Genomic DNA, 72089 nt, shown 5'->3' on the forward strand with positions numbered 1-72089 from the left:
GTCCGAGGTTATGGTAGATAAGATAGGACTAAGGCTCAAGAGGCCAGTAAATAGTGGATTCAAGCCTTCTTTTCCAATGGTCGAACAGCCCAGGCAGAGTGTGGGTTGGAAAAACACTTTTGTGTGTTTCTTGATTCCTCAGTGCCCATGTCATGACTGGCAAATGCTGGCATTGCAATAACAGCATGCTTTTCACCAGGGCCCATCCAAAGCATCAGCCCCTTCTGCTTCTGTGCAAGCACCTCTTCCTGCAGAATCAGGATGTGGGGGGGAGTCTGGCCAGGGCCACAGACCAAGAGCTTCTGCAGCTTGGGATTTCTCTACTGTCTTCAGGACACTGTCATACCAACACTATTAACCCTTTCCTGCCTGGTGATAATGATATCTGAAGAGAAGGTTATCAGGTCACCTCTCCTCTAGAAATAAATGGCTTGGTATCTCTTAACCTGGCCGTCATTTACACATACACACGAAATCCTCAATGGGTGATAATTCATTGACCACAGGCCCAAGGGAAAACAGGCGCTTTTCCTGGGATTTCTGCAGGTGGCTTAGACAGGGTCACTTCCCACGTCTGGACTGAGTTTGCAGGTTGGGCCTTGACTCATCCAAAACACCCGGGGAATGTGAGTTAACTTCAGAGAAGAAAGGAAGAGCAGAAAGAAACATGTTCAAATGGAAATTAAATGTCTGATGGATTCCATGATCGCAGCTGACATTCACATCTATGAACAGTGTCTGGCACTAGCTGGCTCCAGCGCACAAGGAATTGCTGTGTACCTGGGCTGAGATCCTGCCATCCTGACCCAAGGAGGTCTGCTTGGTGACCAGGCAGGCACAGCAAGCACAGAGAACACACCTAGCCTCTCTCCTTCAGATCCTGACAGGAAATAGAAAACTTTCCTCCAGGCAGCCCCAGGCCTTTTTAGCAGGCCATGTTGCCACTGGCTGGCATTCTCAGAGAGAACGGCTCTCCGCTATTTTACAATGCATTTCCCAGAAAGCAAAACCCAGATTTTCCCAGGAGGTCTAAGGTCCCAGGAACTGGAGCCCCTTCATTTGTTAGAGAAAAGTACAATGAGGGTTTCGTCCCCCATTCAGGGAGGTTGGTGGCCCTGCAGCCCAACTCCAGAGCCCCACCTCCAGGCCACTCCCCCTAAGGAGCCAGGCCCAGGTCCCCACTTTGTACTACCCGTTCTGGCCCCTAGATGGCCGCGCCCTAGTGCCGCTAATGACAGAAGAGGCCGGACTCCCTCTTTTCCTAGTCCCAGGAGCAGAAGGCAGCGGAAAGCGTGGCTTTGGGAATGGAGGGATGCGAACTCCCAGGGGCGCAGGAAAACGAAGTGGGGGGGGGGGTTCGGCCTCTGTGCCCCGGGCCGCTGGAAAGTCAGCGCCAAGCCCGCTGGCCTCTCGCCACCCAGGGACGCCTCCCCGGGCCTTTCGTACAAGCCGCCATGGGAAATGGTCACACGCTCCTGTCGTTTCCTGTTGCCTCTGAGCGAGCTACTGTCAGAAACACACTCCCTGAAAGGCGCCATGTTGGCCATCAGCGGTGGTACTCCCCCCCCCCCGCCCCCAGCGTCCTCCCATGCGCGTGCGCAGTGCCGGGACCTCGCGTTCCCAGGGGGTGATGGGATGCGGAAGTGCTCGGCTGACCCGAGAGGGCCGCTTGTAACTCATGCTGGCGGTTGTTATCCACCCCTCAAATTTCGGGCTCTTGGCCGTGAAGTAAGGGGGAGGCGGAGATGGTGATGGGTTTGATGGGCTGGGGTTGTTGGCAGGGTTGTGGGTGAGTGCCCTTGTGGAGGTTGAGTGACACGGGCCGTGGCTGTGAGTGTTGGGGGCGCGCTTCGGGGGCCAGCCAGTGATGCATTGATTGAGTTATTCAGGGACCGTTTCCTGAGTGCTCAATAAATGCCAAGCACCGTTGCAAGTTTTTCACATTCATCTTCACAGGAGCCTTGTGTGGTGGTACTGTGATTATATTCATTTGATAGAGAAAACAGCACAGCGTGGCTTGGTGGCTTGGCAGCCTGTCCAAAATCACATAGGTAGCGAACCCGAGGGAGCCTTTATCTTTTCCTATATTTATCATGTTTATTGTTTCCTGCCTTCCCTGCTAGAATACAAGCTCCACAGGAGCGGGGAACTCTGAGATTTTGTTCACTGATGTTTCTCCAACACGGAGAACAGGCACGTAGAGAGCACTCATTTCTTAAACGAATTAAAGTGGCACAGCAGGCTATTAGTTGTAAGGCAGAGATTGTTGAACTCTGTATAAATGTTAACTCTTAAAAGTAGAATGAGGCATTGTACCTCCTTCTGTTGAGTGAAAACCTTTGGATATTACCGAACTTCACTCCATGGAAGGTAGCAAATGGGTTGCTAATGGAATCTCCTGTGGTCATTGTGTGTCCAGGGTCAGAGTGTGTAACCGAGACCACTGCTCGCCAACTGCAGACTCCAGCTTATCTACGCCCAGGCTTCCTCACTTAGTCTGAGAAGACCCATTCTAAGGCCCCAGGAAGAGGTGAGTTCCCCGGGTCACAGGCAGACATCTGGTGCTGCAGTGAGGTCCCAGCTGACATGTGTTTGTGTCTGAATTTCTTGGTCCTGTCTCCTTGGGAACAAGAGAGGTGCTCTGAGGCAAGTTGGAGGAGAACCCTCAGCACAGAGCCCAGACCCACATCCTCAGGGCAGAGGGAAGAGGCTCACAGGACAGTGGTCCTAGAAGAGCTGGACCTGCAGTGGCCTTTGTCTTTCATGGTCAGCTGAGAGGGCAATGCTGGCTCAACTTCCAGGTGCCATCGAGGACCGTGTGACAGTGGGCAGTTTGATCCCTGTTGGAGGAGAGAGAGATGAAAGTCACAGGTAGATCAAGGTATGGATGTCCCCCTTAGGGCTGGTCCCCTGCTGTAGGCAGGATGAGGCTGGGAAGGATCATGACCAGCCACAGAAGTCTTCATCCTCTCCTAACACACCCACTTGTGCAACTTAATGCTCCCTTCTCTTGCCACTGGCTATTTTTGGATTTGAGTCAGTGCCATGGCATCAACCTTGCACCTGCTCAAGGGGAAATGCTGAATCTCCCTCCTGACCAAGGTGCAGAAAATATATTTTTAGTTTATAGAATTTCAGAGTACTCTACAGGTATGCTCTCATCCAGTTTTGCTGCCTCATTTTGATGCTTAATGAAGCTGGGCCTGAGAACATGTCTTGTTGAGCTACACAGATCTGAACCCTGTTGTCCTGATGCTGTCGCAGTGATTGCTGCAGCATGTGATGGTTACTCTGCCCAGAAGCTCTTTGCTGAAACTCTTTTGAAGAACTTCCAAACAAGGGATAGCATGGCATTCAAAATGTGAATTGTGAGGAAGGAGGAAGTGATGAATGGGGGGGGCAGGGTGAGTGGCCAGTAAGAGTGGAGGACATGGGGGGCCAGGCACAGTGATTTTAAGCACCACATAGAACTCACAGTGCTGGACTGTTACTCACCCATCCTCATTCCTCCTTCTCTGCAGCCCTCTAAGCCCTAGTTTGTCTCTTTCTACCAAACTACATCAAGAGATTATTCTATAAACACTTCACTGAGGGTGTTTTCACCGCTAGAGCTCAGTTTTATAGTGGGTAATTTTTAATGATTGTTAACTTTTATTTCACTGGTGCTTAATATTCTTCATGAGAAAATGCAAATAAACAAAAGAAGAAAAATAAAATCACCACTCAAAGATAACCAGCGTTAGCATTTTAATAAGTGTTCTTTGAGACTTCATATATGGACATGTTACTTTAAAAAAGATCACACTGCACTTTTTGTAACCTGCTTTTAAAAATATTAAGAACTGAAAACAAAGTTCCATAGCAGTTTGAAAGACTGTGTATTATGCCTGTTTTTGCATGCATCATATTTTTTTTGAGTCCCCTTTCCTGGACATTTAGTTGCTTCCAAATTTTTGAATGGCGAGAATGACAACTGTTAATATCTTTGTGGCTTTGTGTACATTTATGATTGTTTCATTGTGTTAAATTTCCAGGAATAGAATGCTGGATATAGAGGAGCTGTCAAGTTTTTAATGATTTTTGAAGTAGATGCCTTTAAACACAAGTCATATAGCTGTCCAGTAAGGGAAACAAAATTTGATGTGCAAAACTCACAGTAGCTCAGTAGAGTCCCATGGGAACAAGCTGGAGCTACCAGGCCATGTTTCTAGATCATTCTCCGTAGTGTGCAAGGGTGATTATTATAAGGTGTTGATGATGATGTAATGACTATACCTACCTCATGTACTCTCCTAATTCTGCCTTTGTAGATCTGCATTTTTCATCCAGACCAGAACAAGATGGCCATGTCCCAGGTGAGTTTCTAATTTACCCCTACTTTGTTTCCAGTGAAATTGAAGCAACTTTTAGGAATACCGTATGGTAAACTCGAAAAACCCGATTATCACCTCTTCTCTAGCTGTTTTCTATTCAACCTGTTACCCACATCTGGTTTCTCTCATCCTTTCCCTCACCAGGAGAGAATAAAAACAACAACAAAGATACCTCTCTCTACTTGTTCCTGTGGGAACTGCATCTCATCTTTTCTTCTTTTCCTTTTTAGAGAAGATTTTTTAAATACATCAACTGATCTTGCTTTTTCCCTCCTTTTCACTTCTTGTTCTTTATTATGTGTAAGATAATAAATTCATGCATAATGTTTTAATTTGCGTATAAAAACTAGTAGTCAGAAAGCTTCTCTTTCTTCTTCCCCCAGTGCCATGTTTCTCCTCAGAGATGCCCGCTGTTAACAATTTGGTGAAGCCGTAGTGTAGATGCATTTATGTCAATTTAATGAACTAAAAACATATACAGATGTATTGTTTTATATGTTTTTACACAAATGGCATCATACTTCCATACCTATCTTGCTTTTTCCACCTGGTTATATTCTGGGTGGTGTTTCTTGTCAATATATAAAGATTATTTCAATTCCTATTTCATAGGGTGGATGTATCATTTAACTATTTCTCTATTTATGGATATTTTGGTGTGTTAATCCCTTTTGCATTGCTATAAAAGAAATACCTGAGGCATGGTAATTTATAAAGGAAAGAGGTTTATTTGACTCATGGTCCTACAGACTGTACAAGGAGCATGGTGCCAGCATCTGCTTCTGGTGAGGGCTTCAGGGAGCTTCCAATCAAGGCAGACGGTGAAGGGGGAGCAGGCGTGTCACATGGCAAGAGCAGGAACAAGAGAGGGAGGAGATGGTGCCAGGCTCTTTTAAAGGACCAGTTCTCTGAGAACTAATAAAGTGAGAACTCACTCATTATTATGGGGAGGGCACCAAGCCCTTCATGAAGGATCCGCCCCCGTGACCCAAACACCTCACACCAGGCCCGACATTCAACACTGGGGATCAGATTTCAACATGAGATTTGGAGGGGCCAAACATCCGAACCATATCATTAGGTTTTTAATTTTTCCTTTTTGCTATTGTAAACAGTGCCTCGTGAACAACTTTCTGTGCATCTGCTCAGTAGTACAAGTATTTATGAAGGTTATTCTTGGAAGTTGGATTCTTTGACTAAAAGGTATTCAAACTTTAAACTTGCACTCCTAAATCCTCCTTAATTACTCCTTTCACCAAATTTGAAGATCATATAATTTCAGTGTTCCAATTTCCCAGGCTATTAAAGATGAAAAAGGTACCAAATTCATCTTTGAAGCCAATTAACTTTAAATTTAATGAAGATGCTACAAAAAAGAAAATTATAGACCAGCTTCACTTAAGAATATGGATGCCAAAATTCTAAAAATATTCTTAATAGAACGTTATAATGAATTGAACATTTTTAAAAGTAGTGCATGCACATGGTAAAAATTCAAACAAAAGGTGAAAAATAATTTTCCCATCCCTAAGACTTCTTTATTTTTTTGTACATTCTTCCAGAGATCATGTATGCATATCTGTCTTGATATATGAATTTCTTTCTCGTCTTCCTTCCCCCTCCTTTTAACAAATTAGAGTACATTCTGGTCCTTCTGGCCCTTTTCTCTCTCTCTCTCTCTCTCTCTCTCTCTTTCTTTCTTTCTTTTTCTTTTTTTTTTGAGACACAGTCTTGCTCTGTTGCCTTGGCTAGAGTGCCGTGGCGTCAGCCTAGCTCACAGCAACCTCAAACTCCTGGGCTTAAGCGATCCTCCTGCCTCAGCCTCCTGAGGAGCTGAGATTACAGGTATGTGCCACCATGCCCAACTATATATATTTTTAGCTGTCCAGATAATTTCTTTCTATTTTTAGTAGAGATGGGGTCTCACTCTTGCTCAGGCTGGTCTCAAACTCCTGACCTTGAGTGATCCTCCCACCTCAGGCTCCCAGAGTGCTAGGATTACAGGCGTGAGCCTCACAGCACCCGGCCTGGCCCTTTTCTTAATGATCATTCCATTTTGCTTGTGTTTAGTCTACCCTGAGGTTTCTCAGTGCAGCACTATGGACATTTTGGTTCACATCATTATTTGTTGGAGATCGCTTTCCTGTGCATCGTATATGTAGCAGCATCCCTGGCCTCTATCTAATACATGCCAGTAGAACCTCCTCCTCCAGTTTCACAACCAAAATGTCTCCAGACATTGCCAAATATCCCCTGGGGGACAAAATTATCCAATGTTTAAAACAGGTGGTCTACCCCGTTTACAAAAATGGCTGCTTGACAGTCCATTGGATGGAAATACCGTTATTTATTTACTTTTTCCCTAGTGATAGACATTTAGGATATTTCCAGCCTTTTGCTACCATGGACAAGATAGCAGTGTACAGTACTTTCCCATTGTACACATGTGAGTGCCTCCATAGGATAACTTTCTAGAAGTGAGATTTCTAGTTCAGAGTTATGTGCATCTTGAAATTTTGATTCAGAACTGTCAAATTGCCCTCCAAATAGGGTGTACTGATTTGCACTCCTAGCAAGAGTATAATGCATTTTCCCATAAATAGTATGGTGTATTATCCAATGCTTTGATTTTTGCCATTGTGAGGGAGAAAAGAGGGGTGCATTTTAGTTTATATTTCTTGAATTGAGTGTCTTTTCATATTTTTAAATGCTATTTGTACTTTTTTCTTTAAAATGTTTACTATAGTCATTTGTCCCTTTTTCTCTTGGCTATGGAATTATTTTGATTGCTGGATGCCAGCTCTTTATGTTAACTTAAGTAAATAAGGTGTCTGTCATATATGTTATAAATATTTTTTCATAGTTTGTCATTTGTTTTGACTTGGCTTATCATACATCTCAGGCAGTAGACACTTAAATTTTTTTAATGTCTAATTTCACAATCTTTTGTGGCTTCTAGATTTCTTATATTCTTAAATAGGCTTCTGTGAGTCAATATTATAAAAATGGCATTTCAGTTGTGTGGAAAACGTGGTTAATGAATGATGGTGGCACAATTGAGTCTCCATCTGGATGGAAACAAAGTTAGACTCTTCTGTATCCTGTAAAAGTAAATTCCAGTTTGATTAAAGAACTAAATATATATTTGAAAAATTAGATGAAAATTCAGGAGGATATTTGTATAACCTTGCATTTTGATGAAGATAGGAAACCCAGAAACCATAAAGAGAAAGATTGTCAGATTAGACTGCATTAAAATGTTAAAACCTATACAGTCAAGAGGCATATTTGAGACTCAGAGAAAAATACATGCAGTACATATGATACACAGAGGATTTATATATGGAAAATGCAAAATGATGATTAAAAAAGACAAAAAAGTGGTAGAGAAATAGTCAAAAAGATAGGACAGATAATTTACAAGAAAAAAAGTGTAATGCTGTATGAAAAGATGTTTACCTTCCTCAGTTTTCAAGCCAGGAAAACACGGCTCGTTTTCATTCCTCCTTTTCTGTTGTGTTCTAACAAATGAAACTAGTCTCAGCCCTTCTACTAATTGTTTGCCTTCCAGGCAGTTGTTTGTTTTTTGTATATATGTAGAAAACCTACAAAATTTTGCCTGGGTTTTTAATGAAAATATGTTCCTACTATGCATATTCTGAAATACGCTTTTTTCATTTAGACAAAAGTATCCCAAACATCCTTACATGTCAGTCTGTTTTCATGGAAGTTCTAGAGTATAGAATTAGCAATTTATTTAACTACCCTAGTCCTCCCAGTCAAGACGCAGTTTTTTTTTTTTTTTTCAGGGATCATTTTTATCACAAGCAATGTCACCTGATAGTGCAGCTGTTGTTCTACCATCATGCGTTCCCAGGAACACGGAACATTTAAGGCTTTCTTCTACTTTTTGCTAATACAAATAATACTGCCTTGGACATCCTTATGTACATGTTAATATTTCATGCTGAGCGTGAGCAATACAGGCTCACGCCTGTAATCCTAGCACTCTGAGAGGCCAGGGCGGGAGGATTGCTTGAGGTCAGGAGTTCAAGACCAGCTTGAGTAAAAGCGAGACCCCATCTCTACAAAAAATAGAAAAAAATTAGCCAGGCGTGGTGGCACGTGCCTGTGGTCCCAGCTACTCCAGAGGCTGAGGCAGTAGGATCACTTGAGCCCAGGAATTTGAGGTTGCAGTAAGCTATGACGATGCCACTACATTTATGCCCAGGAAACAAAGCAAAATCCTGTCTCTCCCCAAAAAAATAAATAAAATGATGAGTGTAGGTTAAAAAAAAAAGACTATGAAGGGTCACATGTGGTATACTATTATACATTTATTTCACATTGTTTCAGTTATATATTGGGTTGTGGTCTTTTTCTTTTTTCTTTTTCTTTCTTTCTTTCTTTCTTTTTTTTTTTTTGAGACAGAGTCTCACTCTCTTGCCCGGCCTAGAGTGCCATGGTGTCAGCCTGGCTCACAGCAACCTCAAGCTCCTGGGCTCAAGCAATCCTTCTGCCTCAGCCTCCCGAGTAGCTGGGACTACAGGCATGTGCCACCATGCCTGGCTAACCTTTTCCATATATTTTTAGTTGTCCAGCTAATTTCTTTCTATTTTTTTAGTAGAGACGGAGTCTCGCCCTTGCTCAGGCTGGTCTCAAACTCCTGAGCTCAAACGATCCACCTACCTCAACCTCTCAGAGTGCTAAGAATACAGGTTGTGGTCTTTTTCTTAATGATTTGTTAGAATTTTAGTATATGAAGGAAATTAGCTCATTGTTATGTATATTACAAATATTTTCTCACTTTGTTATTTATGTTTGATAATTTAAAAATTTTGTTCTGCTATTTAGAATTTTCTAATGTCTAGGTAGTCTAGTTTATCAGTGTGTGACCATGTCTTCTGAATTTGGGAATTGCTTAAAAAAGCTTTCAACCACTCCAAAATTATAAAAACTTTTAACTTATTTATTAATTTTATGATTATCTTGTAGACACTTAAATCCCTAATCCATCTGTAATTTATTTTGGAGTTCAGAGTGAGATAGGTAATTCAGTTTTACAGAGTTTTGTTTCCCTCCATAAATGCCTAGCCAGATTTTCCTAATGACATCTTTTCTGCAGCGATTAAAGGTACTTTTACTATGAACTAAATTCTGACACTGTACATGTGGGATCTGTTGGTGGTTTTTAACTTTAGTCATCATCATCATCATCATTTTTAGCTTTCTGTTACTGGAAACCTGATAATGGATTGGTAGCTATGTTACCAGGTCTGAGAGATAGGAATAAAAATCAAAGTGTTTTTCCCACTGTCACATACCACACAACACAACATTTCTGACACCAGATGTGTGGGGGTTGTTTCCCCACTTTCCAAGCAATTCTTTAGTGGACACCAGCTGGGTGTCCTCTAATTCAGTTCAATTCTGGCACTGTATACCTGGAGATAGTGTTAGATCCCACAGATTGAGGGATCGGTCCCACAAGACTGCCCCTCGTTCAGATGCCAGTTACATGTAGTAGATTGTAAACCAGAAGTTCCCATGACCCTCTCCTCGAATTCAATTAATTCGGGTCACAGAACTCAGGGAAACGCTTTACTTATGTTTACCCATTTATTATAAAAGATATTACAAAGGATACCGATGAACAGCTAGATGGAATAGATGCATAGAGCAAGGTATGCGGGAAGGCACACGGAACTCTCATTCCCTGTCTGGACTCACCACCATCCAGGAACATTCAAGTGTTCAGCTATCCAGAAGCTCTCCAAACCCTATTTTGGATTTTTATGGAGCCATGATTGATTAAAACATAGGCCGTTGGTGATCAACTCAACCTTCAGCCCCTCTCCCCTCCTGGGAGTTTGTAGGGGGCTGAAAGTCTCAACCCTCTAATCCTGCCTTGGTTTTCCAGTGACCAGCCCTCATCCTGAAGCCGTCTAGGCCCTAGCTAGAGTCTAGGGACTGCCAGCCATCAGTCAACAGCATACAAAAGACACCATTATTACTCCAGAGGAAATCCCAAGGGTTTTTGGAGCTTTTTGTCAGCAGACAGGACAAAGAACAAATATATGTTTCACAGCATCACACCTGATGACATAACTTCTGATAAAAATGACTCTTTATTGGTAAACCAACTGCATCTGGACTGGGAGGACTGTAAATAAACTATAATATAAATAGCTAGTAGGAAGCCAGATATTTGGGTTCCCTGAGTACATTGTCACTCTTATAAATGGGCATGTTGTTTGCTGGGACCCTGGAAGCCATAGCAATGGAACTGTTACAAGAGATATTGGTATATGGAGCAGGTTAGGGCTTCTAAACCAGATGATTTGTGTGCTCAGCTGTGTAGTTTTGTTCCTTGACACTGAGCATTCATGTGGGAGGGGCAGTTTGGGTTAAGAGCTGTTGGGTTGCTCTGAGAATCCCTTCTGCTGGAGAAACCTGCCTGTCACTACCCTCTGGCACACTGACTTTCCTGTCTCCTATCCTGCACAGCTTAGTAAACTGGTGTGCGATGTGGCTGATTTCGGCCTTGTGGGTGCAACATGTCTCTTTGAACTTAAGACCACCAAGCGTGGGCATGAGAGGATGAGATCTAGAGCATAAACAGGTGGCTTACTGCTCTTTGATAGGAATTAGGGCACTTCTAGAAGTGAGTTCTTATTTGGTGGTGACAAGGAAAACACAGACCTTTCCCTTTTTGCCTCAGTCATCTGCCCAGCCCGCAGACCTTCTGGTTTCCTGTTCTTGTCTCATGATTGATGAGCTAAGGTTAGAAGTGTTTGTCATGATTGATAAGCTATGTTTAGAATGGTTTGTTTTAGCTCTGTCAGCCCCGAGCAGAATTCACTTCCTCCTCTCTGGACCCTGTCCTACATCTGTCATCTGTCATTGCCCCTGTAAGGCAGGCCCCCTCCCTCCCTCCCTTTCATCTATGAGTTTGTAAGTGTTGTTTTTCTTCCTCTACCAAACTGGAGCTCCTTGAGTTCAAGAGGTGCTTGTTTTTTTGGGTTTTTTTTTTTTTTGTATTTTTTATATCTGCAGGACTTACCAGCTTGGTCTCTGTTCGATAAATATGTGTTGAATGAATGGATTTCCAGGGTAAGATATTTCTAATAGCTTATCTGTTTCTCCTGTAAAGTTTAAAATAACTTTAGTTGTATAAATACTCTATGTGATATACTCTGCCAAATTGTGACAAGTGAATAGCATAAGAACAATTATACAGAGAAAGGCAGATATGGGTGCCAAAGCTAGACCGTGTGGATTTAAATCCCTCACTCCTAGCTGTGTGACCTGGGCTGGTTAGTAGAGACTGTGTGTGCCTCACGTTCCTCACCTGTCGAGTTTCTCCTAGGGTGGTGGTGAGGATCGAAATCTTCAGTACGTGTAAAGGACTTAGAATAGGCACAGAGTAAGCCCTCCATGTGCGTGAGGTGTCCTGTCCCAGTCCCCCAGGCAGATCCCTTTGTGCTAAAGAGGAATGTGCTGTTACAGGAATCACTGACCTTCAAGGATGTGTTTGTGGACTTCACCCTGGAGGAGTGGCAGCAACTGGACTCTGCTCAGAAGAACCTCTACAGGGATGTCATGCTTGAGAACTACAGCCACTTGGTGTCTGTGGGTGAGGGACTGCTCCACAGTGGGATGTAGAATGCACCCAGTAGTGTCTTTCTGAGCTGCTGCTGCTGCAAGCTCAGGGACATTGGAAACCCTCAGTGAGTTTGGGCTTAAGGCCCACTGTCAAGTATTAACAGTCCCATTTGGGTACGGGATGTTTGTGTCTTGGCCTGCTACGTGAATGTTCTGTACTGAGGGGCAAATAACTATGTGCATGGGGCAGTCACCAAGACCATGCCATCTTCAGCCTGCAGGGAAGGGCCTCGGTTCTGGAATGCCTTCAGCATTCATAACAAAGTTCTACGTCATTTCCCCTGAACAGGGTATCTAGTTGCCAAACCAGATGTGATCTTTGGGTTGGGACCAGGAGAAGAGTCCTGGGTGGCAGACGGAGGGACCCCAATGCGGAGCTGTCCAGGTGAGTCAGACCAGGGAAAGGGGAACCAGCTTGGCCAGTGAGAGCTTGGCCTCTGGGAGGCGCCCAGGAGCCCTTCTCAGAGCCCCCAGACTTGTGGATGTGCCTGGGGTCTGATGACGTGTGCTGTTGTCACATCCAAATGAGGCCTCCTCCTGGCAGCGTTTTCCAGTCACCATGCACTTTGCTTGGCATTCAGACAGTGTGGCCACTCTTGTTCTTAGATCCCATTTCTACCTTCCAGCCTTCTGGCTTGCTAGTGAGAAGTGCCAAGCCCGTTCTCATTTCTTTCCTCCCTCCTTTCTGGAAGCTTTCAGGACTTTCTCTCCCCATTATTGGGCTTTTGTATTTGCACCAGAATAGAGGTAAGTGTTGGTGTTTCCTCTTTATTGTGCATACTGTGGGCCCTTTCAGTCTGAAATTTAGAGTCCTTTTTTTTTTTTTAACCTCAGGGAAATTATCCTACCTGGTTTATTGGAGTTGGTACAGACGACAAAGCTTTGCTAGTGACCTTTAACTCTACCTGGCCAGGTACCCACCATGTTCTCGTCTGCCCTCACTTTGCGGTGAACACTGTAAACCTTCACACCATTTTCTCTTTCCTCTTCTTATATCTTCTCAGACTCTTAGAAATCTGACTTGATAAACTGCCTGTTATCAGATTCCTCCTCTTATCAATACTTTGCTCCCACTGAACTCTTGTTTTTTGTATTATCTCTTTATTTATTCAGAAAATAAATAAACTTGAGAGGACTTTACTTCCAGTGTAGGATACTTCATAAGATGCTATCAAACTGTTTTCTAGCATGGCTGAACTCTTTTGTTTTCCTGTCAGCAATGTGTAAGAGTTCTAGGTGTTTCTCATCCATGCCAGCACTTGGTATGGTAAGTGTGAATCTTTCTTTCTAATAGGTAGTAAGTAAAGGGATCTCATTGTGATTTTAATTTGCATTTCTCTAATGTTGAATGTTGTTGAGCATCTTTTCATGCTCTTATTTGCCATCTGTATATCTTCTTTGGTGAACTGTTGTAATCTTTTGCCATTTTGTTTGTTATTAAATTATAAGAGTTCTTTATATATATATATATATATATATATATATATATATATTTTATTTCAGCTTATCATGGGGGTACAAAAATTCAGGTTATATATATTGCCCATGTCCTGCCCATCCCCCCCGAGTCAGAGCTTCAAGCGTGTCCATTCCCCAGACAGTGCGCATTGCACTCATCATGTAGCTATACCCCCATCCCCTCCCCCCACCCCCCATCCACTCGAGTCAGAGCTTCAAGCGTGTCCATTCCCCAGACAGTGCGTAATGCACTCATCATGTAGGTATACACCCATCCCCTCCCCACCTTGATGCAAGTCCTTTGTCAGCTATGTGTTTTCCAAGTATCTACTCGCAGGCCATGACTTTTTTTTCTCTTAACAGTTTGCTTTGAAGAATAGATGTTTTTAATTTTGATAAAGTTCAATTTATCAAGTTCTTTTGTGGTTCATGCTTTTTATGTCCTATTTAACAAATCTCTAATTCAGGGCAACAAAGATTTTCTCATATGTTTTCTTTCAGAAGATTTATAATTTTAGCTCCTTATGTTTAGGCCTATGACAAAAAATGAGTTAAGTTTTTTAATCTGGTGTGAGTGTCAATTTTTTTTTTTTTTTTTGAGACAGAGTCTCACTCTGTTGCCCAGGCTAGAGTGAGTGCCGTGGCGTTAGTCTAGCTCACAGCAACCTCAAACTCCTGAGCTCAAGCGATCCTCCTGTCTCAGCCTCCCGAGTAGCTGGGACTACAGGCATGCACCACCATGCCCGGCTAATTTTTTCTCTATATATTTTTAGCTGTCCATATAATTTCTTTCTATTTTTAGTAGAGATGGGGTCTCGCTCTTGCTCAGGCTGGTCTCGAACTCCTGAGCTCAAAGGATCCGCCCACCTCGGCCTCCCAGAGTGCTAGGATTACAGGCGTGAGCCACCGCGCCCGGCCTGTGAGTGTCAATTTTTTTTGCATATGCATATCCAATTATTCCAGCAGCATTTTTGAAAAGACTGTTATTTCTCCATGGCTTACCTTGGCACTCTTGTCAAAAACAACTGAACACAGATGTGTCAGTCTATATGCCAATAACACACTGTTTAATTTCTGCAACCTTATATTAAGTGTTCAAATCAGGTAGTGTGAATCTTCCAATTTTGTTCTTCCTTTTCTTTTTTTTAGTTTTTAATTTTTTTTTATTTCAGCGTATTATGGGGGTACAAATGTTTAGGTTATGTATATTGCCTTTGCCCCACCCAAGTCAGAGCTTCAAGTGTGTCCATCCCCCAGATGGTGCGCACCACACCCATTAGGTGTATATATACCCATCCCCACCTCCCCCTTCCCATCTGCCCAATGAATGTTATTACTATATGTGCATTTAAGTGTTGATCAGTTAAAACCAATTTGATGGTGAGTACATGTGATGCTTGTTTTTCCATTCTTGTGATACTTCACTTAGTAGAATGGGTTCCAGCTCTATCCAGGATAATACAAGAGGTGCTAGATCACCATTGTTTTTTTGACTGAGAACTCCATGGTATACATGTACCACATTTTATTAATCCACTCATGTAGAAGCAGCTTGGGAATTTGTATGGAATTTTGCATAGGATTCCATTGAATCTGTTCATCATTTATATACTGACAATTTTGAGTCTTCTAATTCATGAACATGGTGTAACTCTATGTATTTATGTCTTTTAAAATTTGTCTTAGTAAGGCCAGGCACGGTGGCTCATGCCTATAATCCTAGCATTTTGGGAGGCTGAGGCAGTAGGATCACTTAAGTCCAGGAGTTTGAGGTTGCTGTGAGCTAGGCTGATGCCACGGCACTCTAGCCAGGGCAAAAGAGCGAGACTCTGTCTCCAAAAAAAAAAAAAAATTTTGTCTTAGTAATATTTTATAGTTTATAGTGCACAGGTCTTGCACATTGTTTAATTCATCCCTAAGTGTCTTATGTTCTTATATTGTAAATGGTATTTTTTTTGTATTTCATTTTCCCATTGCTCAGTGCTATTTTATAGAAATATAATTGATTTTTTTATATTGATCCTGTATCCCAGGACCTTCCTCAGCTTACATATTAATACTTGTAGCTCTTTTATAGATAGCTTGGCATGTTCTGTGTAAACAATCATGTAATTATAAATAAAGACAGTTTTATTTCTTGCTTTCTAATCTTGATGTCTTTTACTTTTTTTTCCTTTGCCTCTTTGTACTGGCTAGTATCTTTGGTATAATGTTGAATAGTAGTAGTGAGAATGACATTCTTGCCTTGTTCCTGATCTTAAGACAGAAACATTCACTTTCTCACCATTAGGTATAATTTTTTATTTGTAGGATTTTTCATAGATAGACTGATAATAATGGTTGAGGTTTTTTCCTTTTAATCTTGGTTTTCTGAGTTTTTATCATGAATAAATGTTGAATGTTGCAAATGCTTTTTCTGCATCAATTGACATGACAGTGATTTTTCTCCTTGAGACTGTTAATTTGGTAGATTACATTGATTTGCAAATATTGAACTAGCCTTTCATTCCCAGTGTAAACCCCACTTGATCATGACCTATTATTCCTTTTATATATTGCTAATTATTTTTACTCATATTTTGTTGAGTATTTTACATCTGTGTATATGTCAGTTATCTGTAGTTTTCTTCACTCATACTGTTTGGGTCTGGTTTTGACATCAGGGTTATGCTGGCCTCATAAAATGAGTTGGGAAATGTTTCTTCCTCTTTTATTTTTTGAAAATTTTTACATAGGATTAGCATTGTTTCTGTCTTAAATGTTTTGTATACTTCATCAGAGAAGGCATGTGGGCCTAGAGCTTTTTTTTGAGGGTAGGTTTTGAACTACTAATTCAATTTTGATAATTATAAGGATACTCAGACAACCCTTTTCTTCTTTAGTGAACTTTGGTGGTTTGTGGCCTTGAAGGAATTTATCTCATCTGAACTATCAAATTTTTGACAATAAAGTTTTTTTCATAAGATTTCCTTATTATTTTTTTAGTGTTTGTAGGATCTGTGGTGTTGTTCTCCTGATATTCATAATGTATATCTTCTCTTTTTAATCAGTCTGACTTGAGGTTTATCAATTTTATTGACCTTTTCACAGAACCAGCTTTTAATCACGTTGATTTTTGTTTTTGAAAATTTTCTATTTTTTTGACATTTTGTTGTATTTTTCATTATTTGTAATCCTTATTGGTTACCATATCATGCATACTGAAGAGCATTTAGGACACATGAGCACTTTTCAGGAGAAATATACAGCTAGCACCTGTGTAATCACCGCTGAGGATGAGAACTAGGACTGCCCCTCCCGATTGCATCCTCCTACCTCTCTCCTGGATATAACCTCTCTCCTGAATTTGGGGATAATTATTTTCAGGATTTGGGTTATGGCTTCTGCTATCTATATCTGTATCCCTAGGCCATATATTGTTTAGTTGGAACTTTTCTTTTTTGAGCTTTATAAAAATGGAATCATTCTATATGAGTTCTTTTGTGACTTATTTTACTCTTACAATTGTGAATTTAGCCATGATGAAGTGTATAAATGTAATTTGTTCATTTTCATTGCAGGATAGTGTTCTAGTTTGGGTATTCCACCATTAATAGTATCTACTTTTCTTGTGATGGAGTTTGGGTTGTTTCCAGTTTAAGACTATTATAGCCAATGATAATACTAACCATTATTTTACTAGTCACATGTTGTGCGAGGGCTTTTCTAGTGCATATACCTGGGTTGTTGTGACTGGATTTTGGACGTATGAATATTTAACTTTATAGTGAAGGCCAAATGTTGATTTTAATGTTGATTTGTAGAGCATTTGTACCAGTTTACAGTCCCATCAATAGTGGATGAGGCTTCCATTGCCCTCTCCCCATCATTTGGTCTTGTCACACTTATATTTGTTGCCATTCTGATAGGTGTGTATTAGTATCTTCTTGTGATTGAAACTTTCGTTTCCTTGATTAGTAATGAAATTGATCATCATTTCATATCTTTATAATTTGAGTGATTTGTTTTCTGAAGTGCCTGTGTAAGTCTTCTACCCTTTTTTCCTTATGATATGTGCCTTCCTCTTACTTATCACACTATTTTTAATACTGTATTTATTAATGCTGTATTGCACATATACTGTCCCAATTTGTTAGATTGTCTTTTCACTATCTTTCTTGTGTCTCTTGTCGAACAGAGATTCTTTATATTAAATTGGATTTCTTGTAGACATGATATAGTTGGGGATTGTGTTTTTAATCTTATCTGACAATCTGCCTTTTAATTGGTATGATTATTTAGACCATTTACATTTGATATAATTACTGGTATTGTTGGATGTAGGTCTACCCCTTTATTATTTCTTTTCTCTTTGTCCCATTTTTTCTGGTTGTTGTTCTACTCTCCCATTCCTCTATTCTTTGAAATATTTGAATATTTTCTTAATTCAACTTTTTATATTGAGGTCATTATAGATTCATATGTAAGAAATAATACAGAGAGATCTTGTGTACCCTTTACCCAATTTCCCGCCAATGGTAACATCTTGCAAAACTATAGCACAGTATCACAACTAGAATGTTGACATATGCACAGTTAAAATACATTTCCATTACTACAAGGATCCTGCATATTGCCCTTTTACAGCCATGCCCATTTCTTCCCAGCCCACCCCCTCCTTAACCCCTGGCAACCACTAATCTGTGTTCTGTTTCTATAATTTTCTCATTTGAAGAATGTTATATAAATGAAATCATACAGTATGTAACCTTATGAGCTTGGTTCTTTTTCAGTCAGCATAATTCTCTGGAGATTCATCCAGGTTGTTGTATGTATCAATAGTTTGTTTGTTTTTATTGCTGAGTAGTATTCCACTGTATGCATGTACTGCAGTTTACTTAACCATTGCTGAAGGACATTGAGATTGTGTCTGTTGTTTGGCTGTTACACATAAATTTGCTATAAACATTTGTGTATATGTTTTTATGTGAACATAAGTTTTCATTTCTCTGGGATGAATTTCTAGGGGTGCAATTGCAATTTAATCATTCCATTTTAAACATACCTAATTTTTGTCACTATCTGCTTGTTTAGTTATTTTTTAAAAGTTCAATGGCTGCTCTAGGCATTAAGATATGTATGCAACCTTTCGCATTCTACTCAGAGTTATGTTTTAATACTTTAAGCAATATGTAGAAGATTTACAACAGTATAGGTCCATTTACTTTCTCCTCTTTATGTTATAGTTTTCAAAGATATTACATTTACATAACATTTTAAACCCTCCAGACAATGTTATAATTTTTGCTTTCAACTCTCATATGTATCTTAAAGAGAGAAAAATAGTCTATTATATTTACACAGATATTTTACCATTTCTGTTGCTCTTTAAGTATTCCTAAAGTTCCATGTTTCCCTCTGATGTCATCTCCCTTCACCCTGAAGAAGAATTTGCAGCATTTCTCTTAAACAAGTCTTTGGGTGACAAAGTCTCTTAGTTTTCTTTCACCTGAGAATTTTAAAAATTTGTCTTCCTTCTTAAAGGATATTTTTTCTGGATGTAGAATTGTGTGTTGACTTTTCTTTTCCTTTAGTATTTTTAAGACATTCCATTATCTTCTGGCCTCCATTGTTTCTGATGAGAACTTTGAATCATTGTTTCCTCATATGTAGTATGCCTTTTTTCTCTGGGTATGTTTTCTTTAAGTTGGCTTTCCAGCCATTTAATTATGGTGTTTCTTTGAGTTTATATTGATTGTGGTATGCTGTGCTTCTTGAATTTATAAATTTATGTCTTTTTGTCCAAATTTGGGAAGTTTTTGGTTACTATGTATTCAAACCTTCTTTCTACACTAGCTAGTCTTTTTTCTTCTCCTTTGAGAAGAAAAATGACATGAATGTTGTACCTTTAGATATTGTTCCACAGGTCCTGGGAAGCCCTGTTTTTCTTTTTTTCCAATTGTTTTTCTCTCTATTCTTCAGGTTGACAAGTTTGATCATTTCAGTTAATCTAACTCCAAGTTCTTGACTTTGCATCAGTCATCTCCATTCTGCTGTTAAGTCTATCCCATGAGTTTTGACTTTTAATTTCAGATACCGTGTTTTTCAGTTTTAAAATTTCAAAATTTTTTCCCAGGTTATGTTTCTCTGCTAAGAACTTCTATTCATCCATTTATTTCAAATGTGTTTGCTGTTACCACATGGAGCTTAGGTGTAATAGCTGCTTAAATGTCTTTGAAATTTCCAGCACCTGGGTTATCTCAGGATTGGCATCTATTGATTGTCTTTTTACCTTGAGAATTGATCACATCTTGCTCGTGGTTTGTTATATTGAATAATTTTAGATTCTATCCTAGATAGTGTTGACCCGTTATTGTTTTTGTTTATCAGGTAATAAACCATTTCAGTTCAAACTACTAATTCTATCTGACCTACTGTGGCTGTCAGTTCTAATCAGTTCAGTTTTCAAAGGCCTTGCTGTGCTCCTTTGGATCTGTATTGTGCATGTGTCATTCAGGGATTAGTTTAAGACTTGAGGCCGGGCGCGGTGGCTCACGCCTGTAATCCTAGCACTCTGGGAGGCCGAGGCGGGTGGATCGCTCAAGGTCAGGAGTTCGAGACCAGCCTGAGCAATGAGCGAGACCTCGTCTCTACTAAAAATAGAAAGAAATTATCTGGCCAACTAAAATATATATAGAAAAAAAAAAAAAAATTAGCCGGGCATGGTGGCGCATGCCTGTTGTCCCAGCTACTTGGGAGGCTGAGGCAGTAGGATTGCTTAAGCCCAGGTGTTTGAGGTTGCTGTGAGCTAGGCTGACGCCACGGCACTCACTCTAGCCTGGGCAACAAAGCGACACTGTCTCAAAAAAAAAAAAAAAAAAAAAAAGACTTGAGTGGTAGGCTAAGTCTTTAACCCAATTTTCAAAGCCTTTGCAGTCCTGCTTTGGGTCTGTCTCATACATTTGTCACTATGGTGCTAGTCTCAGGCTAAAGCTGTGGCTTAAATCTTAGTTCAGTTCTCAAAGCTTAGTATGCAGTTTTGCTTTGTCTTGCATGCAGAGCCCCTGGATGAGCTCAGGACTTGTCGGGGCTCATATGTCACTGGGACCTGCACGTGAGTCGAAGTCTTGAGAGAACAGAGGAAGGACAAAAGGGAAACTCACTGATATATATGGGTTGCTTTTCCACTTTTTTACTTATGTTCATAGTCTGCCTGGTTTTGTTTACTTATCAGAGTCCTCAGGTAGTTGCTTTATGTATTTTGTACAGAATTTTTAGTTGCAATAGTCAGTAGGAGAGGCTGTAGTAGACTTACTCCATAGTAGCCAGAAATGGAAGCCTCAATTTTATTCATTCTTGCTCTTATCTTTATTATTTCCGTCCTGCTAGTTTCAATTTCAATTTCAATTTAATTCAATTTTCCTAGCTTCATAAGGTGGAAGCTTATTAGATCATCGATTTGAGACCTTTTTTTCCCCTAATATAAGCATTATGAATGCCATGACTATCCCTACGCATTGATTTAGCTGTTTTAAACCCTTTATTGTGGTTTAATTGTCATACAAGAAATAACACGTATTTAAAGTGAACAATTTAAGTTTTGACATGTATACACCCATGATTCCATTGCCACTATCAAGATAATGAAATCATAGAATAAGTTGGGAAGTACTCCTTCCTCTCTTCAGTTCTGTGGAAGAATTTGTGTAGAATTGGTATTATTTCTTCTTTACGTATTTGATAGAATTCTCCAGTGAACCCATTTGAGCTTGGAGTTTTCTTTGTGGGAATGTTTTAAACTACAATTTCAATTTCCTTAATAGATATTGGGTTATTCAGGTGATATATTTCTTCTTGAATGAGCTTTGGTATTAATTTGTATCTTTCAAAGAGTTTCTTGGTTTCATCTAAGTTGTCAAATTTATTAGCATAAAGTTGTTCATAATATTCCTTTATCATCCTTTTAATTTCTGAGGATCAGTGGTAGTCTCATTTTAGTTTTAAAAAAGCCCAATCATTGGCCGGGCGCGGTGGCTCACGCCTGTAATCCTAGCACTCTGGGAGGCCGAGGTGGGCGGATCCTTTGAGCTCAGGAGTTCGAGACCAGCCTGAGCAAGAGCGAGACCCCATCTCTACTAAAAATAGAAAGAAATTATATGGACAGCTAAAAATATATATAGAAAAAATTAGCCGGGCATGGTGGTGCATGCCTGTAGTCCCAGCTACTCGGGAGGCTGAGACAGGAGGATCGCTTGAGCTCAGGAGTTTGAGGTTGCTGTGAGCTAGGCTGACGCCACGGCACTCACTCTAGCCTGGGCAACAGAGTGAGACTCTGTCTCAAAAAAAAAAAAAAAAAAATAGAAAGAAAAAAGCCCAATCACATGTAGTAGTGAAAACTATGAACTTCACTTAAAGGGAAATCTTCTCTCCCCCAGCAAATGCCTGCTTCAGTGCTTCAGGCTGAAAGTTTTTAGTGGCAAAAGGAGCAAGCTCAATGTTTTCTTTCTTTTTATTCTTCCATCTACCTCTTCTCACTTCCCTTAATTCCTCCACTCAATAACTAGGCCATTTCTGGCTCCCTGAGCAAAATGGGTAAGGATAGAAGGAGATACAAAGGGCAAAAAAAGTGTGACCTAACTGATAAAAATGTAAGCTGGTACTGGTACCCCTCTGTATGTGGCAGATTCCAAAGACTGATTCTTCCTGAACTTGTTACCTTATGGTTTCCTTGGAGAAGTCCCAGCTGGGACCCCCTGACTACAATATCTTCAATCCAGACAGGGCCTCTTTTCCAACCAGTTTTTTAACATATCCCCTGGCCCCATGGTACACTTTCTGTCTCCACATGCTGAGGTCAACTTGGTGCTCGCAGAAAGCCCTGTTTTCAAAGTAACCAATCCCTGTTCATATCCAGAGGGTCCACATCTGCCTTGTGGAGTGTGTGTATTGTGGGGATGGGACCTACAGTTTGTCCTCATGCAACATCTTCTCTGCTGCTGCAGACTGCCTTAACCTATCACCTGTAGAGATTTTTTTCTTTTTGTACATATGGGGTCTTGCTGTGTTGGCCAGGCAGGTCTCAAGCCCAGGCTGGTCTCAATTGCTAGACTCAAGCGATCCTCCTGCCTTGGACTCCCAAAGCACTGGGATTACAGGCATGAGCCACTGTGCCTAGCTCCTTATAGAGTTTTCCTATGTGGAAGTTAGGTGCTAAATTCTCTGTGTCTCCAAAACTCTAGTGGACATATATCAAACAAGTCACCTCCTTGAAGTCTTTCTCACAAGATTGGAGTGGGGCAAACATATTCCTCCCTCCCCTGTTGTTGGAGAAAGAAAATGCCATAGCTTCCCAATGGCTCTACCCAAAGAAATTTTCTTCCTCAGCTTCTTTAACCTTAACACTCTAATACTTTTAAGGGGTGTGTTATAGCTGAGGGACATTAAGTGTTTTGACATACGTCTTTTAAGTCCTGCAAAGGCCTCTGGACTGAGAAAGTACTTGGTAGTATTTTTTACCTGCCTTTTTTTTTTAATTCAGGATATTATGGGGGTACAAACATTTTGGTTACATGTAATACGTTTGCCCCACCCAAGCCAGGGCTACAAGCGTGTCCCTCCCTTATACAGTGCATTCCGCTTCCATTAGTTGTGGGTATACCTCCCCCCAACCCCCGACTGGCACCCAATGAGTATTACTACCATGTGACACCTTAGTGTTGGTCAGTTAGTACCGATTTGATGGCAAGTACAGCCTTTGAGATTAAAAAGAGTGGGTTTTAGCACCATGTTAAATCAATCTCCCAAGAGCATGGATTGCAACCAGGTGGACAGATATAGCTTCCTGAAATGTATGAAACTTCAGCTTTTGAACAGGAATCACCAATGTTAAAATGCAAAGCTTCTATAACATTATGTGGCAAAAGTAATGGTACAGTGTGTGATTTAGAACAGTGCTATACAGTAGAACTTTTTGCAATGATGGCAGTGTTTTCTCTCTTTCTGCCCCCCCTACATACACACACACACACACACACACACACACGTGTAATTGTAAACTTTAAATTTTGGTAATCTGGTGAGGGTAAATTGGTACCTTATTGTAACTTTCACTTCCCTGATTTCTAGTGAAAGTATTTATCATTTCATATGTTATTGACTAGTTATATTTCCTCTTTCGTGGCTTACCTGTTCATATCCTTTATTCATGTTTTTGTTGGGTTGTTTGTCTTTTCTTATTGCTTTATATGGGTTCTTTGTATATTCAGGATTTCGATTTTGTGAGTAATCAATGTCTTTTCCTTGTCTAGGCTGTTTATAGTGGTTTTTTTTTTGAGTAGAACTTTTAATCGTATTCAAATTTATCAATTTAGTTTGTGCTTTTGTATAATCTTAAGTAATTTTCTGACTGAACTCATAAAGATGTTTTCATATTTTATTTTCTTAAAATATGCCTGGATTTTTTTAATATAACTTATGAGGAAGGGATTTGCCTTTTTTCTTCTATGGATATTTATCTGTACTGGTGCCACATATTGAATATTTTCCACAGTGATGTGTAAGGCCATTTCAACTATATGCCAAGTTTCCTTTTATTTGGGGTTCTGTCTCTAGGTTCTCTGTTTTGTTCCATTGGTCTGCTTGTCCCTTTGCTATTATCATGTTTTTATATCTTTTTCTAATGAGTTAAAATATGTAAGGCACTTAAGACAGTGTGTGACACTTAGTGAATACTATATAAATGTGAACTGTTGCACCATTCTTATTGATTGATGTTGTTAAGAACTGATAAGATGTATTCTTCTTATCTCTTTTGACTTTTGGTCTTCACAGGAACTTTTAGGATTAAGTCAGGTTCCATGGAAAACCTTGTTTGGGATTCCAATTGCAATTATACTGTGTTTGGAGATGAGTTGGGAGTGGGTTGGGGATGGGCATCTTTACACTATTGAATTTTCCTGCCAATGAACTCTTACTCAGCTTTCCTTTTATGTTATTTGGTAATGTCTCATACTTGTCTTCAGAAAGAACTTGTGCATTTTTTGTTAAATGTCTTCCTAGATGCCTCTTAGTTACTGTTGCAATTGTGATTGGGATCTTTTTTCCTATTATCTTTTTTAGCATGAAAATGAGGTTTATTGAAAATGGAAAGATAGGATTATAGAGCAAAAGCAAGATACAGGGTTTCAGAGCAAGATACATATACCACAGATGATGACCAGACCTATTGTCGTAGCAAAGGAGAGATCCTATCATATCTCCTAATTGGTTACTATTAGAATATGAGAATGCTAGTGATACTCATATACTCATGTGTACAGAAACCTTTCTGAATGTTTTCATTAATACTAGTCATTTTTTTTATTCTCTTGGGTCTTCTATGTAAACAATTACCTTTATAAAGACACTGTTTTTTCCTTTTCAAGTACACATTTTAGTTCTTTTTCTTCTCTTATTGAATTAGTCAAGACCTGTAGTACAATGTTTAATAGATGCAGAAATAGGGAACTCCTTGTTTGTTTCTGGTATTAATGGAAACAGTCATGAAGAAAATGATTGTAACATAATAATCGGGAGTATTTGAATGTCTGCTACGTGCCACAAATGCAATGTTTTGTATGCTTTGCACATATTAAATAGTTGAATCCTCCCAACAACCCTGTAAAATAGGCTAGTTTTTGTCCCCATTTTATAGATGAAAAAACTGAGGCACAGAGAAATGATATAACTTCTACAACTTTCATCATTAAGTAGGATACTTGCTGTAGTATTTTGAAAGATACCTTTCATCAAAACCCCCTTTTATATTAGTCTTAGTGTGCTAATAAGACTTTTTAAAAAATCATGGATGATATATATACACACCACATTTTCTTAATATACACTATTCTGGTGACAGGTACACTGAAAGCCCTGACTTCAGCATGATACAATTCATCTATGTAACAAAAACACTTATACCCCCTAAACTTTTTTGAAATTAAAGAAAATAATAATTATTGTATTTTCTTGAATGCTTTTCTGTATCTGTCAAGATGATTTTTCCTCCTTTAATCTATTAATGTGGTATATTACATGAATAGATTTCTGATATTGAACTGTTCTTGTCTTTCTTTGCTTATCTTTACTTAGTTGTGAAGCATTTTAAAGATTAATTTAGAATTCGATTTATTACTATCTAATTCAAGAGTTTTATATTAATGTTCAGAAGTGAAAGATCTTAAACTTTCGTTTCTGTACTGTTTTCTTATTCTGGTATCCAAGATTATACTAACTGCATAGAATAGACTGGGTACTTTTCCTTCTTGTAATTTCTGAAACTATATTCATTGAAATTTGATTTCTTGAGAGTTTGATAGCAATCATCTACTAAAACATCTGGATCTTATGTACTTTTTTAGAACAAAACTTTTGGTTATGGAGTCAATTTTTATAATTTTTAAAATGATTATTGATTTATTCATGCTTTATTTTCTGTCAATTATAGTCTTTTAAAATTTTATTTTTAATATAGTTATATATATATATATATATTTATAGGGTACATGTGATGTTTTGGTGCAGACATACAATGTGAATTAATTAAATCAGGGTAATTGGGGTATCCATCACCTCAAGTATTTATCTTTTCTTTATGTTAGGAACATTCCAATTCTACTTTTTTTAGTTATTTTAAAGTATACCCTAACTTATTATTGATTATAGCCACTTTGTTGTGCTGTCAAATATTATTCATTCTATCTAACTATATTTTTGTGCCCATTAACCATCCCCAGTTTATCTTTCCCTCCCCACTACCCTTCCCAGCCTTTGGTAACCATCATTCTACTCTCTGTCTCCATGAGATGAATTGTTTTAATATTAGGTCCCACATATGAGTGCGAACGTGTGAGATTTGTCTTTCTGTGCTTGACCAATTTCACTTAACATAAGGTTCTCCAGTTCCATCTGTGTTGTTGCAAATGGCAGGATTTCATTCTTTTTGTGGCTATATAATATTCCACTGTGTCTGTGTACCACAGTTTCTTTAAATATTCATCCATTGATGGACATTTAGGTTGATTTGTAATCTTGGCTATTGTGTATAGTGCTTCAATAAACATGGGAGTGCACATATCTTTCCCACATACTGAATTCCCTTCTTTTGGATATATACCCAGCAGTGGGATTGCAGAGTCATATGGTAGTTCAATTTTCAGTTTTTATGAGGAACTTCCATACTGTTCTCCATAGTGGTTATACTAATGTACATTCCCATCAATAGCGTACAAGGGTTCTCCTTTCTCCACATCCTTGCCAGCATTCCTTATTGCCTGTCTTTTTGAGGAAAGCTATTTTAACTGGGGTGAAATGATATCTCATTGTAGTTTCAATTTGCATTTCTCTGATGACTAATGATGTTGAGCATTTTTTCATACACCTGTTGGTCATTTTTCTTCTTTTGAGAGATGTCTATTCAGATCCTTTGCCCATTTTTTAATCAGATTATTTGATTTTTTCTTATTGAGTTGTTGGAGCTCCTTATGTATTCTAGATATTAGTCCTTTGTCAGAAGGGTAGTTTTCAAATATTTTCTCCCATTCTGTGGGTTGTGGCTTCCCTTTGTTGATTGTTTCCATTGAGGCGTAGAAGCTTTTTAACTTGATGTGATCACATTTGTCTAATTTTGCTTTGGTTGCCTATGCTTTGGGATTATTACTCAAGAAGACCTTGCCCAGGTCCATGTCCTGAAGCATTTCCCCAATGTTTTCTTTTAGTAGTTTCATAGTGTCAGGTCTTCAATTTAAGTATTTAATTCATTTTGATTTGATTTTTACATATGGCAAAAGATAAGGGTCTAGTTTCCTTCTTCTGCATATCTAATTTCCCCAGCACCATTTATTGATGAGACTGTCCATTCCCCACTGTATTTTCTTGGCACCTTTGCTGAAGATAAATTCACTATAGATATGTGGATTTGTCTCTGTGTTCTCTGTTCTGTTCGATTGGTCTACATGTCTGTTTTATGCCAGTATCATGCTGTTTTGGTTCCTACAGCTGTGTAGTATAATTTGAAGTCAAGTAATGTGATTCTTCCAGTTTTGTTCTTTTTGTTCAGGATGGCTTTGGCTATTCTGGATTTTTTGTGGTTCCATATAAATTTTAGGATTATTTTTTCTGTTTCTGTGAAGAATGTTATTTGTATTTTGATGGACATTATGTTGAATATGTTAATTGCCCTGGGTAGTATGGAAATTTTAACAATATTGATTTTTCTAATCCATGAGCATGGAATATCTTTTTACTTTTTTGTGTCCTCTTCAATTTCCTTCCTCAATGTTTTATAGTTTTTATTATAAAGATCTTTTACTTTGGTTAAGTTTATGCCTAGGTATTTTATTTGTCGCCATTATAAATGGGATTACTTTCTCGGTTTCTTTTCTTTTTCAGATTTACTGTTGGCATATAGAAATATCCCTGATTTTTGTATATTGATTATGTATCCTGCAACTTTTCTGAATTTGTTCATCAGTTCTAGTAGTTTTATGTGGAGCCTTTAGTTTTCTGTAGATATAAGATCATATCATTGCAAATAATGATAATTTGACTTCTTCCTTTCTAATTTGGGTGCGCTTTATTTCTTTCTCTTGTCTGATTGCTCTAGCTAGAACTTCCAGTACTATGTTGAATAACTGGAGAAAATGGGCATCCTTTTGTTCCTCCAGATCTTAGAGGGAAGGCTTTCAGTTTTCCCTAATTCCATATGATACTAGCCTTGGGTCTATCATATATGGCTTTTATCATGTTGAGGTAAGTTTTTTCTATACCCACTTTTTAAAGACTTTTTTAGCATGAAGAAATGTTGCATTTTATTGAATGCTTTTTCAGTATCAATTAAAATGATCATAGGATTTTTGTCCTTCATTCTGTTGATATATCACAGTGATTAATTTGCATACGTTGAACCATCCTCACATTCCTGGGATGAATCCCACTTGATCATGATCAATAATCTTTTTAATGTGTTGTTGAATTTGGTTTGCTAGTACTTTGCTGAGGATTTTTGCATCTATGATTATCAGAGATATTGGCCTATAGTTTTCTCTTTTTATTATGTTTTTGTCTGCTTTTGGTAACAGGGTGATATAGGCCTCCTAGAATGAGTTTGGGAGTATTCCCTCCTCCTTGATTTTTTGGAATAGTTTAAGTAGGATTGGTATTAGTTGTTCATTGAATGCTTGGTAGAATTCACCAGTGAAGCCTTTGGGTTCTGGGCTTTTCTTTGTTGGGAGACTTTATCTTACTTCTGTCTTGTTACTTGTTGTTGATTTATTCAGGTTTTGGACTTCTTCCTGGTTCAATCTTGGTAGGTTGTATGTGTCTAGGAATTTGTCCATTTATTCTAGGTTTTCCAATGTATTGGTATATAGTTGCTCATTATAGTCTCTAATAATCACTTGGATTTCTGCAGTATTAGTTGTAATGTCTCCTTTTTCATCTCTGATTTTTTTTTTATTTCAGGATATTATGGGGATACAAACATTTTGGTTATATATTTGGTTATCTGCCTCACCCAAGCCAGGGCTAGAGGCATGCCCTTCCCCCATACAATGCACACTGCATCCATTAGTTGTGAGTTTACCCACCCCCACCCCACCCCCACCCCAACATCCAGTGAATATTACTACCATGTGAGCACCTTAGTGTTGATCAATTAGTACCAATTTGATGGATGAATACATGTGGTGCTTATTGTTCCATTCTTGTGATACCTTGCTTCAAAGGATGGACTCAAGCTCTATCTAGGATAATATAAGAAGTGCTAGATCAACATTGTTTTTTGTAGTTGAGTAGTATTACATAGTATAAATATACCATATTTTATTAGTCCACTCATGGATTGAAGGGCACTTGGGTTGTTTCCACATCTTTGCAACAGTGAATTGTGCTGCCATAAACATTTGAGTGCAGATGTCTTTATTATAGAATGTCTTTTATTCCTTTGGATAGATGCCTAGTAGTGGGATTGCTGGATCAAATGGTATTTCTATTTTTAGCTCTTTGAGGTATCTCCAAATTATTTTCCACAGGGGTTGTACTAATTTGCAGTCCCACCAACACTGTAGGAGTGTTCCTATCTCTCCATATCCTCACCAGCATTTGTTGTTTTGGAAATTTTGGATAAGGGCCGTTCTCACTGGAGTTAGGTGATATCTCATTGTGATTTTGATTTGCATTTCCCTAGTGATTAGAGATGTTCAGCATTTTTATGTTTGATGGCCATTATTCTGTCTTCTTTTGAAAAGTTTCTGTTCATGTCCTTTGCCCATTTTTTGATGGAGTTGTTTGATGTTTTTCTTATTGATATTTTTGAGTTCTAGATAGATTCTTGTTATCAGCCCTTTATCGGATGTATAGAAAGCAAATATTTTCTTCCATTCTGTAGGTTGTCTGTTCACTCTACTGATAGTTTCCTTGGCTATAGAGAAGCTTTTTAATGTGATCAGGTCCCATTTATTTATTTTTGTTGCTGCTGTGATTGCTTTGGAGGTCTTCATAAATTCTTTGCCTAGGCCGATGTCTAAGTGTCTTCACTACATTTTCTTCTAGGATTCTTAAGGTTTCATGCCTTAGGTTTAAGTCTGTTATCCATTGGGAATTAATTTTTGTAAGAGGTGAGAGGTGGGGATCCAGTTTCAATCTTCTACATGTAGTTATCCAGTTTTTCCAGCACAATTTATTGAAAAGAGATTCTTTTCTACAGTGTATATTTTTGTCTACTTTATCAAAGATTAGATGCCAATTTGTAGATGGTTTCATATCTGGGTTCTCAGTCCTGTTCCAAAGGTCTATATCTCTGTTCTTGTGCCAGTACCATGCTGTTTTGTTTACTATAGTCTTGTAATACAGCTTGAAGTCTGGTAGACTGATACCTCCCAGTTTGTTCTTTTTGCTTAAGATTGCTTTCGCTATACGAGGTCTTGTCTGGTTCCATACAAAGCGTAGAATTATTTTTTCTAGATCTGTAAAGAATGATGATGGTACTTTGATAGGGATTGCATTAATTCTCTAGATCACTTTAGGTAGTATGGATATTTTAACAATATTGATTCTGTCTGCAGCCATACCACCCTGCACGCGCACGATCTTGTCTGATTTTGTTTATTTGGGTCTTCTCTCTTTTTTTTCTTAGTCTGGCTAAAGGTGTGTCAATTTTGTTCATCTCAGAAAACCAAGTTTTCATTCCATTGATCTTTTGTATTATTTTGGTTTCAGTTTCATTTATTTTTGTTCTGATCTTTATTCTTTCTTTTCTTCTACTAATTTTGGGTTTGGTTTGCTCTTGTTTTTCTAGTTCTTTGGAAGATTTTTTACTTTTTTGATGTAAGCACTTATTGCCACAAACTTTCCTCTTGATACTGCTTTTACTGTATCCCATAGGTTTTGATATGTTATGTTTTCATTTTCATTTGTTTCAGGAAATTTTTTTCATTTCCTCGTTAATGTCTTCATTGACCCACTGGTCATTCAGGAGCATATCGTTTAACTTACATGTGTTTGTATATTTGCCAGTGTTCTTCTTGTTATTCATTTTTAGTTTTGTTCCATTGTGGTCAGTGGAAATACCTGGTATGATTTCAATGTTTTTGAAATTTTTAAGACTTGTTTTGTGGCTTAACATATTGTCTATCCTTGAGAATGATCCATGAGCTGAGAAGAAGAATGTATATTCTTCAGCTGTTGTATGAAACATTCAGTAAATATCTATGAGGTCCATTTGGTCTATAGTGCAGATTAAGTCCAATGTTTCATTTTTGCTTTTTGGCTGGATCATCTGCCAATGCTGAAAGTGGAGTGTTGACATCTCCAATTATTATTGTATTGGGGTCTGTGTCTCTCTTTGGCTCTGATAATATTTGCTTTATATATCTGGGTGTTCCCATGTTGGGTGCATATACATTTAAAATTGTTACATCCTCCTGCTGAATTGACTCCTTTATCATTATATAATGACCTTCTTTGTCTCTTTGTACAGTTTTTGTCTCGAAATCTATTTTATCTGATAGAAGTATAGCTACTCCTGCTTTTTTATGGTTTCCATTGGACTGGAATATCTTTTTTTCCATCCTTTTATTTTCAGTCTGTGTCTTTATAGGTGAAATGGGTTTCTTGCAGACAACATATGGTTGGCTCTTATTTTCTTTATCCATTCAGCCACTCTGTGTCTTTTGATTGGAGAGTTTAGTCCATTCACATCAATGTTAGTGTTGATAGTTAAGGACTTATTACTGCCATGTTGTTATTTCATTTCTGGTTATTTTTTGGTTCTCTATTTCTTTCTTTCTTTCTTCTTGTCTTCCTTTGTTATGACTTTCTCTGGTAGTGAAAATAAAAAGTTGCTTTTTATTTTTTTCTGTACCTGTTGTTGGTTTTGTGATTTGAGGTTACCATAAGGCTTGCAAAAACATTTTATAATCAATTATTTTAAACATATGATGACTCTGCTTCCAAACAAATAAACAGGTGAAGCAAAATCTAAAAGAAATTCTACACTTTAGCTCCACCTCCCACTGCTTTTTAACTTTTTGTTGTTTCTATCTATATCTTTTTACACTATCTGTCAAAAAGTTTTTATAGTTATTTTGATAGGTTTATCTTTTAGTGTTCCTACTCAAGTTATAATCGGTTTATATACCACAGTTACAGCAATAGAGTATTCTGTATTTGTGTACTTACTGTTACCAGTGAGTTTTATACCTTCAGATGATTTCTTAATGTTCATTAATATCCTCTTCTTTTATATTGAAGAACTCCTTTTCCATTTCTTCTCAGCCAGGTCTGGTGTTGATGAAATACCTCAGCTTTTGTTCGTCTGGGAAAGTCTTTATTTTTCCTTCACGTTTGAATGATATTTTTGCAGGATGTAATATTTTAGCATTAAGGGCTTTTTCCTTCAGCACTTTGAATATTTCATGTCACTCTCTCCTGGTCTGTAAGGTTTCTAGTGAGAACCCTGCTGCCAGGTGTGTTGGAGCTCCTCTGTATATATTTTTCTTTTTTTCTTGCTTCCCTTAGGACCTTTTCTTTATCCATGACCTTTGGGAGCTTGATTATTAAATGCTTTGAGGTGGCCTTGTTTGGGTTAAATCTTCTTGATGTTCCATGATCTTTTGTACCTGAATATTGATATCTTTCTGTAGGTTTGGAAAGTTCTGTTATTATTTCTTTGAATATACTTTCTACCCCAGTCTCTCTACCTATTTTCTTTTTCCTCTTCTGACCGCATATTTTCAAGTAGCTTGTCTTCAAGCTTACTGATTCTTTCTTCTGCTTAATCAGTTCTGCTGTTGAGAGACTGATGCATTTTTTTAGTTTGTTAGTTGAATTTTTCAGCTCCAAAATTTCTGCTTGATTTTTTTTATTATTTCCATCTCTTTCTTAAATTTTTCTGATAGACTTCTGAATTCCTTCTCTATATTGTCTTGAAGTTCATTGAGGTTCTTCAGGATAGCTATTTTGAACTCTTTGTCTAAAAGGTCACATATCTCCATCATTCTGGGATTGGTCACTGGTGCCTTATTTAGTTCTTTGGTGAGGTCATGTTTTCCTGGATGTTGCTGATGCTTGTGGATGTTCATTGAAGAATTAAACAATTAGGTATTTATTTTACTCTTTGTAGTCTGGGCTTATTTGAACCCATGCTTCTTGAGAAGGTTTTCCAGATATTCGAAGGGAATTGAGTGTTGTGATCTACACCTTTGGTCACTACAACTGTATCAGCACTGGGAGTACCCCAAGCCCAATAATGCCTTGACTCTTGCACACTCCTAGTGGACTTGGGTAAGATATGGGAGAATTCCCTGGCTTACCAGGCAAAGTTTCACTCTCTTCCCTTGCTCTCTCTGCTGGGCTTCTGGAGTTGGGTGAGGAATGATATGGGCACTCCCTCATGGTCACCAGTGTCAGGTCACACCTGAAGCCAGCCCAGGCTCATGCAAAGCCTGTGGTTACTGCTGTCTGGCTACCTTTCTGATGTTTATTCAAAGCTCCAGGGCCCTGTACTCAGCAGGTGGCGAATCCTGCCAGGACTGGGTACTTCCCTTCAGGGCAGTATGTTTCCTTCTGGCCTAGGGTGGGCCTAGAAATGCCATCCAGGAACTAAGGCCTGGGATCAGGGGCTTTAGGAGTCTGCTTGTGAGTTTATTTTACTGTGGCTGAGCTGGAACCAAGTTGCAAAACAAAGTCCTCTGGACTCTTCCCTTTCCTTTCCCCAAGTGGGAGAAGCCTCTCCCTGAGCTGCACTGCCAGGAATTGGGGGTGGGGTGACATAGGCACTGGATTGTCCACAGCTGTTGGTGTCTCACTGGGTCACATGCATTCCAAGTCCACTGGCTCCGAGCCAGGATAGCCACAGGAATTGCCCAGGGACTGCAGTCTCTGTGGCCTGACTGCCTTACAAATTTATTCCAGGCCTCTGGCCACTTTTTATCAGTTGGTGGTGGGGCTAGCTAGAACTTCGGTTTCAGAGCAGAGGATTTTCCTCTTGCCTGGCTGGTCCAAATGCTCCCTCCCTGAGTGCTGGCAGAATTCTGCCTTGTGGTGTGTTCCCTTGTGATAGTGTGTCCCTGAGTTCCTATGCAAAGTCCCACAATTACTTCACTCTTTCTCCCTCAGCACACATATCCTCTCTCTACTTGGCGTGCTGGTGCAGCACTGCTGGAGGGTGGGGGAGGGGTGGCGTTGGTAATGCAAGACTGTCTTTTCTGCCCTCTTCAGTGCCTCTCTCCTTGATACAGTGTTAAAACCAGGTACTGTGATTGCTCACCTGATTTTTGGTTCTTCTCAAGGTTCTTCCTTGTGTAGTAGTTGCTGAATTTGGTGTTTATGCAGAGGAACGACTACTAGGTTTCTGTTTGGCCCTCTTGTTCCACCCCCTATGCAGTTCTGGTTATTTTTAAGACAATTGTTTCATCTGAGATTTCAGATTTACCAACCTAAGGTAATATTCTCTGTTGATTAAAACAGAGTCCCATTTTTATTAAAGTAGGTCATACCTGAAGTTTAAAAACTAAAATAAATGTGGTAAAACTATACAGAAAGTGAAAGACATGATAAACATAAAATTCAGCATAGTGATTATCTTAATGAAAATGAAATGGACACAGGGAGAACTTCAAAGATAAAACTATAATTTGTTTTTAATGGGTGGTGGATACACAGGTATTTTTGGTATTACTATTCTTTGTAACTTGCATACCTTTTACAAAAGTTATTTATAGTGTCTTGCTATGGAAGATTAAGATTGAGATCATCTCACTGCTCCTGCCACCCACTGAAAGGCACATATGTGCACACAGACTTCTTGTTCCCCTGTAGTCCCAAGATGATTATACCATAAGTTTGGTTTCCATCAGTACTATTGTTTACAATATGACAATATGATATTTTTTATAATATAGTTGGCCCTCTGCATCTGCAGGGGATTGGTTTCAGGACCCCTGTGGATACCAAAATCTCAAGGTGCTCAAGTTCCTTATATAAAGTGGCATACTATAGTTGGCCCTCTGTATCTACACGTTTCCATCCATGGTTGATTGAATCTGCAGATGGGAAACTGGTAAATACAAAGGGCCAACTGCACAAATGCTATACACAGCTGAGCCACATAGTAATCTGCAGTTAAATTATCTTTCCTGAAAACTTCATGTTTCATTTGGTTAATAATAGTTTTGTTTCTTTCATTTGCTTCTTTCTCCATGTACTTATCACCAGTTGTCTGGACTCTAGAGTGACTCTGAGTACTTCTAGAGCTATCAAGGGTTCCATCCATGTCATATCCCCGAGTTTGTCTGGAGCCCTCTAACCATCTCCCATCTGAGTGGCTTAACCTCATTCCTTCTTGCACAGCTGCCATCCTGACATCACACTTCCCTGTCATTGTGGGGACTCCCTTCACTTTCTGCACTGTTGGGTGCTATGTTTTCTTTATGCCATGCCACCTTCTTTATTTCGTTGGAGCATATTCTTCAAATATTTTCCTAAGAAAGCATGTCGGGGGTAGAGACGCGGTGGGGTGGTCAGTCAGCTGAAACTCCAGTGGGTTTGCAGTCGTGGCTTGTTCTCCCCGAGGGGCTGCAAGAGGGGAGGATTAGCCATGTCGTCCTTGATCAGAAGAGTGATCAGCACTGCGAAAGCCCCGGGTGCCATTGGCCCCTACAGTCAAGCTGTATTAGTCGACAGGACCGTTTACATTTCAGGACAGGTAGGCATGGACCATCAAGTGGACAGCTTGTGCCAGGAGGAGTAGAAGAAGCAGCTAAACGAGCTCTTAAAAACATGGGTGAAATTCTGAAAGCTGCAGGCTATGACTTCACTAATGTGGTAAAAACAACTGTTTTGCTGGCTGACATAAATGACTTCGATACTGTCAATGACATCTACAAACAGTATTTCAAGAATAATTTTCCTGCAAGAGTTGCTTACCAGGTTGCTGCTTTGCCCAAAGGAGGCAGAATTGAAATTGAAGCAGTAGCTGTCCAAGGACCTTTCACAACAGCATTACTATAAGTGGGCCCAGTGTTCAGTCTGGAATTTTTATTATAGTTGATATAACATCTTAGTTAACCTCTTAATTTTTAAAATTGATGAAAGCATAAGCTTGACTAAAATATCTGAAGTTATCATGGAAATAGCATATAATAGGGGTAGTTGAAAATGAATTGAAGATTAGATAATGCATCCAGTTGCTGGTATATAAATTACACTTATGTATACCCAAATGACTGAATGTAGGAAAGAGATACTCATTACATAGTTACTCAAATAAAAATAAAGAGAAATAACAGGTAGGAAAGATGAGTTACTGTTTCTGAGAAATAATCAAAAGCACAACTAATCAAACTAATGATGTGAAATATTTAGTTCTCATGTCAGATTTGTGATTCTTTTAGTTAAGTAAAATTGAAGTATTTAAATATGAATGGTAGAGGTCTAGGAGAAGGAAGTGGACCAAAATTTTATATAGATAATATTTTTCTAATGGAAATAAAATAGACATGCATATTTCCCTTGGTGTGATTTGGTTCACTTATTTTTTTAACTATTTAATTTATATGTTAAAACATATTACCTAATAAAGGAGAGAGAGTGTAAAGTTAAATTTCCAACTATTTCATTTCTCAAAGCTGACTTTGTACATTTTTGCAAAGTCTTTTAACATTTTTAGGCAACAACTGCATGAAAACCTCCTTTTTGTAGAATACATTCCAGCACAGACTTATGTAGCTTAAAAAAAGTTCCCTTTGCTCATTCTCCATTCTGCTTACCTCCCCAAAGAGAACACATCACTACAGAGTTTTGTGTGTAGCTGGCAGATAGCTTTCTATTCATTACATACTAGATAACCTGGTTTGGTTTTGCGTGTTTACATCAATGGAACTTTTCTTCATAAATTATGTTGAAGACCTTTCCATATAAATACATACAGATCTACCTTTTTTTTAAAAAAAAAAGAAGAAAGCATGTAGGTCCATGGGAGATACATTTTTTGAGATTTTTAGATGTCTAAAAGTGTTGGACTCATCATAGATGGAGAATTTGGCTTGGGGTAGAGTTCTAGGGTGGAAATTTCTCTCCCTCAGAGTTTTGAAGTCATTGCTCCATTGTCTTCTAATTCTCAGTGTTTCTTTTGAGACCTCTAAGGCTATTCTGATTCTTGGCACTTGGTATAAATTGTTTTCTCCATGTCAACTTATAAGATTCCCTCACCCCCTTACCTTACATGTTCTGACATTTCCCTGTATGCCCAGATATGGGATCATTGTCACTAGTACTGTTGGGTACCTGGTAGGAGAGAAATGCCTGCAGTGATGGTTGTTCCTTTCTCATGCAAAGCCAAGATAGTGCAGGGCTAGACAGCTGCATTTCAAGTTCAAGTGGGGCAAGCAAGCCTTGTTTTTAAGCCCTTTCACTTTGTCTATGAGAGATTTCAAATCGACCCACTGAAAATAAGCACATCATGCCAGAAAAATCATCACCCTCTAGTGTTCAGGTATCCGGAACCCTAGAAAAGCAGGTGTTCAGTGCCCTAGGCAGGCAAAATAGTCATATCAACATAGGGAACATTCCACAAGACACGTTCCCAGATGTTAGCCAGGAGCCTACCCTGTGAACAGGCCCTTCTAAAGATCAGGTCTGCTGTTATAACAATTTCTTACATGTTACCTGTATTTATATTCTTTATTCATGTAGATTTGAGTTATAAAGTGTTTTTTTTCTTGGATCTGAGCTCCAAGTTAGGTCCAATAGCAACAGCATTCTGGGGATAAGCCTTCAAAACAGGCCAGCCCTCTTGGGTAGCTGTGAGGCTGCCAGTTTTCATGGAGTTGGGGAGCTGGTAGGTGGGTGAGGGCAAGAATAATGCTGAGTCAACCACCACAGACCTGGCAGTTCTTAGTAAGATTTACTAGTTTTATTGAATAAATGTTTTTGTTTTTTTATTTTTCGAGACAGGATCTCTGTTGCCCAGGCTAGAGTGTAGTGGCGTCATCATAGCTCAGAGCAACCTCAAACTCCTGGGCTCACACGATCCTCCTGCCTCAGCCTTTCAAGTAGCCGGGACTATAGGTGCATACTACCATGCCTGGCTATTTTTTCTATTTTTTGTAGAAATGGGGGGTGGGTACTGTGTTGCCCTGGCTGGTCTTGAACTCCTTGCCTCAAGTGATCCTCCCAAAGTGTCGGGAATAAATGCTTTTTAATTGGTTGTTTGCCTTTGGTTAATTTCCAAAGTCCTAAAATGGCTGATTTTGATAATTTTGCCAGTATTTTCATTGCTTTTGTTGGGGAGAGAATTTACTGGGGTCCTCATTTCACCACCCCAGAAGTCCAACCCTAAAGCATTTCTTTTAAAACTACAGAAAAGTTTAGAAAATAATGATCATAACAAACACCCTTGAACTTCCCTCCCATAATTAGCAAATGAAAGCATTTTATCATTTTGGTGTTTTTTAAATAAAAGAAATAGAGGTTTATGAATAAAGCTGATGTACCCTTTTTCTCTTCCTGAGTCCTGTTGGCCTTATCTCCTCCCCAGTTAAACAATATCATGAATTTGGTGAGTATCTTTCTAACTCATATTTATATACTTTTGTTACATACATTTGTATCTGTAATCAATATAGAATTCCTTTTGTAAAATTACCAGATTAGTGCTCTCAAACTATAGGGGTCTTTGCAACTTGCTTTCTGTATTCAGTATTACCTTCTGAGCTTTATCTATGAGGATAAATTAAATTTAGTTCATTCATTTTAATTCCTGTATAGCATTCTAACATATGAGTATCACAGTTCATTTATCCATACTTCTATTTGTGGACATTTGGTGGTTTCCAATATTTTTTGGCCATTCTTGTCCATGTTCAAATTTTCCAGAATTTCTCTATGGTGTAACTAGAAGTGGAATAGGTAGTAAGGTATGTATATTTTCAACATTACAAAATGTATTACCCTTTGTCCTTCACAAATAGAATCAATTTGCCATATATATTTAGGAGTTTTGCATCTATGTAAGTGAAATTGCTTTATAATATTCTCATATTCTGTCTTTCTTTGCTTTTGGCATCAAGGTCATTCTGTTTTGTATAATATAAGCATTGTCTTACCAATTTTCTTTTGGTTATTAAATGTCAGGTATAGTTTTTCCCATAATTTTACTTTCAACATTTTTCTCTCATTTTCCTATGTCTTTTGAAAACATAGAACTGAATTTTAAAATACAATTTAAAGTGGCTGGCATTTAATTAATTGGGTTAATATGTATTTATTGTAAATTATATTTATATTTCTTCTTTTATTATTTTTTCTATATAGCCTGCTTTTTCATTGCCTCTTTTTTTCTGCCTTTGCTGGATTTTCCTTGCCCCCTTCCTTTCCCTCCTTTCATCATCATCCTTCCGAATAATTGAAATACCAAGTATTATTCTTAGCCAGATATTGTGTCTGGCAAATTCTCTGTTTTTTCTTATCCAAAAATGTCTTTATTTTTATGATAATTTATCAAGGGATAAAGTTCTAAGATGACAGCCTGTCTCAGACTTTGAAGATGTTCTTTAATCTTCTGGCTTATTTTTTGCTGATAAAGTCTGATGTTGATATGATTGTTTCTTTATAGGAGATTTTTTTTTATTTCTCCATGGCAGCTTTCAATATTTTCTTTCTGACTTTGAAGTCTTATGGTTGCAATGAACTTTGTTTAGGTGCAGATTTGCTTTTATTTATCCTACTCAGGACTTTGGACATTCAGTGGTAGGATGTACACCTTTCTTTGATCCTATAAAAGAATCATTGTCTCTTCAAATGTTGCCTAGGTGAGGGGTCCCCAAGACCACTCATGTATTCAGAGATTCTCTAGAAAAACTCAGGGACTTGGCATATAGTTGTAGTCATGGGTAAGATTTATTTCAGTGATGTCATAAGTGTATACAACCAGATCATAAGGGAAGACAGCATAAGCATAGACTGGAGGCATCCATGTGCAGCCTTCCTCATATTGTCTTCCTCCCATGAAGGATCACACAGAGCACACTCTTCCCCCAGCATCAAAAATGCAGCACCACGTGTGTGATATTTATGCTGAGGGAATCCCATCAGAGACTTAGTGACCTCAGAGATTTCTGAAGATCTGTCATCTAATTCATTAAATCTGTCTTTATCTATAGCTAGTCTACTTTTCAACCACTCTATTTAGAGGTTTTATTTTTAAGTAATGCCCATATATTTCTTATATTCATATTTCCTTTTTTCAAATTTTCCCTCAGAGTCTAGTTCTTACCTTATCTCTCTGTATATTTGTGATATACTTGTTTTAAAGCACAAGTTGTTCTATTATCTACAGTTCTAGAATGGGAATATTTTAAAATGTATCTGTCAATTCTAATGATGACTTAGTTCCTTGTAAGGCTTTAAATTTTTTATTATGAATTTCTCCTCAGTGAGAGTTGGTTTTCCATAGAAGTCCTGTGAGTACTAAGCTATAAAATCATGAGAATGTGTCTTTTTGAAAGTTTTCCACTGCTACGAACCTACTAATAACAGGACCAATTTTTATGTTACTTTTTCAGGTATGGACTCTGTATTACACTTGTAATCATGTGGACTGCGTTACAAAACTAGGCTTTTGTTTTCTTATATATAACATACTTCTTGCCAATTTCTTTGCTTAGTGAGGAGTCTTTCTGGTTCCTGCTTAACAAGCCTAGAAGCCCCTTTTAATTCTAGCTTTAAGCAGAAATTACACTCTGAATTTCCTGAATTCCTGAACATTTGTGCCCTGTAGTCTTATTTCCCTGCAGAGCCTCAAGCTTCAGTTTCTGTTCACCTCCTCACTTTAAATTCCCTTTCCATTTTTGATACCTAATAAATTTATTTTCTTATTTTTGAGCTTGGGGCATGGGGAGGGTTCATCCACATCAGCTCAAGTCATGTTGATAGGATCTTATCCTAGGGCATCTGGGGTTTAATGTTATCCTATAATATTACAGTAGAAAGACTTACAATAAATTTGATGATTCATTGCATTTTTTTTTTCTAGAAGTCTGGCAAGTTGACGAGCAGATAGATCACTACAAGGAAAGCCAAGACAAACCTCTATGGCAAGCTGCATTCACAGACAAGGAAACACTGAAAGATGAAAGTGGTCAAGAATGTAGAACATGTAGAAAAATCATTTATATGAGCACAGACTTTGTTTCTATAAGACAAAGACTCCCTAAATATTACTCATGGGGAAGGTGTTCAAAACATAATTTAAACTTTCTTAGTCAAAATAGAAGTTATGTAAGAAAGAAAGAGGATGGACATAGGGCATATTGGAAATTATGCCTCCGTTGTAATCTTGATAAAGCTCAGCCTGCAGAGAAAATTTTTGACCCTAATCAACGAGGAAAAGCCCTCCACCATAAGCGAGCCCTTGATAAAAGTCAGAGAATTCAGAGTGGGGAGAAACTCTGAATGTACTGAATGTGGAAAAGTGTTTATCCAGAAAGCAAACCTTGTTGTACATCAGCGAACTCACACTGGAGAGAAGCCTTATGAATGCTGTGAATGTGCAAAAGCCTTCAGCCAGAAGTCAACCCTCATAGCACACCAGAGAACTCATACGGGGGAGAAGCCCTATGAGTGTAGTGAATGTGGGAAAACCTTTATCCAGAAGGCACTGCTCATTAAACATCAGAGAATTCATACAGGAGAGAGACCCTATAAATGCTATGACTGTGAGAAAGCCTTCCTCAGGAAGTTAATGCTCATAAAACATCAGAGGATTCATGAAGGGGAGAAACCTTATGAATGTAGAAAATCTTGTGGTGTGAAATCATGTCTTGTTGTACATCACGCAACTCATACAGGAGAGAAATCCTGTGATTGCAGAGACTGTGGAAAAGCCTTCAGTGGGAAGAGATCTCTCATTAAACATCAGAGAAGTTTAGGAGATGAAACCTACAGCCGATGATAAACCTTCAAGTTGGATGTCTATATCCATTATTTATACAGTAGTGCTCTCTTACCTGGAGTTTCCCTTTCCATGGTTTCGAGTTATCCATGATCCAAAAATATTAATTGAAAATCCCAGAAAATAATTCATAAGGTTTAAATTGCATACCATTCTTAGTAGTGTGATGAAATCTCACAACATCTTGCTCTATTCTGCCTGGGATGTGAATCATCCCTTTGTCCAGCATATCCATGCTGTATGCCCTGCCTGCCTGTTAGTCACTTAGTAGCCATCTCAGTTATCAGACCAACTGTCATGAAATCACAGTGCTTGTATTCAAATCACTGTTATCTTACTAATAATGGCCCCAAAGCATAAGAGTAGTGATGCTGGCAATTTGGATATTCCAAAGAAAAGCCATAAAGTGCTCCTTAAAGTGAAAATGTGAAATTGAAAGTTCTTGACTTAAAAGAAAAATTGTATGCTGAGGTTACTAAGATCTGTGGTAAGAATGAATCTTGTATTCATGAAATTGTAAAGAAGGAAAAAGAAATTTTGTGCTTGTTTTGCTGTCACACCTCAAACTGCAAAAGTTATGGCTACAGCACATGAGAATTGCTTAAAGTGGAAAAGGCGTTAAATTTGTGGGTGGAAGACATGGATAGAAATGAGTCCCACCTGACAGCAGTCAGATTCAGTACTATGTACAGTTTCAGGCATCCACTGGTGATCTTGGAACATATTCCCAATGGATAAGGGGCATTGTGTGTATTGTTATACAATGCATCAAAGAATTCATTGAGAGTAATCATGTAAATTAAATATACATCAGAAAGCCTTCAGATATCATTTAGCCTTCATTAGATTTAAAACTCAAAAGTTATAATATTCAAAGCATGCAATAAATGTGATAAATTCTTTACCCATGAGTTTTTATTTTTATATACATTTTTTGAAATAGGGTCTCACTCTTTCACCCAGGCTGGAATGCAGTGGTGTGATCATAGCTCATTGTAGCCTCAAACTCCTGGGCTCAAGCAACACTCCCTCCTCAGCCTGCCAAGTATGAATAGCTAGGACCAGACACGTACCACTATGCCTGGCTAATTTTTTTTTTTTTATTTTTTGTAGAGGCAGGGTCTTGCTATGTTGCCCAGGCTGGTCTCAAACTCATGGCCCCAAGTGATCCTACCACCCTGGCCTCCCAGAATGCTGGGATTATTGATGTGAGCCACTGTTCCCAGTGCCCATGAGTTTTAATACATTGTACATTAAAGAATTTATGAAGGGTCAAAACCATGAATATAGCAAATATTGGAAAGCCTTGGAAAGAAGTGGCATTTTTTATCAGAGCACTTAGTTCAGGAGATGCTATCAATTTAATAAACTGGAGAACCCAGTTTACCTAGATACTATATTATGAGGAAAATCATGTTACAGATATGATATCATACAAAAGATCACAGAGATTATAATCAAGCATTCAATTATGAGTTATATACATATTCTCTGCAGAATAGCTTATAAAACTTTTGAAAGTATAAATATATTTGTAAGCAGGATGACAGAGGAAAAACATTAATCCTTGCTAGGCCAGTCTCCCAGATTAATCTGTAAGTAGATAATCCTTAAATAGATTAGTTTGAGAGAGGATGAGCCAGCAAGATCCCCAAACAAAAGGAACCCATACAGCAGACTTTGCACATGCATTTTATCTATTATCAGTGTAAAAGTGCAAACATCTTTGGAGAAAAGCTAAACTCTTCTGGGATACCTTTCTTAGAACAGTGGTCACAATTTATTACTATATTCTCTCTTAAGAAGTAATTATGGTGGGGCAATAGGAGGTTCAGTATTTCCAGGGAAGATACTATAAGAGCAGTATTAATTGAAATAAAAATTATAAGCAACTTGAATATCCAGTGATAGGTGATTGAATAGCTTGATATATTCATAAGTTGGAATAATATGTTGCCAATAATGTAATCATGTTTTAAGAATTTTGGAAAATGTTCATGGGAAACTAAAGATTATAATACTATATGATCTGTGTTGTAAAATAACATATATAAGAAGGATATGCACCCATTATGATTTCAGGGTCTCTGGCTTGTGGGACTATAGGCAAATTTTTGATTAGTAAAAAATTATATACATATATATTACACTTATATCTATTTTATCTATCGTTGATCTCATGTAGACAGATATTAATACATACACAGAATAAAAGCTAGAAAGAAAATACAGTTAGTAGTGGTTATAAGTGGACATTGGAATTAATGGTTTTTAAATTCCTCTGATTATAGTATCGAATTTCCAGAAACTACCAATAATGATTATTTAAAATGTCTTTTGCATAATTTTCTGATTTTTATTTCTCCCCACACATTTTTCTATTAAGCTCTATTTTCAATATAGGCTCTACTTTCTGTTCTGTACAGATCATGTCACTTTGATGTATCTACACATATTCTCTATTGTCCACGTGGCTGTCTGATCTCATTGTTAAAAGAATATATTGTACACCTTTGTGAGTGGATATCTTGTGATTTTAACTTGCATAGTGATTTTCTAATGAGAATTAAAACATCTTCATGCTTGCTTTTACACTTCATCCTTACCAAATCCTGTGACCTGAGTTACAAACTACCAGATTTTACAGATGAGAAAGCACTGCAGTGACTAACTCGAGATCCCATGGATAGTAAGAACAAACTCTGATGCAGACACAAACCTCCAGAAACCAAAGACAAAGCACATTTTATTCTGATCCTGGTGATTGCTACTGGATATTCATTTTCTCTTTTGCTCTTTTTTCCCTGCTCCTTGTCACCAGTTCTTAAAATGCATTGTTTTAATATTGATTCTTTACATAAGTAAAGCCTTTTCATTTTATAAAAACGTTACATTGATGAATTCCTCTGATTCTCATGGCAACACTATTAAGTAGGGAAGATAATGACAGTCTCACCTCTTCTAGCCACACACGCCTGATATTTTACAGATAAAGAAACAAAATCATAAGGAGTTTGTTTACTTAAAACTTACAGAGAACAAGCAGTGTAGCAAGCATTAGTCACTTACTCTGGTTCAACATTCCATGGTTCACATTCCTTTGTGAAGCCAATCTTTGTGCTCTTCTACAACGCTCTTTGTCCCTCCACACCTCACCCAATAGAAGAGAGGGGAAAACATGGAAGTGAGGATGGAACATCCTATGTTATTATTTAATATCTTCTCATTTTTGTCTTGGATTTAAAAATGTTTAATAAGAAAATAATGAGCAGATTTCCATTTCCATGTATATCGTAGTTGGTCTTGTCAGCCAGCAGTCATGCTGCAACAATTGGTGGGGGGGAGGATAAGCTGAAAAAAAATACTTTAAAGATATTGCAGAGCTGTGGAAACAATGAGGTCTAGATGAATTAAAATTCCAGAAAGTTAAGTGCTTTTTCTAGGTGAGCTGACAATTGCTGTCCTTTATCTGGGGGCATTTGTTGATTCTCAGTGTGAGCTGAGGGTAGCCCTTGGCCCAGGCTGTTAGAATTTACAAGGGGAAAGAGATCCAGAAGAACTTTTGGAAGTTATAGAGGGCTGACTTAGAAACTAGAACAGCTCCAAGCATATGACTAGTTTTGTCCACAGGACGTTTGCTGAGTTTGTGATGGTGTGGCAGTTGAGGGGACTAGACCAGAAAGGCTGTCTCACCTTTGGAAACAGCCCCGATAATAAGAGAAGGGGCCTGCCACAATCATGAGGAAGGAGGCTCCAAGAGCTCAGCTGAAATTCTATGAAGGGGAGAATTAAATCTCAAGCTGTCTTTCAGGTCTGAGGAGATAGACCCAACAGGCTCTCAAGCAAAAGTGCAGGAGGGAAATACATGAGGAACAGTGATCAGCAAGGGACCAGTTTTAACACTACAAACAAGCCCTGATTGGTTTGAAGTTTTAACACTACAAACAAGCCCTGATTGGTTTGAAGTTTTAACACTACAAACAAGCCCTGATTGGTTTGAGGTGATAAATCCCTTACCTTACCTCTTCTATTTAAAGGAAAAGGCAAGCCTAGTCAACTCCAGCCTCTAGTTTTTTAACACAAAGTTTTTTTAATACACAAAATAAAATATTACTAGATGTAAGAAAAGGCAGAGAAATGCAGCTGTTAAGACAGAAAGTGAATGACAGTTGTGGTAGGTGGAATTTTAAGAATGACCTTCAAGGAACTTCTTCCTTGTATAATTCCCTCCACCCTTTGAGTGTTGGTGGAACCTATGATTCTGATAAAATATCACTTCTGTGATTATGTTACTTTAAATGGTCAAAGGGATATTACCTGAGTGGGCCTAATCTTTTCACATGAGCCCTTTAAAAGCAGAGTTTTCTCCAGTTGGGTGGCAAAAGAGAGAGTCACAGATTTGAAGTACAGGAATAATTCAACATAAGGCAGATTTTTTCTTACTGATATGGAGAAGGCTCATGGCAAGGGACCATGAGTGACCTCCAGGATCTGAGAGCAGCCCCTGGATGACAGCAAGTTCGAAAATGAGGGCTTCAGTTCTACAATCAAAAGGAAAAGAATTCAGCCAAAACCTGAATGAACTTAGAAGCAGATTCAGCCTCCAGATAAGAGCCTATCTAGTGCATTTACACCTTGATTCCAACTTTATGAGATAGAACTCAGCTAAGCCCATCTGGACTTCTTACCAGACGAATCAATCGGTGTTGTTTTAAGCCACTAAATTTGTGGCAGTTTGTTTTGGCAACAGTAGAAAACAAATACAGAAAACTTAGATGATTTTGGTACTGGAATTGGCAGAAAGCACTTTTTTTTTCCAGTGTATGAGAATTCTGTTTATTGGCACTTTGACTATTACTTTGATACACAAACCTAACATGAAAACACTTATGATATGAACGTGTAATATATTGATTCTAATTTAGGAAGGACTTAAACCTGAAATTAAGACTCACCAACCATAGTGAGAAGTCAGCAAGTCCATTTTCCTTTTGTTTTTTTCCTAGAAAGCACTTTAAATTACCATTACTATAACAGCAATAAATCAAAATGGGTGAAAATATGGAAGATTTCAAAACATTTGGAATCTCTAAAAATGGATGAAATATGTATGCTACAACTAAAAAAAGAAAACCACAAAATTAACCAAGAACTTACTGTATGGGTTTAACAGCAGATTGGACACAATAAAAGACAGGATTCATGAAATTGAAGACAAGTCACTAGACTTGTCCCACAGAGGGGGTAAAAAATGCAAATAATGCAGACAGTGACAGGCATTTGGGCCATGGCCAAAAGGTAAAGCACGTATAACTGGGGTCCCAGAAGAAGAGGAGAGAAATATTGGAGCAGGAAGGATATTTGAGACTATGTTTAGAATTTTTCAAAAACCAGTGAAAGAGATTAAGCTATGGAGTCAAGAAGCTCTGAGAAATCCAAGCACAGATAGTAATACTGTGCTTGGATTTCATTTCCAGCTCAATTTCATTTCCAGCCTTGATGGAGTAACTAGGTCCAAACTCACCCACCTGCTATAAACAACTAGAAATAATAGATATTAATACAATATATGAGGCAACGGTTTTTGTATATTGAACAAAGGCAACACAGGATTATAAAGCTGAGAGAAGGAAAATAATGAGGTGAGGCCTATGATTGCCCTGGCTTTCTGCCTGGAGGCACTTTGCAAAATGTGATATAGGGAGGAAGGTGCTAAGAAGAGCATGGTGGTTCACAGAGTTGAGAAGAAAGAGGTTAATACTCAGGAAGGCTAAGGCTGATGGAAGTTTCAGGGCTCAGTACTGCAGAGGAGGGAGTTGTTGATGAGAAAGAGCAACAGAAATCTGAATGGTGTGCCATTGAGTTTGTAACTGAATATTAAGCTCTATAGTGAAACTCTGTAAGGCCACGAAAAGAGCAATTGGGGAACTGTAAGCTGAAGAGTTCTCAGAGGTCACACGGGGTGAAATGTGTGAGTGCTAGCAAGTCAGAGTAGAGTGTTCTTGTTAATCACCCCAGGCAATTAGTGGAGACCCCAGGGGGGTTATGTCTTAGTAGTGGGGATAAATTAGCCCTCGAGTGAAGGGAACCATACACCTACCCTAACTAAGCTAAAAATAAGCCTTGAAAGAATGAAGTTGATACACAAGCAACTTCTTGCTAGATTGAAGTCCAACAGTCTTTAAAGGAATATAACAAAATCCAGCATTTAACAATGTAAATTTATTATGTAAATTTAATACCCAATCAGACACTAAAATGTAAAGATACAGGAAAATACAATAGCTAAGAAAAAAATCAGATAATGGAAACAGACCAAGAAATGACACATATGGTGGACTTTAAAACACCTATTGAAATATTAGAACTATTTTTGAGGATTGAAAGGAAACATGAAGAGGTGAGGAATGGAAGATAACTTCGTATCAGAAATGATGCAAGACAAAATACAAAGAAATGAAATATTTAAAATATAGAAAGTAAAACCAAGGCTATCAGTATAGAATTCAAAACCCAGAAAAAATATTCAAAAGCGAAGGCAAAAGATGATGTCATGGCAGGCACAGTGGCTCACACCTGTAATCCTAGGACTCTGGAGGCTGCGATGGGAGGATTGCTTGAGCTCAGGAGTTTGAGACTATCCTGAGCAAAAAGTTAGACCCCCATCTCTAAAAGAAAGGGAAAAATAAACCAGCTGGGTATTGCAGTGCACGCCTGTAGTTGCAGCTACCCAGCAGGCTGAGGCAGAAGGATTGCTTAGAGCCCAGGAGTTGGAGGTTGCAGTGAACTACAATGACGCCACTGCACTCCACCCAGGGTGACAGAGTGAGACTCTGTCTCAACAAAAACAAGGCAACTGAACACCCTGTCCCCTTAAAAAATAAAAAAAAAAAAGATGTAAAAAAAATGGTGGAGTAAAGAACTCTAAAAGTCTATGCCTTTACAAAATCAATGAAAAACTAGCAAAAAATGTTAAAATCAACTTTTTTTGAACTCTGAAAACTAAGAAAAAGCCTGCAGCAACCCAGGGAATGCTTATTCAAGAAAAACTGAATCTCAGTAAGAACAGCAAGCTTTGTGGCATTTTAACTTACCTTGTCACATCCTCTGCTCCCCAACTCAACTGTAGTTTAGAAAATAATAGCCCACATTCCTAGGACCAGTAACACAAGGACCAAAATGGGCCTCATTTGCAAAGAATTGTTCTTAGTGGATCTGTACTTACTGGCTTCCTGGATGACCTGCTCAAAAATCTTTATCTTACCTATCTCAGAACTGGTCAAAGCCACTGCCCAGAGGGTATTTGTTCAAAATCTTTATAGGCATTAGATGACAGTTGAAGCAAATAATAGCCTAACAAAAATGCTTAGAGAGAAAGGTTTCAGAATGAAATACTTTGGAAATTAGAGGCTTTCAAAAGCTCTGAAGTATTTCTGGGAAACTAGAAGGCCAGGGACATGCCCAGGGCAGTGTGCACGCTCAGAAAGGACCTGAGAAGACCCTAAATTCTCACCTTTGACTGACCTTGAGGCTCTGCACAAGCAAGAAGTGAAGGCTAAGGCAGAGATGTAAACTTCCTGGTTGTGTGTTGAAGGTGTGTCCCAACATATAGAGCCACTCTGCAAAGACTGGGAGATTTTTGGTTCCAGGTATTTAAGGAAATCTCCATCCAATCATTAGAAGACTGTTAAGCTAACAGAGAAGAGTTCAGTGACCACAGATGACAAAGAAAACAGACTTCACAAAATTAGTTCAGAAAGGTTATTAAAAGCACAGCAGCAAAAACAAGCCCTCTGGAGAAAGGAGAATTTGATTTCCAGAGTTTCCACATTATAATAGTGTAATACAAAATCGATTTAACATTCAGAACTCAATTTAAAGACATGAACACAATAAAGAAAAAATATGATCATCTCAACTGCTACAGAAGAATCAGTTGGCAAAATTAATATACATTCATGAAAGAATACAAAAACATCTTAGTAAACTAGGAATAGAAGGCAATTTCCTCAGTCTATTAAAGGCATCTGTAAAAAGCCACAGTTAACATCATATTAAATGGTGAAAGCCTAAACACTTTTTCTCAAGCTCATTAATTCTTTCCTGAGCTGTATCAAGTCTGATGATAAGCCTGGTATCCCTAGGAGTAAAACTGATGGGCAGCCAATAGGGAAGCTCTTTAATATTACAATCAGAAAAAGGCAGGAGTCTGAGCGCAATTGCCTCATTTAAAAATGAGGGTCCCTTGCTCAGTTCTCAGACATGAGCCAATCTTCAGATCTGGAACCAATTGTCTGGAGAGTTGCCCATGCACCTCAGAGGGAGAACCCTACTGCATTGCAGCAGACATATTATAATGCTTACCCTAATCCTTCCCCAAAAGAACCTATGACCATTTATTTACATGACTGTACACTTGGGAAAGAGGAAAACTAAGAAATTTTTAGGACTATCAGACACAGCTTTCTGAGTTGACATCACTCAAAGCATAATCATGGTCCTCCTGTCAGAGTGGGGGTTTATTGGGTCCTGGTAATAAATCAAATCCTGGCTTAAATCTGACTCACAGTGGTCCATTGTGTCTGCAGGCCCAGTGGTCACGTCCCCAATTTCCAAGTGTATAACTGGAATTCATATATTTGGCAATTGGATTAGTCTCCACATTGGGTCCTTGGCCTGTACAGTGAGAGCCTTCATAGTGGGGAAAACCAAATGGAAACCTCTGCCTTTTCCTCCTCCACCAACCAAGATGGTAAATTAAATACAATATTGTACCCTAGAGGATGACAGAGATTAGTGCCACCACTGAAGACCTAAAGGATGAAGGAGTGGTGATCCCTAACATATTTCTGTTTAATGCATCACTCTAGCCCCTGCAGAAACCATCTGGACTCTAGAGAATGACTGTAGACTACCATAAGCTCAACCACACAAAGTTTAACTTCACAAAAGAGAAGTACAGCACCTGGTAAGCCTCCTTGGGATCTGGAGGTAACACATTCCACACCTAGAAATGTTTCTCTAGACCATATACTGGGAGACACAGAAGGCTGTCAGCTTTGAGTGGGGCCTAGAGCAGGAAAGTCTCTGCAGCAAGTTTAGGCTGTAGTGCACACAGCCTTATCACTTAGAGCGTATGATCTATCAGTAGTGAGAAAACTGTGAGGACATCATTGTGATTTTAGAGCAAAGCCATGGAACCTGCAACAGAGATTTATACTACTTTTGAGAAACCATTCCTTACGTTAGGCACCATAAACCTCATTTTTTTCATGCTGCTCCAGTCTATTTACTGAATAACCCACAAAGTTGCCAATTTTCAGTGTGGCCCAGAGCAAGAATATACTTTCACTAGGTCTGATCTGTCATGCACACTGTCTCTTGGCCCATATGATCTAGCATATAATAAATATATAAAGTGTCTGTGGCAGATAGACATGATGTATGGAAAGCCTTTGGAAACCCCTGTGTGAGTCACAATACAGTCTATTAGGATTTTGGAGCAAAGCAATATCATCTGCAGATAGTTTATTTAGAGAAAGTTTCTAGCTTGCTATTGGCCCAGTCTCTTTGCTCTTACCCGGTCCTGCCCCTCAAAGTTAATAACTATTCAGAATTTGAATGCCAGAGAGAAGGAAAATTCCATAGATGAGATGGCACATTTGAGACCCTAGAACAACAAATAAGAAAAATAAGTGCAGTTAGAAACTCCAGGAGAACTTAAAACTAAGCAGAAAAGTGAATAATTATTGGAAATAATTCACATTTCTTATGAATTTTATCAAAAATTTTCTTGACCACATTATTCAGTTATTTTGAAGATCATGAAGTGTAACTCCTATATTGGAATTACCTGTGGGTCTTCTTCTACTGTCCACTTTTTTCTTCTGACTCTGCATATGCCTGGCAATTTTTGATTGAATACTACTGTGCATGAGAAATTGTAGAAGCTCTAGATGAGCTTTAGTTTCTGAAGACAATTATAGTAGGGGCAAATTACCTTAATTTGGTTAGCTAGTGAACTAATCCAAGGTGGGCTACCAATCTTTTAAAGATCTGGTCTATATTTACTAATTCCTAGGTATAGTCCTTCAGAGGTTCCAACTGAAAGCCTGTGGTATTTGCCAGGGCCCACCATCACTGGTGGGATCTGAACTCCCAAGTTTGATTTCCTTGGCCCATAATTTTGCTGAAAGCTCTGCACCTCCAAATCTGTGCCAAGCCATTTACCAATCAGTGGACTCCTTGTGGGGAAAAGTAACTCAGTGCATTGGACTTGCTTCTCTTCATTTCTCTTGTCTCTAGGATTTTGCCACTCAAGTCCTGTCTTAGCTCAGGGCTCCCTCAGGTACTAGAAGCCAGCTGCAGTTCCGTGCTTCTTCAACATGGCTGCTTACTTCATCAGGCCAAAAAGGACAGTCTCTTTTCAGTCTGCTAAGATGGATAAATGTATAATGTAACATAGTCATGGGGGTGACATCCCATCACCTTTGCCATAATCTATGGGCTAGAAGCAGTCTCAGTCTGCCCACAAGGGAGGGGATTATATAAGATATAAATCATTGAGGTTCACGTAGGGTGTCTTCCACAACTGCTAGGGAAGTTAGGGATGAGAGGGAGTATGAGCATTCAGTAGCACTCAAAAACATCACAGTGAAAAAGCTTTTTTCCAAAAGTTGGTTTTGCCTTATTATTTGTGGTACATTTAACTATTCACTACATCTCTTACCTGTAAACTTTGTTACTGATAACTTATGTCACAGAATTTGGCGGTTAGAGAGTAAAAAATTATGGAGATGCATTTATTTGTATCAGAAAAATCACATACAGATATTAAAATCACGACACTAATTCTCAAGATGCAAAATATAGTTGACCCTTGAACAACATAGGAGTAAGGTGTGCCAACCTCTGCCCCACACGGTTGAAAATCTGCATATAACTTTTGACTCCCCAGAAACTGAGCTACGAATCATATACCGTTTACTGGAAGCCTTGCCAATAAAGAGTTAATTAACATATATTTTGCATATATATTATATACTATATTATTACAATAAAGTAAGCTAGAGAAAAGAAAATGTTAAAAAATCATAAGGAAGAGAAAATATATTTACTGTTCATTGAGTAGAAGTGAGTCATCATAAAGGTTTTCATCCTCATTGTATTTACATTGACTAGGCTGAGGAGAAGGAAGAGGAGAGGTTGATCTTGCTGTCTGGGGGTGGTAGAGGCAGAAGAATATTCACATATAAGTAGACCCAGACAGTTCAAACCCATGTTCAAGGATCAACTGTACACAGTCAAAACCACAGGCCTAGACAATCACATAGAAAACAAATAGGCAATATACATATGTGAAAATGGGGTCATTTTAAAGAAGAGAATGATGTCAAAGATTAAAGACAAATCTGAATAGGAAAATGGATGGGAAGACAGAATGATCAAACATGCACAAGATTAAACAATATATTTTATTGGTAGTTTCTAGAGACTACATTAAAAACATTTTTAAACATCAATAATCCTCACAACCAAATGTTAATTTACTTAATAACTTGGTGTTATTTCCTTCCTCGCTTTTTGCTCGATGTATTTATCTACACACACCCCCACACACAATGAAAATAGATATAATACAAATTTATACTTATACATATATGTGCATATGTTGCTCATCATAAGATTTCCATATTTCTGTCACCCAGAATCACTGGCATAATAGTGCATATCCTTCCTCTATGTTTTTACAACATAAAACACATGATATATTGTGTTATAATGTTTTCTCATTTAATGATTTACCATGAACATTTTTCCAAATCCTCAAATAAAGTCTTAATTGGTACATTTTATTTCACCTAATTGACATACCAATTTTTAATCAATCATCTATCATTGGGTATTAATTTTTTTCACTAATTTAAATAATACTGCTGTTATAAAAGGTACTCTGAAAATTAAAAATCTTTACTGCCTCACCATAAAAGCATTACCCTTTCTTAAAAGACAGAGAACGTTAACTTCTAAATGCTGTTCCTAGGGAGGTGTGTCAAAACTTTTCTGTAATGGGTTTACATTTCTGCACTGAATATAGATTGATGAATAATATGTGTAAGATCTCCTGTCTGAGATCCTTTGTTTCAGGGATTCTGATGACTCATGCTCCCTCACCCTACTTAAGGAAGCATTTTTTCTATTTGTTTAAAAAAATAACCTGGGAATTTGTCCCACCTAGGAATATTTTCTGCTTTATACTGTTCCTTAAAAAATGTCATACTCTACTCCACAGTGAACATATCTTAAATTTATAATTGAGTGCTGCTTTGCCACCTCTATACATTTTCCACAAAATGTTTGGTAAAGAATATGGAACATGATTCCTGTAATAATTTCTAACATGGTTTTCTAAGCTCACTAAATTCTTAGCTTTTCTTCAGTATAAATACTGATAGGCAATGACACTTACGTTCTTTCTAAAGGCTTCTTCATGTCAGTACACTCAATGTTGGCCATTTTTAATTCTTTGATATATAGTTCTTTACTTCTTAGTAAATAAGTCTGGGTAAAAAATTGATCACATTTATTGCATGCCTCTGAAGTTATACTTTTGTGCTTTCTATTAAGTAAAATGAACAGTAACAATATATGAAGAGTTGAAATTCCTGATATTTGAAGGTTACTCCTCAGGATGAATTATTTGATATATAATGAGGTATAACTACTAGTAAAATTATCCTAGTCTCAAGTATACTCATAGGTTTTATCTCCTGTATGACTTTGCTCATGTTTAATGAGAGTTGACTTCCCACTAAAGGCTTTCCCACAGTCTCTGCATTCATAAGGTTTCTCTCCTGTATGAATTCTGTGATGTACAATGAGAGTTGATTTCACACTGAAGGCTCTCCCGCATTCACTACATTTGTAGGGTTTTTCTCCTGTATGAATTCTATGATGTTTAATGAGAGTTGACTTCCTACTGAAGGCTTTCTCGCAGTCACTGCATTTATAGGGTCTCTCACCTGTATGAATTCTCTGATGTTTAATCAGTGGTGACTTTTCACTGAAGGCTTTCCCACATTCATTGCATTTATAGGGTTTCTCTCCTGTATGAGTTCTCTGATGTACAATAAGGGTTGACTTCTCACCAAAGGCTTTCCCACATCTTCTGCATTCATAGGGCTTCTCTCCTGTATGAGTTCTATGATGGACAGAGAGGTGTGATTTTCCACTGAAAGTCTTCCCACATATGCTGCATTTATAAGGTTTCTCCCCTGTATGAATTCTCTGATGAACAGAGAGGTGTGACTTTCCCCTAAATCTTTTCCCACATTTACTGCATTCATAACCTTTCTCTTTTGTATGAGTTTTCTGATGTTTAATGGGGGTGGTAGGCTTCTCTTCAAAGGCTTTACCATGTTCACTGTGCTCAGGTTTCTGATCCATATCAGTATTTTGATATATAAGGTTGGACTTAGCACATTTAATACCTTTATAAAATGCTTGTCTGTTGTGTGTTTTTTCATGTCTAATAAGGTGATATGAACTCTTAAAGGCTTTTGCACATTTGCCACATACAAATGGTTTCTCTCCCGTATGAGTTCGCTGATGCTTAATCAGAGTTGACTTCTGAATAAAGGTTTTCCCACATTCACTACACTCATAGGGCTTCTCCCCCGTATGAGTTCTCTGGTGTGCTATGAGGGTTGACTTCTGGCTGAAGGCTTTTGCACATTCACAGCATTCATAAGGCTTCTCTCCAGTGTGAGTTCGCTGATGTACAACAAGGTTTGCTTTCTGGATAAACACTTTTCCACATTCAGTACATTCATAGAGTTTCTCCCCACTCTGAATTCTCTGACTTTTATCAAGGGCTCGCTTATGGTGGAGGGCTTTTCCTCGTTGATTAGGGTCAAAAATTTTCTCTGCAGGCTGAGCTTTATCAAGATTACAATGGAGGCATAATTTCCAATATGCCTTATGTCCATCCTCTTTCTTTCTTACATAACTTCTATTTTGACTAAGAAAGTTTAAATTATGTTTTGAACACCTTCCCCATGAGTAATATTTAGGGAGTCTTTGTCTTATAGAAACAAAGTCTGTGCTCATATAAATGATTTTTCTACATGTTCTACATTCTTGACCACTTTCATCTTTCAGTGTTTCCTTGTCTATGAATGCAGCTTGCCATAGAGGTTTGTCTTGGCTTTCCTTGTAGTAATCTATCTGCTCATCAACTTGCCAGACTTCTAGAAAAAAATGCAATGAATCATCAAACTTATTATAAGCCTTTCTACTATAATGTTATAACATTAACCCCTAAATGCCTTGTAGTGAACTCCTATCAACATGACTTGAGCTGATATGGATGGATCCCCTCCAAATCCCACCACCACCACCTCCCCTGAGTGAAACTACAAAGAAATTCTGGCTGAAGTTTAACAAAAATAATTTAATATGCAGCCAAGCTTAAAACCAAGAAAAAAATTATTATGTGACAAAAATGAAGAAGAAATTTAAAGTGAGGGGGTGAATAGAAATTGAAGCTCTGTGGCTTTGCAGTTGGGGGAGTAAGGTGCCAATCATGAGTGTGGATTGACTTCCAGGCCACAGGGTACAAATGTGTACAGAATTAGAACTGAGCTACCTGCTTAAAGCTGGGATTCACAAAGGACATCTCTGTTTGTAAAATAGGAACTAGAAAGATGTCACTCACTAGCACAAATGGTAAGAAGCATCAGGGGGTTACTTACAAGAAATCAGAACCATAGTCCTGTACCACATACAGGAGTGCATTCCAAATGGACATTTGAAGTGCAATGCAAAACCCCCAAAGCTGAAAAATTCACCTAAAAATTGGTCCTGCATTAGTGAAACCAGTGGTCCCCAGCAGTGGCACTATCTAAGTAGTTCTTCAATGATGCTTTTATAGCTTAGGGCACACAGAATTTCCATGGAAAGGAACTCTCACTCAAAAGGAGTTCACAATGAAAAATTACAAACTTTAAAAGGAAATGAACCACAATGAGTTGAAAACTTATGTCCACAGGAAAGCCTGAGCATGGATGTTTATAGTGGCTTTATTCATAATGGCCCCAAAGTGGAAGCAACCAAGATGTCCTTCAGTAGGTGAATGGATAAACAAACTGGTACATCCAGACAATGGAATATTATTCAGCAATAAAATGAAATGAGCTATCAAGCCATAGGCATGGAGGAAACTTAAAGTTATATTGCTATTTGAAAGAAGCCAGTCTTTAAAAGGCTACATACTGGATGATTCCAACTATATGACATTCTGGAAAAGGCAAAACTATAGAGTTAGTAAAAAGATCATTGCTCGCCAGGAAGGTAGAGACAGGATGACAAAGTAAAGCACAGGTGAATTTTTAGGGCAGTGAAAGTATTCTGCATGATAGTAATGGTGGATTTTTATGCATTTGCCAAAGCCCATAGAACAGAACAACACAAAGCGTGAACCTTAGTGTAAAATGTGGACTTTAGTTAATAATAATTTATCAATATTCACTCAATTGTAAGCAATGTACCACACTAATGCAAGATGTTACCATTAGGGGAAAGTGGGGAGAGGGGTAGAGAGGGGTATAAAAGGAAACTCTGTGTACTAGCTGGTCTATTTTTCTGTAAATCTAAAAGTATACTAAAAATAAAGTCTATTTATTAATAAAAATAAAGGGATGGAGATAAACCATGAAAACCTAACCAAAAGAAATCTGGAGTAATTATATTAATTTTAGACAATGACTTCAGAACAAGAAAGATTTTCTCAGACAAAGAGGGACATTACAAAACGATAAAACAGTTGATTCTCTTAGAAGAAATAACAATCCTAAAAGTGTATGTACCTAATAACAGCACTTCAAAATACATGAGGCAAAAATGGATACATCTGAAAGAGAAACAGACAAATCCACAATTATTGTTGGAGACTTCAACACTCTTTCTCTCAATAATTGATAGAACAAGTAGACAGAAAACCAGCAAGGATACAGATAATCTGAACAGCACCATCAACCAACTTCACCTAATTGAAATGCATAGAACACTGCATCCAACAACAGCAGAATATACATTCTTTTCAAGTGCATATGAAACATTCACCAGGATAGACCATATTCTGGGTCTTCAACTGTAAGAAATTTATAAGAAATCATATTATGTGTAATAACATTATTAAGCCAAAAATCAGTAAGAGAAAGATACTCGGAAAACCCCAAATATTTGGAAATTTAAAGATATACTTACTTCTAAATAAGTCTTAAGAGAAATTTTAAAATATTTTTAATTAAATGAAAATGCAACATGTCAAAATTTGTGGGACACAAAGCAGTATTTGGAGGGATATTTACAGCACTGAATGCATATACTAGAAATGAAGAAAGATCAAGCAAAAGAAAAGGAATAAAAATTAGAGCAGAAATCAGTGAAGTTGACAACAGGAATGTTCTTCAGCGGGTGAATGGTTTAACAAACTGTGGTATATCCATTTGGTCAAATACTACTCAGTGACAAAAAGGAAGAAACAATTGGTACACGCAACAGGATGAATCTCGAGAGAATTATGCCGAGTGAAAAGAACAAATCCCATAAGGTATCATAATGTTTTCCCCCATTTATATGATATTCTTGAAATGAGAAAATTATAGAAATGGAGAAAAAATTAGTAGTTTCCAGGGTTTAAGGAAGGGGTAGGGATGGGAGGGAATGGGAATGGCAATATGAGGGATTCTTGTGGTAATGGGAATGTTCTATATCTTGACTTTGTCAATGTCAATATGCTTGTGATTTGCAGTATAGTTTTGCAAGACGTCACCACTGGGGGAAACTGCGTAAAGGGTACATGGTATCTCTCTGTATTATTTCTTGTAAGTGCATGGGAATGTTTAATTATTTCAAAGTAGACTGTTTAAAAAACAGTGAAATATTCAAAAGAGAAGAATGGTGAAGCAGAACAACAACAATAAAATAAAATAAGGTGGGGGAGTACAAACAGAAAAGGAAATAATAAAATGGTAGACCTAAATCCAATAATATCAATAATTATATAAGATGCAACAGTCTAAAGGAGAAAAAACAGTCATATCAATTGATCCATAAAAAGCATTTGCAACAATCATTCATGATAAAAACTCTCAGAAAACCAGGATTGGAAGGAAACATCCTCAATCATTACCAGGCCATCTATGAAAAAACCTACAAGTAAAATTATACCTAATGGTGAGAGAATGAATGCTTTTGTCCTAAGATCAGGATCAAGGCAAGTATGTTGCCTTCCCTACTCCTAGTCAACATTATACTGAAGACCCTAGACATTAAGTACAATAAGGCAAGAAAAAGAGGTAAAAGCATTCAGATTGGAAATAAAGAAATAAATTGCCCTTATTCACAATTATGTGATTGTTTACATAGAAAATGCCAAACTATCTAAAAGAGCTACTAGCACTAATATGTGAGTTTAGAAAGGTCCCATGATACAAATATAGAAAAATATAGAAAAATCAATTACACTTCTATAAACTAGAAGCGACCCATAGGAAAATGAAATGCAAAACAACTATGTGATACACACACACACACACATCCCAATTTCTATTACCTTATAAGAACATAAAACACAAGGTTAAATTAAACAAAATATGGGCAAGACCTGTCCCTTCAAAACTACAAAACATTACTGAAATAAAATTTAAAAGACCTAAATAAATGGAGACATAAACCATATTTATGAATTAGAAGACTCAATATTTTAGCATATTGATGATGAACAGATTCAGTGCAATCTCAAACCAAATCCCCTGTAAGCTTGTTCATAGAAATCGACTAGCTGATTCTATAATTTATAAGAAAATACCAAGGACCTAGAATAACCAAAACATTATGAAAAAGAAAAAAGTTGGAAGACTCACACTACCTGATTTAAGCATTTAATATAATATAATGCTATAATAACTAAGACAGTGTGGTACAGGTTGAATATCACTTATCCAAAATGCTTGGAAACAGAAGTATTTCAGATTTCAGAGTTTTTGGATTTTGGAATATTTGAATTATATACTTCTGGTTCAGCATCTATAATCCAAAAATCTGAAATCTGAAATGCTCCAATGAGCATTTCCTCTGAACATCATGTTGGTGCTCAAAAAGTTTTGGATTTTGGAGCATTTCAGATTTTGGATTTCTGGATTAGGGATACTCAATCTGTACTGGTGTATAGACTGACATATATGTTTTCAAATAATTTTCCAAAAGGATGCCATGGTAAATTAATTTTAAAAGAATAGTGTTTTAAAAAATGTTACTGGAACAACTGGAAAAGAATATGCAAAAAATAATATATAAAAACTAAAATAAGATCAGGTACAGTGGCTCATGCCTGTAGTCCTGGCTACTCAGGAGGCTGAGGCAGGAGGATCACCTGAGCCCAGGAGTTTGAGGTTGCAGTGATGCCACTGAACTCTATTCTGGTTGACAGAGCAAGGCTCTGTCTCAGAAAAAAAAAAAGAACTAAAATTATAAATCTCCGGGAAGAAAACATTTAAAAAAAAAAATCTTTGTTATCCTGGGTTAGAGAGAGATTCGCTAAACAGGACACAAAAAGCATGAGCCATAAAAGAACAACTTGATAAATTGGACTTTATCAAAAATAAGAACATCTGTTCTTCAAAAGACACTGTTAAGAACAAAATGACCCACAGCCTGGGAGTAAATACTTGGAAAACACATAGCTGGTAAGGACTTATATCTAGAATATATAAAGAACTCTCATAATAACAAACAAAAATGGCAAAAGATTATAATTAGAAACTTCACCACAGAAGATACACAGATGGCAAATAAGCACATGAAAACATGCTCAACATCATTAATCATTATGCACGTTTAAATCACAATCAGATCTATCTACACACCTACTAGGAAGGTGTGTTGTTGGTGGGGAAACATAATGGTATAGACACAACAGAAAACAGTTTGACAATGCATTATAAAGAAGTTAAATGTACGCTTACCATATGACCAAGCGATCCCACTCCATACATTTACCCAAGAGATATGAAAACATAGGTCCATACAAATACCTGTATAAGAATGCTTACCAGCTTCATTCATATTAACCCAAAACCAGGAACAATTCAAATATGCATTAACTGGTCCATTGATAAACAAACTGGAACACTACTCAGCTATAAAAAGGAACAAACTGCTGATATATGCCATAACATGGATGAACCTAAAAAGCATGAAGTTAAGTGAAAGAAGCCAGACGCATAAGGCTACATACTATATGACTCAAGTATATGGTGTTATAGAAAGAACCAAACTAGAAGGAAAAGAGATCAAGCCTGAGATGGGGAGAGATTTAATTATAAAAGGAAACAAGAGGTTTTTTTGGGGGGTGAAAATGTCCAATACCTTGATTGTGGTGGTGGTTAGATAACTATATATTTGTCAAAACGATAGAACTGTATATCTAAGAAAGGTGAATTTCATGACATGTGCATTATACCTTAATAAATCTTATTTGAAAAAAGGAATCCAGTCACATCAGCATAAATAATGACCACACATTGAAAATATATACAGGAAATTATGTTACAACATTACCACATACAGGCCGAAGATCACATGGTGCCATTCATGTATTTCCTTTTATTAAAATACCTCATAAGCACTAATGATAAATAAAATGCTAACAAATATTAAACTCTAATTAATGATATGCCTGTGGAGGCATTTACGGGTGAAGCATACCAATCTCTGCAACTTACTTTGAAAGGCACTGCAAAAAAACAAAACAAAACAAAACAAAACAGTGAATTGATAGGACAGAAGAATTGGCAGACAGACAGGTAATAGATAAATGAAACATAGCAAAATCTTCACTGTCGAATTTAGGTGGAGATATTATATAGGTGTTCAACCTATGATTCTTTTACTTGCTCTGTATGAGAAATTTCATATTAAAATGTTGGTGGAAAATGCTACATAAAGAACAGCAAAGTAAACCCAAACTAAGTAGGAAAAAGGAAATAAAAGTAAAAGGAGAAATCAACAAAACAGAAAAGAAATGACAGAGAAAATTAATGAAATTAAAAGTTCTTTCTGTGAAAAGATTAACAAACTTTAAATAAACATCAGAGTTTACACTACTATGTGGAGTTGGACAGTTTTTATCACTACAATGAGGCTACTCTTGAGACTAACATTTCCTAGATTTTTATTATCTCAGAATGACCAGAAAACTTATGGGACATGCTGGAGATTTCATCCAGGCGATGGGGAAAAATACATTCCCCAAAATAGATTTAAAGATGGAGGCATGGAGAAGAAATTCAAGTTACATTCTGATCCCAACCCTGGGAGTCTGGAGAGTAGTCCAGGAGTGAGTCCACATAAACCTGTCTTCCCATCCCATACTGCTCCCGTGCTCTTGGATGACGACTTTGCTATGTCTCCCATTTCCTTGGAATCCCTCTCAGCAGATATTTCAAGCGGTGGATCTTAACTAGACATGAGTATCAGAACACTCTAAAGTGTTACTCACAATACATATAAACAGGCCCATCCCAGGCTTTCTGAAACTCATGGGGATTACTCATGACTATTCTGACAAACTCACATGTAACTATGCGATATGTCTCTGGTTAACTACTATATTAAAAACAACTTCTCTGTGTATAATAACAATAAAAAGAGTGATAACATTTGTTAAGAGCTTCCTTTATGCCAGAAACCCTTTCAGGTGCCTTTTTTTGGAGACAGGGTCTCACTCTAGAGTGCAATGGCATCATCATAGCTCACTGCAACCTCAAACTTCTAGGCTCAAGCAATCCTCTTGCCTCAGCCTCCTGAGTAGCTGGGACTACAGGCATGGGCCACCACACTAAGCTAATTTCTGTATTCGTTGTGGAGACAGGGTCTCGCTATGTTGCTCAGGCTGGCCTCCAACTCCTGGCCTCAAGTGATCCTCCCACCTTGGCCTCCCATACTGCTAAGATTACAGGCATGGGCCACTGCGCCTGGCCCCTTTTAGGTACTTTACATGCACTGACTCATTAACTTCTGACAATCATTAACTTCTATCATTACTCTCATTCTACAATAGGCAAAGAAAGGCTAAGCAGTGTGTGCATAGTGGTAGCTAGTAAGGGAAATGGCCAGAATTTGAACCTAGGCTATGTGGCTCCTAACCTCCTTCCTCAGATCCAAAATAATCAATGGAATATTTATTGAATGTCATCTACTGGTCCCATGCTGGGATAAGTTAGAACAAGACACAGGTTCTGGTATCTAGGGGTTTGTGTTCTAGTGAGAGAAATAAGCCACTGGTAGTTAGCTAGATTTTCAAAAAGTTACTGTATCAAATAGAAGCTTAGCTATGTTATTTCAAGTTATAAATGTAACCAATAAAGGAACTAAAAATAAGAATTTAGCAAACATTGTGAAGTACTGAGGAGCAGAAAGCCAAAGAGTGAGCTAAATCCTTATTTCCATAGAGGGGAGATAAAACTGAAAACTCAAGAAATGGAGGTGTAAAGGTATTCCCTAGACCTATAGAGGTGCTTGCCAGAAGAATTAAAAACAGAAATCTTTCAAAGAGGCTGCTCTTGGGAGGTGTGGCTGCAAATGCATATAGGATTTCTTTTTATCCTATACCATTCTGTACTCTTAGACTGAACATGTGAACGTCTATATTTTAATGTAATTCAGGGCTTTTTTTTTTTTTTTTTTGAGACAGCGTCTCACTCTGTTGCCCTGGGTAGAGTGCAATGGTGTCAACCTAGCTCACAGCAACCTCAAACTCCTGGGTTCGAGTGATCCTTCGGTCTCAGCCTCCCAGAAGGCTAGGATTACAGGTATGAGCCACCGTGCCCGGCCAATGCATTTTTAATTATAAGGGAATTGTGACTCAGGAGGGGGGACTGTGCCTGAGTTTGTTTTTCCTCCCTTCCAGGATGCCACTGAAATGAGAAAAAGATACACAATCATTATAATTCCAGGAATCACTAAAAGTAAGAAAGCATGACATCAGCACACCAGAAATCCTGATGAATCTCTACCAGGCAGTGGGTATGGAATTACACTGAGCAATAAGGAGGATATTACAGCCCAAAACCTTCCTGGGAGAAGCTACAGAGTGGTGGGAGCCCCATCCACCAGCACAGGAAGGTCTAAGAGAGTGGGCGTGTTTGTTGAGTAGGAGCAGGCTCTGGGGAGTCACCTGCAGGTCCATGGGGCCCGCATCTGACTACAGCTGATGCTGTGAACTAATCTCTGAAAAGCAGTGCTTCTCAAGCTTTACTGTGCCAATGGGCTCCTTGGAGAGCTTGCTGAAGTACACATTCTGATTCAGAAAATCTGGGGTTGGCCCTCAGATCCTGCATTTCTATTTAGAGCCCGAGTAATGCCCAGGCTACTGGTCCAGGGACCACACTATGAATAGTAACAGTGTTCTTAACAGATTTCTCTGAGATGGGCCCACGGAAGGGGAACTATGAATGGAAGAGAAAGAGGAGACCAATACAATGTGAAGAGTTTCTGGATCCCCATAAGCAGCCCAGACTGAAAAACAGACCAAAAAAGCAGCTCTACCCAGGACTGAAATACAGTTCACTGAAGTATTCCTCCCTGGGAGTAAAGTTCCCTCAAGTTTATTTTCTGAATAAATAAAGAGATAATACAAAAAACAAGAGTTCAGTGGGAGCAAAGTATTGATAAGAGGAGGAATCTGATAACAGGCAGTTTATCAAGTCAGATTTCTAAGAGTCTGAGAAGATATAAGAAGAGGAAGAGAAAATGGTGTGAAGGTTTACAGTGTTCACCACAAAGTGAGGGCAGACGAGAACATGGTGGGTACCTGGCCAGGTAGAGTTAAAGGTCACTAGCAAAGCTTTGTCGTCTGTACCAACTCCAATAAACCAGGTAGGATAATTTCCCTGAGGTTAAAAAAAAAAAGACTCTAAATTTCAGACTGAAAGGGCCCACAGTATGCACAATAAAGAGGAAACACCAACACTTACCTCTATTCTGGTGCAAATACAAAAGCCCAAGATGGGGAAGAAAAAGTCCTAAAAGCTTCCAGAAAGGAGGGAGGAAAGAAATGAGAACGGGCTTGGCACTTCTCACTAGCAAGCCAGAAGGCTGGAAGGTAGAAATGGGATCTAAGAACAAGAGTGGCCACACTGTCTGGAGGCCAAGCAAAGTACATGGTGACTGGAAAACACTGCCAGGGGGAGGCCTCATTTGGATGTGACAACAGCACATGTCATCAGACCCCAGGCACATCCACAAGTCTGGGGGCTCTGAGAAGGGCTTCTGGGCGCCCCCCAGAGGCCAAGCTCTCACTGGCCAAGCTGGTTCCCCTTTCCCTGGTCTGACTCACCTGGACAGCTCCGCATTGGGGTCCCTCCGTCTGCCACCCAGGACTCTTCTCCTGGTCCCAACCCGAAGATCACATCTGGTTTGGCAACTAGATACCCTGTTCAGGGGAAATGACATAGAACTTTGTTATGAATGCTGAAGGCATTCCAGAACCGAGGCCCTTCCCTGCAGGCTGAAGATGGCATGGTCTTGGTGACTGCCCCACGCACATAGTTATTTGCCCCTCAGTACAGAACATTCACGTAGCAGGCCAAGACACAAACATCCCGTACCCAAATGGGACTGTTAATACTTGACAGTGGGCCTTAAGCCCAAACTCACTGAGGGTTTCCAATGTCCCTGAGCTTGCAGCAGCAGCAGCTCAGAAAGACACTACTGGGTGCATTCTACATCCCACTGTGGAGCAGTCCCTCACCCACAGACACCAAGTGGCTGTAGTTCTCAAGCATGACATCCCTGTAGAGGTTCTTCTGAGCAGAGTCCAGTTGCTGCCACTCCTCCAGGGTGAAGTCCACAAACACGTCCTTGAAGGTCAGTGATTCCTGTAACAGCACATTCCTCTTTAGCACAAAGGGATCTGCCTGGGGGACTGGGACAGGACACCTCACGCACATGGAGGGCTTACTCTGTGCCTATTCTAAGTCCTTTACACGTACTGAAGATTTCGATCCTCACCACCACCCTAGGAGAAACTCGACAGGTGAGGAACGTGAGGCACACACAGTCTCTACTAACCAGCCCAGGTCACACAGCTAGGAGTGAGGGATTTAAATCCACACGGTCTAGCTTTGGCACCCATATCTGCCTTTCTCTGTATAATTGTTCTTATGCTATTCACTTGTCACAATTTGGCAGAGTATATCACATAGAGTATTTATACAACTAAAGTTATTTTAAACTTTACAGGAGAAACAGATAAGCTATTAGAAATATCTTACCCTGGAAATTCATTCATTCAACACGTATTTATTGAATAGAGACAAAGCTGGTAAGTCCTGTGGATATAAAGAGTAATTTAAAAAAAAAAAAGCCCCTCTTGAACTCAAGGAGGTTCGGTTTGGTAGAGGAAGAAAAAAAACACTTACAGACTCATAGATGAAAGGGAGAGAGGAAGGGGGCCTGCCTTACAGGGGCAATGACAAATGACAGATGTAGGACAGGGTCCAGAGAGGAGGAAGTCAATTCTGTTTGGGGCTGACAGAGTGGGCTTCTCAGGGGATATAGAGCTAGAATAAACCATTCTAAACATAGCTCATTAATCATGACAAACGGTTCTAACCTTAGCTCATCAATCGTAAGACAAGAACAGGAAGCCAGAAGGTCTGTGGCTTGGGCAGCTGACTGAGGCAAAAAGGGAAATTTTGGTGTTTTCTTTGTCACCAACAAACAAGAACTCACTTCTAGAAGTGCCCTAATTTCTATCAAAGACCAGTAAACCAGCTGGGTGCAGTGGCCCACACCTGTAATCCTAGCACTTCTGGGAGGCTGAGGTGGAGCATCACCTGAGGGCAGGAGTTCAAGACCAGCCTGGGCTGGGCGAGGTGGCTCATGCCTGTAATCTCAACATTATGGGAGGCCAAGGCGGGAGGATCACTTGAGCTCAGGTGTTCAGGACCAGACCAAGCAAGAGCAAGACCCCATCTCTACTAAAAATAGAAAAAATTAGCTGGGCATGGTGGCACTGGTTTGTAGTCCTAGCTACTTGGGAGGCTGAGGCAGGAGGATCGCTTGAGCCCAGGAGTTTGAGGTTGCAGTGAGCTATGATGACATCACTGCATTCCAGCCTGGGCATGAGAGTGAGATTCTGTCTTAAAAAAAAGGCCAATAAGCCACCTGATTATGCTCTCAACCCCATCCTGTTATGTTTACACTTAGTGGTCTTAAATTCAAAGAGACATTTTGCACCCACAAGGCCCAAATTTAGGAGACAGAAAAACCAGTGTGCCAGAGGGTGGTGACAAGCAGATTTCTCCAGCAGGAGGGCTTCTCAGAGGAGCCCAACCCCTCCACACACCCCTCCCAATGATAGCTGAGGTGCTAGTGACCATGACCACACTGGTGAGTACACGGTCGACCTGGCTTAGAAGCCCTAAACTGTCAATGCACATACCTCTGACCTAGAATTATCACCTCTAGAAAGTTATCTTACAGATGAGATGTATTCAGATGCATACAAACGGGAATGTATGTGGATGGATATTCATGGCTATGTTATTTATAACATCAAGAATGACTGTACTGTTCCTCCTATGTGAAGGGAGGCAGTGATGACTCCGTGAATGTAAGACACATACTCTGAATGGCTTTTCTATTAATGGGGCACTCCATAGTCTCCAACTGTCCCCCTTTGACCAACAGCACATTTGGGAAAAGGTTCACAGGGATGAGGGGTACACTTTATAGGTATGGAAACATAAGATTCGCCTCTGTTGGAAGCTAATTAGTACATAAAGATGGTGAACCTATAGCTTGGGCCTTAATTTCATTCTACTCTAATCAAAGGACTCCTTCTAAACCATATTTATAGCTTTATAACCTACATACGGTCTATACATAGATGCATATTTTACCCCCAGCTGGCTAGAGATTTATTTGTTGTAAATTCTGTGTAGATTTGTTTTTCATTTCTTTACTTATCCTGATTTGGGATTTTTTTGGATGGATTCATGCTATCTTATCAAGTATGAAAATAATCCTCCGTAGCATAAGCTACCCTTTCCCTGCTGTAACTTTGTGGCCTGTACTGTCATGGGACATAGGACGGCAGCATCACCGTTGCATTCCCATAGGTCTCATGCACCTCCCGAATGGTTTGTTTTTCTCGGAGCTTTTGGAGTTTCGTTTGTTTGTTTGTTTGCTTCTTTTCCAGAGTGTGGAAAGTCTACAGTGCAGAAAGGCTTTAACCTGCCAGTTGATTTCAAATACTTTCCCCTGTGCAGGGCCATTTGCATCCTGCCAAGGTGCATTATATTCTGTACTGTGTACAATAAAGAAGTTTGCTTTTCAGTTAAAAAAAAAAGACTAGAAATGTCTTAAAAGTACATCCCTGGCAGAAAGGTAAATAAATAATGGTATTTCCAGCCAGTGGAATATCGAGCAGCCATTATTGTAAATGAGGTACCCATACAGTTTTCAAAATTGAGTGATTTTTGTCTCCCAAGGAACATTTGACAATGTTAGCAGAAATTTTTCATTGTCATGACAAGGGAGGTGGGGTGGAGGTATTGGCTTCTAGAGCATAGAGGCCAGTAATGTTGTTTAACATTCTCCAAGGCACAGGGCAGCTGTCCACAACGAAGAATTACTTGGCCCAAAATGTCAGTAGTGATGAGGTTAAGAAAACTTGGGGTAGACCAGTATGTGGTGAAATGGAATGATCATTAACTTATTAAAAGGACCACAATGTGCACTAATTTGTTCACAAGGAAAAAAAAAAGAAAGATGGAAAAAAGATTCATATATCTAGACAGATATGTATACATGGTATCTGGAAGAATGTATAAAAAACTGAAGGAGGAGAAGACTTGGGCATGGAGTGAGAGAGAATTATTTTTCTCCTTTTGTTGAACAAAGTTTTTTTTTGGCTGGGTACAGTGGCTCACCCCAGTAATCCTAGCACTTTGGGAGGCCTAGACAGAGCATTGCTTGAGGCCAAGAGTTCAAGACCAGCCTGGGCAACAGTGAAACCCCCTCTTTACAAAATTTTTTTAAAAAATTAGCTGGATGTGGTGGTGCGCACCTGTAGTCCCAGCTACTCATGAGGCCAAGACAGGAGGATCGCTTGAGCCCAGGAGTGTGAGGTTACAGCAAGCTATGAGGAGGCCACTGTACTCCAGCCTGGGTGACTGGAAAGCTTTTGTTTGAATTTTTTAGTATGTGTAAAAATTACTTTAAAACATGTTCAATTCAATTTATTAATGCTCTATTCAGAATATGGTTTTAGAATTTTGGCATCTATATTCTTAAGTAAAACTGGTCTATAATTTTCTTTTTTGCAGTATCTTCATAAAATTTAAGGTTAGGTGGATTCATAAAAGGAACTGGATTCCTCTTTGTCTTTCGTTAGTTTAGAAACCTGAAATGTACAAATTACCTGGTCTTTACAATTTTGTGAAAGTAGTAATTAGCATAGACTTAGAGAAGGCAAATTTAAGGAAGTTTATGTGTAAGAAAAAGAAGAAAAAATGAGGTACAGGTCCCAAAAGGATAAGTAGAGAACTGTCTTTCTTTTCTCCTTTGTTCTCTCTCTCTCCCCCCCGCCTCTCTGAGGGAAAGGATTAAAGAAACCTGCAGCAGATGACAGGTTGAAGAAAAAACAGAGGAAATTGACAGATTTTTTTCAAGGCTACAACATAGATTCCTAAAAGCTGCCTCTGCCTCAAGTTCATTGGGAAAAAAATAGGAGTAAATTAGGAACTCACCTGAGACATAGCCATCCTGTTCTTCTCTGTACAAAGGACAGAGATCTACAAAAGCAGAATTAGGAGGGTTGAGATCAGTTAGTACAGACATAAGATCATAATTGTCAGCCTGATAATAATCACCCTTGCACCCTGGGTTGAATGATCTGGAAACATGGCCTGGTAGCTCCAGCCTGGTCCCACAGGATTCTGCTAAGATCATGTGCATTTTGCACGTGAAATTTTGTTTCCCTTACAGGAAAGATGTATGACTTATCACTAAAGGCACCTACTTCAGAAATCATTAACAACTTGATACCTTCTTTATCTCCAGAATTCTAGTCCTAGAAATTTATCATAATAAAACAAATAAATGTGCACAAAACTGCAAGGATATTAACTGTAGTCATCCCCATCATTCAAAATTTAGAATCATTGAAATAAAAAAATCAAAATTTGGAACCAACTAAACATCCAACAAAAAGAACTCATTTAAAAAATGTGATACATGCAAAAACAGGCATACTGCACAGGGTTTAAAAATGCTATAGAGGCAGGCAAGGTGGCAAGCACTTGTAGTCCCAGCTACTTAGGAGGCTAAGGTGGGAGGATCACTTGAGCCCAGAAGTCCATGAATAGCCCAGGTAACACAGTAAGACTCTGTCTCTTAAAATAAAAATGCTATGGAATTTTGTTTTCAGTTCTTAAGATACTTAAAAGTAGGTTACAAAACAATACAGTGTGATCTCGTTTGTTAGGCAATATGATTACATATGAAGTCTTGACGAGTATTTATTCAAAAGTTGACATTGGTCACTGTTGATGGTGATTTCAATTTTCTTCCCTTGTTTATTTCCATTTTCTCATTTTTTGACAGTGAATATTAATTATAAGTGAAATATAAATTAAAAATGATTAAAAATCACCTATTATCACACAGAACCCTACAGATGAAAAGACCCTCAGCAAAGTGTGTATAAGAAGGATCTCCTGATGTAGTCTGGTGGGAGGAGACACACCAGGGCTCAGAGGGCTAGAGGAAGGGAGGGGTGGAGGGCAGGTGGGTAAAAGTACAGCATTCCTCAGTTCTGTGTGAAGCTGAAAGCCACTGTGCCTGCCCTCCTCCATCCTCCACGCATCACTGGCTGTTGCACCACCTTGTTCCTGCCCATCACTTTCTCCTTTCCTACAATTTGCATTTTGATTGCCATGCTCTCTCTTATTTGGCAGTTTTTCAGAAGGTTTCAGCAAGGAGCTTCTGGGCAGAGTAACCATCACATGCTGCAGCAATCACTGCGACAGCATCAGGACAACAGGGTTCAGATCTGTGTAGCTTAACAAGACATGTTCTCAGGCCCAGCTTCATTAAGCATCAAAATGAGGCAGCAAAACTGGATGAGAGCATACCTGTAGACTACTCTGAAATTCTATAAACTAAAAATATATTTTCTGCACCTTGGTCAGGAGGGAGATTCAGCATTTCCCCTTGAGCAGGTGCAAGGTTGATGCCATGGCACTGACTCAAATCCAAAAATAGCCAGTGGCAAGAGAAGGGAGCATTAAGTTGCACAAGTGGGTGTGTTAGGAGAGGATGAAGACTTCTGTGGCTGGTCATGATCCTTCCCAGCCTCATCCTGCCTACAGCAGGGGACTGGCCCCAAGGGGGACATCCATGCCTTGATCTACCTGTGACTTTCATCTCTCTCTCCTCCAACAGGGATCAAACTGCCCACTGTCACACGGTCCTTGATGGCACCTGGAAGTTGAGCCAGCATTGCCCTCTCTCAGCTGACCATGAAAGACAAAGGCCACTGCAGGTCCAGCTCTTCTAGGACCACTGTCCTGTGAGCCTCTTCCCTCTGCCCTGAGGATGTGGGTCTGGGCTCTGTGCTGAGGGTTCTCCTCCAACTTGCCTCAGAGCACCTCTCTTGTTCCCAAGGAGACAGGACCAAGAAATTCAGACACAAACACACGTCAGCTGGGACCTCACTGCAGCACCAGATGTCTGCCTGTGACCCGGGGAACTCACCTCTTCCTGGGGCCTTAGAATGGGTCTTCTCAGACTAAGTGAGGAAGCCTGGGCGTAGATAAGCTGGAGTCTGCAGTTGGCGAGCAGTGGTCTCGGTTACACACTCTGACCCTGGACACACAATGACCACAGGAGATTCCATTAGCAACCCCTTTGCTACCTTCCATGGAGTGAAGTTCGGTAATATCCAAAGGTTTTCACGCAACAGAAGGAGGTACAATGCCTCATCCTACTTTTAAGAGTTAGCATTCATACAGAGCTCAACAATCGTCAATGAGCTACACATTGCCTTACTAAGA

General features: G+C 38.7%; 2 protein-coding genes across 3 annotated transcripts; one reads left to right on the forward strand and one right to left on the reverse strand.

Annotated features, from left to right (window-relative positions):
* Positions 1-2426: 2426 nt before the first annotated feature.
* Positions 2427-42813, forward strand: LOC138377960 (zinc finger protein 674-like). Its single transcript, XM_069463144.1, is given in 6 exon segments — positions 2427-2530; positions 4311-4355; positions 11883-12009; positions 12328-12423; positions 41044-41458; positions 41460-42813. Coding segments are annotated over 5 exon segments (1155 nt in total). The 5' UTR covers positions 2427-2530; positions 4311-4340; the 3' UTR covers positions 41962-42813.
* Positions 42814-54556: 11743 nt separating this feature from the next.
* Positions 54557-71847, reverse strand: LOC138377959 (zinc finger protein 674). 2 transcript variants are annotated; one of them, XM_069463143.1, is made up of 6 exons: positions 71791-71847; positions 69783-69827; positions 65777-65903; positions 65363-65458; positions 57828-57871; positions 56155-56210 (listed from the first exon to the last, which is right to left on the reverse strand). In XM_069463143.1, exons 2-5 carry the CDS (start codon positions 69795-69797, stop codon positions 57828-57830), a joined length of 282 nt encoding a protein of 93 aa, XP_069319244.1. In that variant the 5' UTR covers positions 69798-69827; positions 71791-71847; the 3' UTR covers positions 56155-56210. The 2 variants fall into 2 exon arrangements, with proteins under 2 accessions (XP_069319243.1, XP_069319244.1); XM_069463142.1 differs by lacking the exon at positions 57828-57871 and having other exon boundaries at positions 54557-56210.
* Positions 71848-72089: the final 242 nt, after the last annotated feature.

The sequence above is a fragment of the Eulemur rufifrons genome, chromosome 30 (genome assembly GCF_041146395.1).
Source record: "Eulemur rufifrons isolate Redbay chromosome 30, OSU_ERuf_1, whole genome shotgun sequence".
NCBI classification, from domain to species: domain Eukaryota; kingdom Metazoa; phylum Chordata; class Mammalia; order Primates; family Lemuridae; genus Eulemur; species Eulemur rufifrons.

Excerpts from the sequence above, each read along its gene's own strand:
- LOC138377959 (XM_069463142.1), bottom strand. Across the intron at positions 65,459-65,776 it reads CAGCCACTTGGTGTCTGTGG|GGTATCTAGTTGCCAAACCA; the intron begins GTGAGGGACTGC and ends TCCCCTGAACAG. Across the intron at positions 56,211-65,362 it reads CCCAATGCGGAGCTGTCCAG|AAGTCTGGCAAGTTGATGAG; the intron begins GTGAGTCAGACC and ends ATTTTTTTCTAG.